The 71889-nt window shown below is 31.6% G+C and overlaps 6 protein-coding genes across 13 annotated transcripts in view; 5 read left to right on the plus strand and 1 right to left on the minus strand.

Annotated features, from left to right (window-relative positions):
- Positions 1–3769: 3769 nt before the first annotated feature.
- On the plus strand, positions 3770–8620 carry LOC114187325 (pre-mRNA-splicing factor 18). Its single transcript, XM_028075548.1, has 2 exons — positions 3770–4688; positions 7962–8620. The coding sequence occupies exons 1-2, from the start codon at positions 3870–3872 to the stop codon at positions 8373–8375; spliced, it is 1233 nt and encodes a 410-aa protein (XP_027931349.1). The 5' UTR covers positions 3770–3869; the 3' UTR covers positions 8376–8620.
- Positions 8621–9205: 585 nt separating this feature from the next.
- LOC114186183 (F-box protein At4g02760-like) lies at positions 9206–16612 on the plus strand. 3 transcript variants are annotated; one of them, XM_028074238.1, is made up of 13 exons: positions 9206–9668; positions 10415–10590; positions 11069–11266; positions 11350–11460; positions 13324–13409; positions 13484–13605; positions 14252–14316; positions 14408–14480; positions 14557–14619; positions 14716–14780; positions 14876–14953; positions 15076–15336; positions 15848–16612. In XM_028074238.1, the coding sequence occupies exons 1-12, from the start codon at positions 9321–9323 to the stop codon at positions 15281–15283; spliced, it is 1593 nt and encodes a 530-aa protein (XP_027930039.1). In that variant the 5' UTR covers positions 9206–9320; the 3' UTR covers positions 15284–15336; positions 15848–16612. The 3 variants fall into 3 exon arrangements, with proteins under 3 accessions (XP_027930039.1, XP_027930032.1, XP_027930024.1); XM_028074231.1 differs by having other exon boundaries at positions 9207–9668; positions 15896–16612; XM_028074223.1 differs by having other exon boundaries at positions 9208–9668; positions 15901–16612.
- Positions 16613–21627: 5015 nt separating this feature from the next.
- LOC114178068 lies at positions 21628–24144 on the plus strand. The gene is made up of 3 exons (XM_028063761.1): positions 21628–21951; positions 22154–22295; positions 23828–24144. The coding sequence occupies exons 1-3, from the start codon at positions 21686–21688 to the stop codon at positions 23912–23914; spliced, it is 495 nt and encodes a 164-aa protein (XP_027919562.1). The 5' UTR covers positions 21628–21685; the 3' UTR covers positions 23915–24144.
- A 1077-nt stretch (positions 24145–25221) lies between these two features.
- Positions 25222–26717, minus strand: LOC114176184. Its single transcript, XM_028061140.1, has one exon. It carries the CDS (start codon positions 26329–26331, stop codon positions 25426–25428), a length of 906 nt encoding a protein of 301 aa, XP_027916941.1. The 5' UTR covers positions 26332–26717; the 3' UTR covers positions 25222–25425.
- An 11393-nt stretch (positions 26718–38110) lies between these two features.
- LOC114190789 lies at positions 38111–39878 on the plus strand. Its single transcript, XM_028079829.1, has 3 exons — positions 38111–38535; positions 38622–39560; positions 39648–39878. The coding sequence occupies exons 1-3, from the start codon at positions 38176–38178 to the stop codon at positions 39876–39878; spliced, it is 1530 nt and encodes a 509-aa protein (XP_027935630.1). The 5' UTR covers positions 38111–38175.
- A 28080-nt stretch (positions 39879–67958) lies between these two features.
- Positions 67959–71889, plus strand: part of LOC114162618 (protein SHOOT GRAVITROPISM 6-like) — a 13715-nt gene continuing 9784 nt past the window's right edge. For 2 of the 6 annotated variants that reach the window (XR_003599261.1, XR_003599262.1), the window contains exons 1-6: positions 67965–68178; positions 68269–68359; positions 68440–68494; positions 68595–68732; positions 71342–71413; positions 71833–71889. The exon at positions 71833–71889 is cut by the window's right edge and continues 34 nt beyond it. Coding sequence is in view for 1 of the 6 variants with exons in the window: in XM_028046580.1 (XP_027902381.1) it covers positions 68685–68732; positions 71342–71413; positions 71833–71889 (177 nt within the window). In the remaining 5 variants the exon portion in view is untranslated. Of the gene's footprint in view, positions 68179–68268; positions 68360–68439; positions 68495–68594; positions 68733–71341; positions 71414–71832 lie in introns of all 6 variants that reach the window. The other 4 variants (XR_003599263.1, XR_003599267.1, XM_028046580.1 and 1 more) reach the window with 4 other exon arrangements.

A 71889-nucleotide genomic window follows, 5' to 3' on the forward strand; every position in this document is an offset into this window, starting at 1 on the left:
CAGTGCCTTTGACGAGTTTGTTAAGAAATCGTGGGTTTCATATAATTTAGATAGAATGGGTTTTTTCTAGTTTAAAGAAAGATTAAAAGACCAAAACATAACCTAACCATGTGTTTGGATGGAGCATTTCAACAATGCTTAGAAATTGAAATGCTTTGTATTTGAATTGCTTGTAATTAAATTCCATTCATTTTTTAAATAACTTGTTTGGATAAGAAAATTAAAATACTTTACATTTCAATTTCTTGTTTGAAAAAAAATTGAATTTATTGTGAGATAAAATTTAATTTTAACAATATTTATTTTACGCTTAATTATGTTTTAAGTTCATTATAAATTTGGAAACATGCTCGACAACCCAGATGGGTCGAGCAGACCCAACTACACAACTGAATTGGTTAGACCCGACGACCCACCCGAGCTGGACCGATTAGGAAGCCCAGACAGGCTGGGTGGCCCGATGATCTCGAGGCTTGATAGCCCATACTGCATGATTATGCCGTCAAGTTTGTCAATATGGCCCGGTCCAACCTGTCTAAGTCATTGGCCCAATGCTCCAAACGGGTCCGACGGACCAAACGAGTCCGACGATCAAGATGAGCTCGACGACCTGGACGGACCCGAAGACTTGGACGGGCTCGACGAGCTGAACGAGCCCAACAATCCGGATGAGGCCGAATACCCGAACGAGTTCGACGACCCAGGCGGGCCCGTACACTCAAACGGGCCCGAAGACCCGGACGGGTCCGACGACTAGGATGGGCCCAAGGACCCAGACGCGGTCGAGGACCCGAACGGGGCCGAGAACCTGGACGGGCTCGACACTCGGATGGGCCCCACGACTTGGACACGTTCGACGACCCGAACAAGCTCGACGACCTAGACGGGCCCGAGACTCGAATGGGTCGGACAACTCGTACGGGCCCTTTCACACGGTCGGGTTCGTCCGGGTCGTCGGGCTCGTCTGGATAGTCTGGCCCATACGAGTCGTTGGGCCCGTTTAGATCGTCGGGACCGTCCAGGTCATCGTTCCCGTCTAGGTCGTTGGGCTCGTCCGGGTCGTCGGGTTTGTCCGCGTCGTCCCGCATTTTTGGGTTGTCGGGCACGTCCGACTCGTCGAGCTCGTTTGGGTTGTCGGGCCCAATGATTTGGAAGGGTCCGTCCGGATCGTTGGGCTCGTTTGGGTCGTCAGGTTCGTCCGAGTTGTTTGGCCCGTCTAGGTCGTCAGGCTTGTCCGGGTCATCGGGCCTGTCTGGATCGTCGAGCCCGTTTGGATCGTCAGACCTGCCTGGGTCATCGAGCCCGTTTGGGTCGTCGGGCCCGTCCGGTTCGTCGAGCCCGTCTGGGTCGTCGGGCACATCCTGGTCGTCGGGCTAGTCTGGGTCGTCGGGAATGTTCGGGTCGTCGGGCCCATCCGGGTAGTCGGGCATGTCCGGGTCGTCGTGCCCGTCCGGATCGTCTAGAATGTGAGGTTGAGTGAGAAAATTTTCAAATTCCACCTATTTTGAGGGTATTTGAATTTCTACTAATTTAGCTAATTGAAATCCTTCAAAAAAATGCTTGCATTTGAAATGCTTTTTAATTTCTCTATCCAAACAAAGCATTTCATTACAAAGAAATCTAAATTCTTCAAAAAAATGAATTGCTTCATTGAAATACTTTATCCAAACACACTCTAAAAGTATGGAACAAAAACATTTATGGCAACATAAATAAGGAGAAGCAAAGGTTGGTAGCAAAAATGAGTCAATATGACAGAGTGGATGAGGATGAACGAATAGATGATGAATAAAAGAAGGAAAGATCTCAACATTTTGCTTATCTTAAAAGACTATTGTTTATACAAGAATTCTTACGAAACAAAAATAAAAATTTAAATGGTTGAAGTTAGGAGAAACAAATACTAGGTTATTTCCCTTATCAACAAATTGAAGGAAGTCGAAGAATTTTACTAAAGGTATGACAATTCAAAAAGAATTGTGTGAGGAACCAGGGGTGGCTAAAGAAAAGATAATGACATACTTTGCGGAAAAACGTAAGGATAAAACATTATATCAAATACACACTGGTAATGTTAAATACTACCAAATTAATGAACAAGATGATTTGGAATTAACTAAAGAGTTTACCGAAGAGGAAGTTAAGAGGATTGTGAGAGCAGTAAAAGCCCAGGCCCAAATGGTTCTAATTTCATTTCTATAAATAAATTTTGGAAAATAATTAAAGCAGTCATCCTAAAAGCCATTAATGAATTTCATGTCTGGAATATGGTCAAGGGGAGGTAATGCATTTTTTTAACCCTGTTCAAAAATGTGAAAATCCACAAAATTTGGGAGAGTATAGACCTATTCCCTTAGTTTAGTGTATGTATAAGATAATATCCAAAACATTATCTTTAAGGTTGAAAAGGGTCTTACATAATATTATAGACTTCTCCCAATCTGCAATTTTGGAAGGTAGAGGTATGCTTGATAGTGTGGTAGTCGCAAATGAGACCATAAATAAATTCAAAAGAAAAACTAACAGGTGTATAATTGTTAAGGTTGACTATGAGAAGTTTGTGTCTCCGTTAGCGTCTTTTCTTTCAATTTTATCACTTGAATAGTTTGCACTACAATATCCCTGCAACAAATTACTTTATCACTTTTTCTAGTAAAGACCAAGATTAGTAATGCTTTTTAGATGTTTAAAAATTCTCTTAACACCACTTAAATGTATCTCTCTTGGATTAGATTTAGAACATGCACATATACAAATACTAAATATAATATTAAGTCTTGATGCAGTAAGATATAATAATAATGCATTTGTCTACTTATACAGAATGTGGTCTACAATTTTGATTTGTGTTATAACTTGTATGCTTTGTGGTCTTCATTTCTTTACATGTTCTAAGTTTAAGAAATTCTCTAGCATATTTGGTACGATGAATGTCAATATGATCCTTAGTTTGTTTAATTTGCAAACTAAGAAAAAAACTTAATCGTCCAGTGATATTAATTTCAAATTCACGCTTCATAATACTAGAAAAATCTTTATATAATTATTCATTCTTAGCATCAAGATTATATACCTACATATATTTGTACTAAAATGAAGTCATCTTTCCCGATATATCCATTTTTAAATGCACTATTGATATACATTTGATAAAGTTTAATGTTACTAAATGTTGCAAATGATAACAATATGTGAATGACTTATAATTTAAAAATAGGTGTATCGTAGTCTATACCTTTTTGTTGTGAATAACCTTTAGATATTAGCTTGTGCTTGTTTCTGACAATCTTACCTTGTTTGTGTACATCCACCTGGCCTTATAGCCCTTTTGCTTTTGGGTGAACTCTTCAAGGTTTGAATTTCATTTCTTTTTAATTGGTATAGCTCCTCTTTCATTATTTTAAAACTTTCATCTTCAAAAACTTCATCCAGGATTTTAGGTTCTTGATGAGTTACTGTTCTTACTTTAGTGTTCTTTTCTAAATCTTTTAATAATATTGAATATAATAAAATACTTATTATAAAATATTTTAAGACATAATAATAAATCATTATATCATCTTAATATTTTAAACACATTATATATTTTAAAAATATTATAAAATATGATAATAAATGATTATATCATAAAATATCACTTATAAATATGTTAAAGATATTTTATAATATTTTTAAAATATAACAAAATACTTTAAGAATATTTCGTAATATATCAAGAATATAATACAATTTTCAAATCTTTAAATTTTACTCCGGAAACGGCTGCATTAAAATTCGTCGGGGTTATCCTGTAAGGGTTTTTAGTTTTAATCCGAAGGACTGAATTGAAATCACCATACTCTCCACCACCGCGTCGTCGCAAACCCTAGATGGATCTTCTGAAGCAAGAGCTTCTAAAGAAGCGTCAATCTCTGGCGCAAGACACCGGCGGCAAGAGATTCTTCAAGCGCTCCGAGATCCAACAGAAGGAAATCCAAAAACTCCGCGAGCAAGAGAAGCGCGAATTGGAAGCCAAGTCGCAAAAGCGCCACGCAACGTCCTCCGACCCCGCTACCGCCGCCCCCACCTCCTCGAACACCGCCTCCGCCTCATCCTCCTCTGCCGTCGCTGCCGCCTCCACCTCCCTTACTGACGAACAAAACATCGACAACCTCGTCCTCCCGAAACCCGAGGTCATCCGCCGCCTCCGCTTCCTGAAGCAGCCAATCACGCTCTTCGGGGAGGACGACGATGCCAGGCTGGACCGCCTGAAGCACGTTCTCAAGGCTGGCGTGTTTGAGGTGGACAGCGACATGACCGAGGGGCAGACCAACGACTTCCTGCGCGACATTGCTGAGCTGCGGAAGCGCCAGAAGACCGGGATCATTGGCGAGAGGAAGCGACAGAAGCCCGACGACGGTGCCACTGAGGACCGAGAGGGTGGAGGTGGCGACGACGACTTGAGCGAGGGAGGCTCTAGCGGCGCCGATGCCGATAAAGATTTGAAGCGTATGAAGGCGAATTTCGAGGAGCTGTGCGATGAGGATAAGATTCTGGTGTTTTTCAAGAAGCTCCTGAACGAGTGGAAGCAGGAGTTGCACGAGAAGCCTGAGTCGGAGAAGCGCACGGCTAAGGGGAAATCCATGGTTGCTACGTTTAAGCAGTGTGCGCGTTACTTGAATCCGCTGTTCAAGTTTTGTAGGAAGAAGGTGAGTTTCCTCTCCTCATGGCTTTTGTATGCTTTGGATTTTGTTGATTGGTTATCCTTGTGTAATTTGTCATGGCTTTGTGATTGGATGATGTTGTTAACTGTTAAATGTTTGAGAGAATAACTCCACTAAATAGAACTTTCTGAAGTATAATTTCAATGAAGAGAGACGGAAAGTAAGCTCTTGTCATCATGTCTTCAGTGAAGTATATACATGTAACCTAGGTGTATGCGAGAGCATGGTGGTATTATCTATTCTGCTATGATTTTGTATTAGTAGGACCGTATGACTGGTAGTAGTGTAATGCTATTCTGAGGGTATGTATGTGATTCTGCACAGTAGCAGTTGCGCTACAATGGAGTAGTGGCCCTAGGCTGCTAAAGGATTCAAATAATGGCTCAAATAGCATCTTTTTGTGAGCTATGTTTTGGTGCTACCTTGGTATAAGTTTCAAAACCCCAATTTGTACTCTGAAACAATGTTAAGATTTTATTTTGGGTAAAATTCTGATTTCTCCCCTATTTTCTATTGTTTTTTTAGCTCTAGAAACATAATAGGATTTGCCACCCTTCTTCCTTGATCGTTCCACTCTTTTTCTTAATTGGGTTCAGTACCTAATTCATCATCACAAAATTGACTTGTAAGATATCGTAAGATATGGACGGTACAAACATTATAAGCACAAGTTAGATCATGCTTACTGTCTATTAGGGATATCAACCCCTTTAGGCTGCAATTAGACTGGCGAGGAGTAACTGCAGTTAAGTTTGCTCGTGTAACAGTTGCCTTGCCTCTGTTTGAATTCTTTCTCTCACATCTTACAGAGCGTTTTTTTTTCCAGCATTCCATTCTTTCTTTTTTCTTTAGATTTCATTAGAGCTATCAAAATAGGTTGGAACCCACGAGTCAATCCAGCCCACCACGGGTTCGGGCCGGGTTGGGTTGAAATTTTTTTACAAATTTCAATACGGGTTGATTTTTGGCTTGGTCCATCTAGAACCCGGCTCACCCCAATTGAACCTGTGGTGAGCCGGGTTGGTGAGCCAACCTGCAAATAAAGGGTCACACAAGTGTTTTTTGTTAAGTTGATCTTTGCATTTGGGTCAGGTTGGATTGTTTTTTTAACCAACACAAATAATTTGTACTTTTGTGATTTTGGTTTGTATTTGGATTGTATTGAAGTTTATATAGATTTTAATAGAATTATGATTTAGTTTTGACTGAAAAAAATAAAAAAATTGTATTTTTTTAATTAAGTGAGCCCATGAGTCAACTCGTTTAACCTATCAACCCGTGGTGGGCTGGGCCAGGTTCGATTTTTTGTTTGCTCGTTAATAAGTGAGGCGGATTAGGTTGGCTCATTAAGTGATCAACCCATGGTGGGTTGAGCCGGGTTATCCGTTTTGACAACTCTAGATTTCATACTTCATACACCGTTAATTTTGAACTAATTAGTTATGTTCTTTGTCTACCAATTTAATTTAATTTCACCATCTTCTTTCGTTTTCTGGACATCATCATATTACTGTCCAGCATAATAGTTTTGCAGATATCGTGATGAATATGCCTGCCTATGGTGCTAAGCAATGCTAATAAATATAGTTCATTACTTCTTGGCATTGACAAATCCTTTATGTATCAATTATAAGCATGTTTGAAAAGCATTTTTTAAGGAAATAGTCTATAATTTTTCCTCAAAAGTATTTTTCAAAGAAGCTCCCAAGAGAAAGATTTATTTCCCCCAAAATAATCTGATCCAAACATTCTCGTAGGAGTAGTCTAACGGGCTTAATAGATCAATGTAGCCAACTTAAGGATGTTTTTTATTGTTGAAAACTTGAAATTGGGAGAGGTAATGTGGTGCAAAAATTGGTTGTGTAGGTGTAGTTCTTCATGCTGATCAGAAATGTTATCGAACCTGCATATCAGTTTATTATCTCACGCCTCCCTCTTCTCTCAGCAATCACGTTGTGAAACTTTTTCGGTCATAATTTAGCCAAACCTTTTAGCTTGATTAATAATATGGTTAATTCTGAAAAATATGATTTTGTGCTTAATCTCATTCATTGTATAGGATGATGCTCAATCTGATCCTAAAAATGATAAGTTGTCTAGTAAGTAACAGTGTACACGAATCATAGACTTTTGGTTAGCAGCAGGGCGCAGAAACATCTTTAGATTAATGTATATAATATATAAGTAAGGGAAGAAATCTCAGCAAGATCACACGGTAAAAGTTCCCTGGATCTATTAGGAGGCATTTCCAACGTAATGTTCCCGGATCTATTAACTGGATACCGTTTGTGAAAATATTTTGGGCCTTTTTTCCAAAGGAATTACACGTTTTGAAGGATCTAAGAGTGCTCAAAATATTGGGCTCTACTGATTGCCAAAGTGGAGAACAAAGCTGGAAATCAATTTTATCAATTTTCTTCCACTGTTGAATTTGATCTAGTGATACTGAATTCCCATCTCCTAAATGATTATGGAAAACTTGGCCAAGGAACCAAATGCAAACCGAGATAAGTAGTTTTTTTATTTAATTTCTCTAAAGTTATGGAAGGGGTCTTGGAAAAAGAGGACATAGTCCTTGAAGACATGTTGAACAAGGTAGAGGCAGGAGCACAGTCCACGGTGAAAGAGCAAAAGGCAACCTAGGGTTGGTTTCAAGAGAGAGAAACGACAGTGGTGGAAGGTTAGTGACTAGAAATTCATATTTATAATAACTTGGGATACATAAGATACAATATATGAGAGGGAAGATTAGAAAATATGAAAAGATATATCAAGGAACTAGGTATATTATTAAACACACACCTTTACAATAAATTCTATTTAAGATTATTTATTCCAAGAGTCCCAAACAGAATTTCTGTTTGTCAGCATCCATCTTGGGGCTAACAAGTTTTGGGAGCAATATTGTTTGCCAATTTGCACAGTGCAAGTTTACAAAGCAAATTGACAGGGCAAGTGTGAGATATAATTGACTTTCACTTTCCAATGCTTGTGTCCGTTCTAGAAGGATATATATAGTAAGTGTCTCCTCTATAGGTTCTCCGTTGGACTAGAGAACCAAAGGATTTACTGAGCATGGCTATAACCGTTGAATATTTAGCATATACGTTCCTTTTCTTACTAGTACATACTGTTTAAGTAATGCATATTGATTGAGAAGTAATCATAGAATTTTATTGTTGATGAGGCATGTGTCAGTTTTGATTGTTTTCTGAAGTATTTAACTAATGGAATGTATGCGGTGTGTTCTATTTTCAGGTTCTTCCTGATGACATTCGACAGGCGCTGTTGGTGGTGGTTGAATGCTGTATGAAGCGAGATTATCTGGCAGCAATGGACCATTATATCAAGCTGGCCATCGGGAATGCACCCTGGCCTATTGGAGTCACTATGGTTGGTATTCATGAAAGATCTGCTCGTGAAAAGATCTACACTAACAGTGTTGCTCACATCATGAATGACGAGACCACTCGCAAGTACCTGCAATCCGTGAAGAGGTTAATGACATTTTGCCAACGGCGTTATCCGACATTGCCGTCTAAAGCAGTTGAGTTTAACAGTTTGGCAAATGGCAGTGATTTACAGTCACTTCTAGCAGAAGAGAGATTTAGTGGGGTCAACCAAACATCTGAGGAAAGGTTTAGGATAATGCCTGCTCCTAGAGACAGCTAGTTAATCCATGTTTGCTAAAACGACATATTCATATGATGTATACTATCTATATGTCCAATTGCTACTTTACTTCCTACAATCGGTGTGTTATGAAACATGTAAAAATTCAGATGTTAGTATTTTATTAAATCAGCGTTTTTTAACTGTCTCAACGACCATCGCGGTTGGGCTGCTTCGTCCTCTCGGTAGCGTTTTCTGGCTCTGCGGCTGAATCTATTTAATAAATATCTTTTATTTGTCTGAAAGATTAATTTATTTATATGGATAGTTATTCAGCAAAAGCAGAGACTCAATTATACAGTAGTATTGCATAGAATAATTAAACGTGTATTTTAGTTATTTCTTTTCGAGCAGCCAATTGGTTTTTGAGTAGCAGAAAAGAATGACGGAATCAATTTGGCGTTTGTATAATATTATAAACTTTCAAGTAGTGTCTTTTTTTAAACAGCTGTCAGGAAGCACAGAAGATTGTAGACGTAATAAAAAGAAAAAAATAATAGCACATTCACTTTTGTATAATGTGTACCTGTCAGAGTTTGATTAGGAGGTGCGTAACCAAGAATTTATTTTGATTGGGCATGGAAGTAAACAATGGGAGTGAAGTGACGTGGATTATATGTCATGTCGAAGGAGAGGAGGGTAAATAACAAAATAAAAAAAAGGCTTGTCCGAGAAAGAACTAACAAAGGAGAGGAAAAGGTAATATAAGAAAAAAGAATTTAAAAATAATGGTTTTGAACAGATGGAGGGTTGTGAACCATGTGATGGTCCACGTGGCGCTAAGGCGACAGGCACCGGCACTGAAACGCATAGGATCTATCAGCGGTACATAGCCATAGGCACGGAATCAGAGAGGGTGAGGGTCGTGTGAATGTGAAGAAACCAAACCAAACCAAACCACTTACCACTCAGTCACTCACTCACTCACTCTCGTCGGCCCTGGGTATGGATTCCGTTGTCCTTCACAGTGTGAGTGCGTCATCAGCGGCGTCGTCGTCGTCTACGCCCTCAATGGCGAAGCGTCCATGTCCGTCGCAAAACCCTAGAGTGGAGAACCTGAGCGATGTGGAGCGTCTTCTGGACGCGTTTCTCTCCCTCTCCGACCTCCCTTCTCTCGCCCTCGATCTCTCCTTCGAGAGGCTTCTCCAATCGGTCCCCTCCGACCCCGATCTTATCGATCGCGCTCTTAAAATGGGTTCTCTCCTCCTTGACGCCGCCAAACACTCCTCTCGGAAACGCGCTTCCAACCACAATTCCCTCGCCTGGCCCCTCCCTCCGGACCTCACCATCAAGGTCACTTTCGCTTCCCTTCCCTTCTTCCGGAGTTCCTTTTCCTTTTCTTTTTATTTCAGTATTAATGTAATCATGCTATGCTACACGTTAATGTTACTACCGTTCCTCTGTTTCCCTTTTTGTTGATTTTTGTGTTACCTTCCGTGTCTGTATGCTTATTAATTAAGTTGGTAGATGTGTAGTTAAATAATGCTGATTTTCGTTATTTCGCCCCCTTTCTCGTAGGGAAGCTTTTTCTTTATATTATGTATGTGTAGTTAGAGTGGAAATGATTTTTGCTGAATATAATTGGATCCGAGTTTTCTGAGTATATGTATACGAGGACTATGCATAAAACGTACCTGCGGAGAAGCATGTAGCACGAGATTATGGACTGCAGTTGCATTTTGCACAAACGATGGCTGCACATGTTTGACCTGATTTATAGTATTTTTGAAGAACGGCCAAAATTTCAATTGTTATTGGAAACTAATCATTGTTTTGTTGGAAAGCCACTTTAATTTCGGTTACCCCTAACTCGTCATAGTTGTAGTCTGTTTGGGGGCTGGGAATTGCAGCATAATTGGGTAAGTATTAGTCCCATACTGAGAGATTGGCTTAAGGAGAGCTTATAAATTTTAGACAATCCTCATTTTACGAGCTGATTTATAGTGTTGAGTCCTAAGACTAATTTCTAAGAGTTTTTGAATGTGTCCATGAAGTAATTGGTAAGTTCTCTGTGTACTGATTTTGAGTCCCATACACAGGTGTTCTCAATGCTTGATACCCAGAGCCTGTGCTATGCATCAGCTACTTGTTCAATGTTTAGCAAATGTGCTAAAGATCCTCTGTGCTATACAAATCTTGATTTGACAACACTTGTTCCGAAGGTTAACAATGCAGTAGTTGCTACGATGATTCAGCGAGCTGGAAAGGCACTAAGGTTTGAAATGTCCTTTCCGTGCTATATATATTTTTTGCTCCGGATGAAACTTCATTTTACTGCCAACTGGTGGTTTTGGTGAATACTTTGTGATAGTGCAAAATGAATCGCCTACTGGGCCGATCATTTCCCTACTGTACTTCACCTTTGCTCATATTGGTAAAAGGAAAAAAAGAAAAGGAAAGGGTAGGGCGGCTATTTTGTTGCATATTGATTATTTGTTTGGTTGGTCTGTCTCATCTGGTTTGGTGCTTACATTTCATTAATGACTCATATTTTTTCAGCTCCTATTTGAATTTGTGCAACTAATTTCATCATTTTAAGTGAATTTAACCATGTAAACTTTGTTGGCTTTCAACCATAAAGCATAACCGTTCTCATTATTTTACCTTATGTTAACTTCTTGGTCCTGCATTACACTGTGATCTATCTTTTCTTGCGTTATTATATTCTCACATATTATAATTCTGTTAATAAGGTCTCTTAAGCTTGGTGTTGTCCCTGGCGCTACTACTTCACTTGGATCTTGTCCACCATTTGTTTGTACCATAAGAAATGCTATTGTAGAAGTATCAAACTTTTCATGGAATGATAAGAGATCTCGACAAGGGAGGGAGTCATCCATTCTAACAAGGTGTTGCTTAAGCCCTTTAAGTGGTGATGGTGGTGCCCCAGGGTATTTTTCTTTTCTGGACTTATTAAGTATCCAGTGTGTTCAGGTGATATGTTTTATATGGGCTCTTATATTTGTTTTTGTAGGGCTCTTTTAAGAAAGTTACACTTGTATAATATTGAGAGAATGGATAATGCATCCCTTGGTGCAGCATTGTCTGCATGCCCATCTCTCCTTGATTTGGAAATTGTTGGGCTGTAAGTCTATTTCCTTCAACTCTTGATCTTTCCCTTCTTTTTGTTATAAGCATTTTCTCACTGCTGGTGGATGATGCATATGAGAATGTTATTGGTTAAAATGTGTTAAACATGAAGAAAATGGATCTCTTTTTCTGTGATCAGTGCACTTCCTTATAATCTACTGTATGTACTATTTTAGATTCCATCTGCGATCTGCCATATTCAGGTTGGGTATTCTGGTTGAATTTGACCAGGAGTAGAACAAAAAATGATTAGAAGACAGTGAGACAGACTTTCAGTAGACCTTTGAAGTGACCTATAGGTAGATAGTGATACATTATGAAGAATTCTTATGTAGGTCATGTACGAGCAACTCATCTTCCACACCAGCAGTGTGTCACAAGTTCAAAAAATCCTTAGGTTTTGTCTGCATTTGCCAATTGTCTGTCAATACTTTGGGCAATGGCAGAGGACTATATGAGCCTGATACAGCCCTGTTCAACAAAATGAGATGAAATAGAGGATCGTGTGACATGGTCCATTGAATCTTGGACTGCTTTTCTCTTTCTTTGACAGTGCAATATTATGCCGTGCAGAGCTTGATGTTATCCTTGTAGCAGTGTAGTGCAACATTAATTTGGTGTTAATTATGTTTCAATTCATCCAAAATTGTGTCCCTTGTAGTAGAGTCTAGTGAGCTGGTATACATGTCCATGTTTGAGGGGAATGTGCTCCCTATAAAAAGCAAGGCATGTTTTCTTCCATACAAATCTCTAAAGGGCGTCATTTGTGTTTAACCTACATTCATTCCAACTGAATGATTGTGGCCACTGCTTATACGTTTGTGACATACCTCAAAAATCCAAACCTCTATTTACCACCTTGTGGAGGCTAAGTAAGAATAGCTGTTCTTGAGTTTAGTTCCAACTCGTTTGAATAACTTTGAAAATAGAAGTGCCTGAGCAAGATTTGGTCCATCCCTGTTTGATATAATGGAACTAGAGAACACTTGGTACTTTACTATTTCAAATATAAAAATCTGGGTTTCTCCTTAGATGAGAAACGATGACCTAAAGCCAAAACTGCATGGAGATGTCACTCTACATTTGGGTCTGAATAGGCAACGGTGCAGGAGACCAGTGGGGTACTGATTTTGATTCTTATTTCTCTTGTGTACTTCACATTTTACTATGAACTGCTGGAATCTTTCTTCACTCCTTCCCAATAAACCACCCCAGATATTCTCCTACACGTTTTGTTTGGCCTATCATATTACTTGCCATGAGAGCACTTACAAATATCTAGTCCTACAAGATTTCCAGTCCTTGCAGTGATGGAGTGAGTGTATTAGAGATCCACATCAACTAGAGATGTGGCCAAATTATAGTGTATAAATGGGACAAATCTCACCTTGCAAGCTGATTTTGTAAAGTTGAATTAGGTCTAAATCTATTTTTTAAGAATGTCTTTTCAAAGCCTTGTTGTGCCTCCAAACCAATTAAAATTTCAATTTTTTTTCCAACAATTATGTAAAGGAATTATTCTGTATTACTTCTAGAGTCCCATAACTTCTTATCAATTTTCTGTATTACTCCTAGAGTCCCAACAATCACATGAACCTGAAAGTTGTTAAACATGAAGATTATGGGACTGAAATTTAAATTCTTATGATCTGGAACATGAAATATATTAAATTCCATATGCCATGTTAAGATGGGAATACTTTCTGCTGTAATATGAACATGTGATAAGCATTTAATGTGTATCTGTGTCTGTCTTTTTTTACTAATTTGTTTTATTTAAAAGAGAAGGTCATTTCTATATATATAGTGTTTGTTGATGATCCATTTCTTTCCTTTTTTTTTTTTCCTGACATGCTAGCCATGTTGAGCTGAGGCAAACATTAATGTCAGTAAGTGCAAACTGCCACTTGATAGAGCGCTTGTTTTTCGAGTCTTCTAAAACAGGTAACTTACTTTCTGAGCTATATGTTACCTTTTACGACTTTCTATATCTCTACTTATCTCTTTTTGATTTTCAGGTAGAGATGACAGCTTGAAAGCACAAACCTGTTTTGAGCTAGTAAACAATTGTCCTCATCTAACTTCTTTATCCCTTAGAGGGTTTAAGCTACATGATTGCAAAGTTCGTGTATTGGTTAAGGTATGTTTTCATGAAAGTTGCAATTTTCAATGTACTAAGTTTCAAGTTCTTAATTTTAGCATATTTTACACTGTGCAGTGTGTCCCCATTTGCTCTTGTCAATCCAGTAAATTTTTTATTAATTTATTCATTAAAAGATTCATGTTTAACTCTATCTTTTGTATATTCAATTTCTGCATTTTACTTTAGTTGGAAATTGTAGACTTGACTTTTTTTTGTTTGCACTTTTTACACCCAAAAGCTATCTTGTGCTGAATTTAGAGGTAATTTTGTGAACTTTTGCAGCCTGTAACTTGTCTTTTATCATGGAGCGTTGAGTATATATTGATGTTTTACAATGTATGAGCTTTAAGTCTATTTATTTCATTGTGATTATCAATTACTGGTGAGCAAATTTGGTTTTCTGAATAATAATTTTGCAATATTATGCGCTACATATTGGTGGTCATTTTTATACCTATAGGGAAAAATGGTGGCGGTATTATATTAATATTTTATTGATGTGTGATTCGAAGCTACCATTTTGTTTTTGAAGTTTGGACGATTAATTTTAAATTAGATAACATTATCCTAACTTTTCCTTTTCATGGAAGTTAAAGAAAAGCTGCATGTTGTCAGAGTTATTAATTCTAAACTGAATGTGCAGGGATTTAGGAAATTGAAGTATGTTGACTTTTCAACGTCTTATTCAATCACTGGTAACTTCTTAAGGTCAGTTGTATCTAACAAGGCTTTTCTAGAGCCTGTTACATTCTGTCCGTCTAGTAGATTGATTAAAAGTACTAAAACCTTTATTTTTCAGAAACCTTGGAAGCTGCAATGGGGGAAATTTTCTTGAGGTCTTAATTTTAAGGGATTGCATGCATCTCAAAGAGGTAATGTCTGAAATACTTTTCTACCTTTTCTCTTTTAACTCAGATGCCTCGGAAACATTAATACTTCTATGTGCAGATGGAAGTCGCGAGGCTGTTGACTGCAATTCTTGCTGGAGATTTCAAATTTCTTGTACATCTTGTGGGTATATAGAAATATGTTTTAGCTTATAAAATAAGAGTGATGTTTCAGCTTGACTCAATTTTGATTCGTGTTGTCACATTTACATTTAAACAGGATATATCCAATAGGGAAGGTTTAGCATCTGAGGCTGATTGGTATCACAGGTGCTACAACTCTAGGTAATGGTTAGCACATGAGTTCCTTGAATTACTTTGACCTTTTCAATGACACTTTTTATTCTTTATTTATTTACAAATTTGGGGTTGCGTTCCAGTATTATGCCTATAAAACAGGTTTTGGAAACGAGACCTGATATGTGTGTGGTGGCTGAATATCCATCAGCAGAAGGAAGGTTAGATAGTTTTCAGTTTAAGTATTTTTGGATTCTGGTGCCCTTAATTTATTACAGGTGGAGGGATTTTTTTATTTCATTCTATAATCGGCACCAGTTTTTGTTTTCTGATCGTTCCGCAGTTATATGGAGACATTTGATGCTGATATGAATAGTGAGATAAGTCTGCCCTCACAATTGAGTAGCCACACGTCAGATGGATCAATTTTTATGAGTACATCTGAAAGCAGCTACAATAGTGATCAGGGAAGTGGCAATGAGGATGGTCAAGATGCCAACTACGTGATATACGAGGAAAGCTCAGATGAGATTGACTTTTTGTCCCTCTAGGGAATCCTCATTGTGAGGCATCATTCAAGAAGGACAACAATCTGGTGAACTTGGTACTCTCTCTCTCTCTCTCTCTCTGTCTCTCTCTCTCTCTCTGTGGATGTGCTAGCACCCCGTGTGTGTTGGCATGGTGGGTGAGTTACTGGTGGATTTCTAATGCATAAAGGCAAACGTTACAGGTGCCTTGAGGACATTGTTTCAGAAAACAAACTAGATAGTATTCATTGATATATGATGAATACAAAAATTGTTTCATTCTTGTTTTTTGAAGGAATTTGAAATATTTAACTGGGGGTTCCTTCCGGTGCTTTACCTTTTTGCAGAAGCACATACAAGGGTAGATTAGTTTGCTTTTATGTTTTGACATTCCACAACTATGCACAAGAATGATGTTGGTAATTGTCACGTGACAAGTTTTGTTGTCTAGGACTAGTATTCCCAGGAAATTTTTACATACCTAATAATTTGTCTACAAAAAGGTTTGTTACAATTTTATGCTTGGAAGTTAGTGCCCGTTGTTTGTTTTCCTTCTAAATTCAATTTTTGTTGGATCCATTTCATTAGCTTTGTCCGCCTCTGGGAGTTTCCTAACATTGGGATTTGAATTTACGGACTAGGGGAGCTGTGGGGAAGAACGATGCCACAGGATGGGTGTCAACGACGGATCTGGATTTTTCAGCTTTCAACTTGTCCTTCTCCTAATTGATGTTCTTCATTGTGGAATTTTCAATCTGGAGGACAATTAGAGGCTGGTTGTTGTTTTAAAGTTGGCATTTGTTTCAATATTTGCAATATTGTCAATATATTGCTGCTTCATCGCGCAGGCTTCCCAAAAAAAGAGGTTATTTTTCCTCGGCATCAATCCATGTAGTGATGGAATTTATTTTTGGTGCTAATGTAGAAGAGGTCTCCAATTATGTATTTTGTACCCCTTTTAGTTAATATACGCAAATAAAATTAAGTAAACACATCTTTGTTTACTTTCTAATAGTAATCGGTAATAGGAGATGGGCAGGTCATGGATCACTCTATCATGAATGAACATGGGCAGTTGATCAAACACATCCTATTCACGAGAGGTGACATCCCTGAAAAAATGTATAACTCGCACGCATTTCGTGCACTACACAAATTATGGAATTGTTGTAATATTCTTCCCTGCCCACTCTTAAAGATGACAAAATTATATACCTGAGGGGCAAATATTTAATGTAATTTAAAGATCTCCGATCCCGACTTTGGAATTCTTCGTGTTGCAATATTTTGGCTTGGCGGGAGATGATTGAACCGTTTTGGGTATCTACAAAACATGGAGTAATTCTTAGTCGAGTTTGTTTTACATTTCGAACTTATCTTTTGCTTTCTGCACCTACATAATTACTAACAGCTTTCCTACTATATTTGAAATGACCACTTTAGTCTTCGTGCTATATTTCCATGGTGATTGATTTCTGGATTGCTTATTTTAGTACTCATTTTCTACTAAGAGAAGAGAGTGATGATTATTTCTGCAAAATGTAGCTCCTAGATTTCTTTTATTATGTTGACAAAAACTATTTTTCCTCAAAATCATGCAATCACAATAAATATGATAACACTATTTGTTATTTTCTGTTGCTAATAAATCAATCAGAAAATTACAACATTTTCTATTGATAAAATGTATAACAACATTTGTTATTTTCGGACACGAACAGATCAATAAAAAAGCGTAATAGGTTCTATTTTAAATATATAATAATATTTTTTATTTGTTAACAAAAAATCATAATATCATAATAACATTTGTAACATTTGTTATTTTCTATTTCTAAGAAATCAATTAGAAAATTTCAATATTATAAAATAAATATAACAATATTTGTTATTTTTTTATTGTTAATATATAATAAATCTTCCAACAAGAAAAATCTGTATTATTAATAATATTTTATGTTCTAGTAAATAATATCATAATATTTTATTAAAAATTAATAATTTATTTGATTACATTAAATGTACTAATTTAATAAAATATTTTTTTTTAATAAAGACTAGCATAAACACAGGCGTGATATTGCGCCTGTGTATGATTTTTTAAATATGCGTGATAGTATATCAGTAGGTAATAATATTGTAATATTTTTAAGTTAATGTTTAAATTAAAATTATATTTATTAAAAATAAAGTGAAATATATAATAATAGATGAAAGAATAACTATTAATAAATAAAGACGAAAAGAAAAAGTAAAAATATTCGATTTTATAAAAATTTATAAAAATAATGGTCAACTTTTCAAAATTTAATAAATTATTATATTTAAAAAATAAAATTAATATTTTAAATTGTGAACACGAAAAGAGAAATTCTTTTATATATATTATTATAGATTATAGATTAGCATATTCATTTGTATGTGAATCTTCAGATTTAAAACTAAGTTGGTGATGTGGCATATAATAATACTTCTCAACGTCTGAATATCATGAAGTAATATTTATTTTACTTTCAACAATCATAAGAAAAAAAAAAACAATATTTCTTTCATTCTTTGCATCTCTGAATTAGTTCTAGAGTATATTACAAATGTCAACTTCAAATAATTTAACTTATCATGAGCAATTAAATACAATATTTCTTCTTCCTTTATTAATTTATCGTCAGCAGTGTTTTCTTATTATTATAAAACTTAAACTCATTACCTACCGTTGATAAATTTTTTTAGTAATCATTAATATCATAAGCGTATAATTATATCCAATGTTTATAAAAATGTCCAATATTCATATAAGTGCTCTATAATATTATATGTTTGTATTAGAATATCTATTAAATATAGGTTATTATTAAAATAAGTATTGTAGCTAGCAATTCTATTAGAAAATTATTTTATGTTGTTTATGCGTTGTTGATATTAGTATTTTTTTTTCTCATATTTTTTGTATTCATATCAAACAATTTTCTCGTTTTGTTGATTATAAGGAGTACTTGGTTTGCAAACTGGATATGTCATTTCATAATATCAAGCAATCTCTTTGTATTTGGTTTAAAAAATTTAGTCGCATTGATCAAATTTGTAAAATGAAATGTAACGAAACAAATCATTCAATTTTTTATTTTCATATCTCACTTGGAAAATATGTTTACTTAGTTGTGTATGTTGATAATATAGTTATTATAAAAATAAGGTTAAAATACCTTTTTGGTCCCAATTTTTGTCAATTTTGTTCAATTTGGTCTTTTTTTGCTAACACCGTTTAAATCATTAACGGTCATGACAGTGACTGCCACGTGTCACTCCATGGTTTTTTTGATTTTTTTTGATTTTTTTAATATTTTTTAAAATGTACATTTGTCAAACCCATGAGTGTGCCACGTGTCACTTCATGGTTTTTTTGAATTTTTTATTTTATTTTTTTTTTGAACTTTTTTTAAAGGTCCACGTATCAACCCAGTAGTGTGTCACGTGTCAAAGTCAATGTTCTATATTCAATTTGGTCCCTATATTTGTTATTTTTGTTCAATTAGGTCCCAATTTTTGTTAACATTAACCAATTTGGTCCCTGTTGAAGATGTGACCAAATTTAATTTTTATATCAAAGTAATAATGATGTGAATTTTAATATATTATATAAAAATATTTAATAAAAATGTGAATTTTAATATAAAAATTAAATTTGGTTTTAATTTGGAGATGGACCAAATTGGTTAATGTTAACAAAAATTGGGACCTAATTGAACAAAAATAACAAATATAAGGACCAAATTGAATTTAGAACATTGACTTTGACACGTGGCATGCTACTAGGCTGACACGTGGACATTTAATTTTTTTTTAAAAAATGTAAAAAAAAATTAAAAAAAATCAAAAAAACCACAAAGTGACACATGGCATGCTCCAAGGTTGACACGTGTACATTTTAAAAAAATTAAAAAAATTAAAAAAATTAAAAAAATAAAAATAAAAATAAAAAAATTCAAAAAAACCACGAAGTGACACGTGGCAGTCACTGTTCATAGTCGTTAATGATTTAAACGATGTTAGCAAAAAATGACCCAATTGAACAAAATTGAAGAAAATTAGGACCTATTTGAACATAAAACCAAAATTATGACTTATTTAAAAAAACTTGACGAAAATTGGGATAAAAAGATATTTTAACCTAAAAATAATATCATTATAATCTTCCAACTAAAAGAACGTCTATGAAATCAATTTTATATGAAGGTAGAGAAGTATGCTTTTTTATATGTTGAAAGAAAATCTAATATAAATTTCGAGAGATGTAGAAGACCTATCGGGAAACTTATTTTTCTCATTATTAATAAATCTTATTTATATTTTGTGGTGTTGTTAGTCAATTTATTAATACATTATCGTTTCCATTTTAAGATACTTAAAAAGGACTCTAGAATAAATATAAATAAAATACCAAAACTTTTGAATATTAGAATGCTCATTTGACAGGATTCTTATAGATATATGTTTGCTACAAGATATTGTGAGGAAATATTATTTCTTGAAAAAAAAATTGTGGTTATCTAAACTAACATTGTAATTGAATATAGAGTAATGACGTCGTTCACTTATGAACTTATATATGCAAACCAATTTCTTTAGGTTGTGTTCGCTTTAGAAAATAGATTTGGGGAGAGTGTGAAGATTGATTTGTGTAAATTTGAGTGGATGAATGTGTGTTTTTTTGAGAGGATTTAGAAGGTAGAATGAGTGGATTTAGATTAAATAAAAAATTATCATAAATAAAATTTAAAAATTACTAAAATACACTCTATAATAAAATTATATAAAATAATTCTTAAATTAATTAAAAATATTATATTTTAAAAACTATTATTTAATAATTTTTAATAAAAATAAATTATATTAAATTATTATTATTATTTTAATAATTACTATCACTTAAAACAATTATTATTATTATATATATATAATTTAATATATCAATATTATATATATATATATATATATTATATATGAATATTATTATTAATTATTATTATTAATAATTGATAATAATTGATAATAATTTTATATATATATATATATATATATATATATGTGGGTAAGAATTATATGGTTGACTTTGAATATAATAAGGTTATATGGGTAAATTTTTCATTAATCCTCTCAAATCTTCTTTGCAGTAAAGGAATGAATTTTTACCCTATATCGCAAATCCACGTGCGATAATCTTTCAAGACGAACACAAATTACTTTTGTAATCCGTCTTCGCAATTCGATGCATTGGAAGGATTCACTTATGCGAACACACCCTTAAAAATTAAATATTATGCAAATGTATTATAACAAACAAATATTTTTCCACATTATTTCTAATTGAGTGTTTCATAAGAGAAGTAAACACTTAAAACCTTATTGTCATTTTATTCAATAATAATTGTTGATAAAAAAAAGTGTGCTAAGTTTATTAGATCTAATCATCAACGTGTATGTTAAAAGATCTATATTTATTTATTTCAAATTTGATAATCATTAAAATAAACATCTACAGTAAGTAGTTAATAGCTGGATTGAAAAATTGTTATATTACCTATAAACTTATAACATTAATTAGCTAGATATTTTTAATATAATTCTTTTCTACAAATAATAGTGATAAATTAAGAAATAATCAATCATTTGATCTCTTTTATTCTTATTTTCAGTTTTAAGTGTTTGAAATTAAAATATAACAAATAACTTATTAATTACTATGATGATTTCATATTGAAGAGTATTTATTTTTTTGTTAATTTTTCTTATCAATATTGTAAGATAATATTAACTTAAGAAAAATCTCACTCTGGTGGTGTATGGGTTATAGAGACATCTCACCCTAATAAAATACTTTTCCCTTATGCTTTATCAACATGTTGCGATATACACCAAGACAAATAATTATCTGATGTAGTCTCATTAAACTCATTATTCAAAAAACAACATTGAAATTTCTTTATTAATTGAGAATTTCTGATAAGTCTTAAACGCATATTTTCAAGTAACAGTTTTAATCTATGTTCTTAGACTTGTAAGCTCTTGTAAATCTTGCTAAAATTGTTCAAGAAGTGTTAACAAAGAAGAGTGCATTCATTGACGTGACTGTCTTTTTCAACCTTATGGTTTTTTAGTTAACTTTTTTTTTTTAATCAGCATCTAAGTCAGGATTAATTGAAATAGGTGATTTTGATGGCTCTAGCTAGCAATATATTTTTAGCATATCTTTGTAAGATAATTTAATTAATTAAATTTTATTAAAAATCACAGAATAACTATCTGTTACGTAGTAATTATGTACAAAAAAAAATAGTAATAAGAAACTGAATAAATTGGCAAATTCTATGTCCTTTTATTTACAGGGTTTGCAGTTGCAGACAGTAGTAACCGGCGTTCTTTGAAACGATGATAACACTCATGTCGGTGTTGCCATTTCCACTCTCCAATAGATTACCCACACAAACACACAATCCCAATTCGCATCACCGTTTTCCTTCTTCCTTCACTTTCCCCACATCGTTCCCCAACAAAACCATCGTCTTTGGTATCAATCCCAGCGATTCCAAAGACCCTTCTTTCTTCGACGAAAATGGCGTGGTCAACGACATGGAGGGTTACCTCAACCACCTCTCCCTCGAATACGATTCTGTTTGGGACACCAAACCCTCTTGGTTGGTCAACTTCCCCAATTATTTCTATTAACTGCCCTTTTAATCCCTAATTTTGTTAAAAGTAAGTATTTTGGTCTACGGAATTGTTGTAATTGTACATTGATATTGGAATTTTGAAAGCATAATTTAACATTGTTTTTGGTGTTTAGTGACACTTCGTCATTGGTGGTTGATTGTTTATCCTTTTTGATATTTTGGTTAGGTGTCAACCCTGGACAATAGCGCTCACGGGGCTTGCAGTTATTGCCATTAGTTGGTTGATTTTGAATTCTCTCTTAGTCACTTCGTTTGTATCGTCGCTAATATGTGCATGGTGGTACATTTTCCTCTATTCTTATCCCAAGGTTCGTCAGCACATTCTCTTATCTGCGTACTTCTTTTTTTATCTTTTTCTTTTGCTTTTCATAACACGGTTCTTTATTTGCTTATTCTGGTTTAGGGTATAAAACTAAGAGGGAACACATGCTTGACCATATTTTACTTCAAGCATTTCTTAGGGAAAAAATTAAGTCAAAAAGATTAGATGGATTTTTCTACAACTATGGAGAAATTAATTATAATTTTTCTTTTTATTTTCTTTCCAAAAGTGTTTTTGAAGAAATTCATCTAGACCTTAAATTAGCTTGACGTCAGGTGAAGTTTTCTTGCAAGGGATACTGTATACTTTTTTTTTAAACAATTAAAGAAAATTATTATAATATATGGAATATATCGGTGTAGTCTTTTTCATATACTTGAAAGGAATTAGTGTGGGATAAAAGAATTAAAAGGCTCGTGACATCTTCAAAAACTTCTGAAAGTGCCTATGTAATCTGCTCTTTAAATATCTGCCTGTTAGGGCAGGGCACATGTGGTAAGTGTTTGAGTCTGAGCTTATGAATCTTCGATTCAGTGGGATTTTGAGATTACCTTAAAATTTTTCTTTTGTTGATGGAACACTCGTAGTGATTAAAATTTCATGTCGTTTTACTCCCTCATAGGTACCTGCCAGATTTTAGTCAGAGGCTTTCAGCGTGCTTAGGAAATAAAGCATCAATTTTGGTTTATGTAGTGATTTGTTCACGTCTTGTTTCCTTAAGAGAAATTGATGTAGAAATGGTTCGTGTGTTTCTTGAAATTAGAGAGAATGAGATATATTACCAATAAATGAACATGTTTAGATGAGTTTTTCCACAAATTTCTTCTAGCATAGAAAGATAAGAAAAAAATTGGAATATTTTTATAGGCTAAAATTAATTTATACATGAAATAATATAGAGGAGGTTTCCTATATAATTTTTCTATTTTTTTATTTCTAACTTTTACACCAGCTAATTTTAGCTTGTGGAGAAGTCAAATATATATATATATATATATATATATATATATATATATTATTTTCTTTCCTTTTTCCTAGAAGGACTTACGGAAAAATCATCCAAAGACACTACATGTTCTACATGGTATTAGCGTTTGCAGTTGAGAAAGTTATGTGGAATCAAGTTTGTGCTTACTTACATTTTGAACCCCTTTTATTTCAGAAGTTATATTCATCTTTTTGTTAAATTATCATTACACTTAAAGTGACTGTATGTGAAGTAAAGGACTTATTATAGAAATCGCTTAAATAAGCAACTACAGGTTATTTAAGCTTTAAAAAGAAATCAAATTTTCATTTCAAAATGAGGGTTCTCTTGTGTCTAGTTGAGAAATAAATTAGAACTCTGATAAAAATAAGTAAAGAATTCTGTCGAGTTCTTAATTGAAAATAAGTAGCACTAAATTCTATCTGATAACAAGGCATCTATTAAAAGAGAATTAAGAATCTAGGTTGAGTTCTCGTGTTTTCAAATGCTTTTGCAGTAATTTTCAGCAAGAATTTCTTGTTTGTTGTCAGGCATATTCAGAGATGATTGCTGAGCGCAGAGAAAGAGTTACAAATGGTGTTGAAGACACATTTGGTCAAGGGAAGAAGAATCAGTGATTCGTATTATTCTTACCCGAGTTGTATCCATCTTTTACGCCTTCTTTCCTCGCTCTGTGTATCTGTTTGTATTTGTATATTCAATTACTGAGTAGTACGTGTTCGTATTACTGCCAATTGGCTTGGAGATAACAGGGTGATGTACAAGTCTTGATGATAAATATTTGACCTTGTCTTCTCACACTGGACGCGCATGGTATGAACTTATGATTTATTTTGGTTGAATTAAATTAGAGAATTGTTCCCTAAATCTGTGAAAATATCTTTCTGTCACAACTAAGAAGCATTTATCTTTTCAAAAGCTTCGGTCAGAGCTACGAAGCAGTAGTTATTGTTTAAAAATTTGTGTTGTTAGCTTTTGTATTGTACAAAAAGTCGTCCAGAATTTATTCAGATTTGTACAGAGAAACATATTCACTAAATTAAAGGTTCGTAAGATGTTATTTATCTAACGAAAGGTTAAAAGCGAAAGAAGTGGGAAGGACTTTTCTTTGGTAAAAAATAGTCAAACAATCTGCTGCAGAGTCCACCATCATGAACATTCTGTATCATTCCATCAATAAAGTCTAAGGCAAAATAATTTCCAAGCCAAAATAGTTGAAAATTACAAACACAGAAGATTATGAGATTAAAGTTATCCCTTTGTATATCAAAAGCCTGTGCTTAGTTTAAAGCAAAATAAATGGTGTTAAAAGGGCTCATTGCTTGGTCATTTACCTCACTTGACAATATATATGCACAAACACATACACAAAAGTTGATTTTAGGACATTTAACCTAGCATTTGGAGAGAATAAGATAAGTTTGGCACATTCTTTCCCTCCCCGGTATGAATAGAAAAAGATTCTAAAAAGGTTGATGGAAACTCGGCGAATTTCCCTTCAGGTTGTGACAGTTAAGCCATCAGCAAGAACTTAGTCCTGTTCAAAAGGTCAAAAGTCGTGCTGCTGTTGTTTTAGGTTGGTTGTTGAAAATGGAAATCAAAATAAAAAATTTGAAGCCTGAGCTTAAAGTTAAACGTCGGAACTGAAAGTCCATAAAAACTGTCAAAATCGTGTTTTTGTATCTGGGTGATCGTTGAAAATGGAAAACATTTGAAGCTTAGGGTTTAAGTTAAACGTCAAGGTGAAAGTCAATCAAAGCTTCAATACCGTCTTTGTTATTTTTCTTAGAAGCAGAAATTCCTCGACAACAGTGATACCACCAAAAAGCTTTTGTTCTACGCACCTTTCATCTCTCAGTAACCATATATCTAATGACTAATTTCAGCAAGAAACAGAATCAGAGATTTAGAAACCCCAAGAAGGTTATTCCAGAATATGGATGACTAGTTGTATATATACGTGCAATTGAATTAAACAGAAGAAAAAAATATAAAGTACTAAGGCAGAAAAAAAAAACGAGTTTATGAGTTTCATGTAATTTGATCGCATGATTGCTGAAAACTGTGTGGCTGGCAATACCAGTTTAGTACTCAAGAATAAGATTCCATAACTTAACTCCTACACTGATTACTCATTTCTCCAAGCATACAAAATGAGAGAGAATCCAAGACCTTGCAACTGGGAATCCCTGAACTGCTGAGAGTAAGCCCATGTGAGAACAGAAGGATCAGAAACAGATTGGTTTGCGAACATCTTCTCAGTTGAAATGCAAGTTTGGAACATAAAAACCGCATTTCCCAGAGCATTTCCAAAGAGCCAATTATGTACATCCCAAAACACTTCCACTGCTACACCATCCACCAAAATAGTGTGATTTCCCCGGAACTTCCACTTGAGTTGCTTCACCTGCATCACCGTCTTGCTATCAATTCGGATCACAAGGCATGGATCATTAAGCCCAAGTGTGTCACACTCAATTCTCACATCATGCACTTGGCCCTTGTCACAAAACTGAGCCTTTGCACCGTAAAACTTCTTCCCAAAAATGTGCTCTCTCTTTGCAATAAAAACGGCTTCCGAGTTAGCACAAGCATAGTCACCATCAATCTTCTTGCATGCCTCCTTTTTCAGATCCCCGAGGAGTAAGACCATCTCTTGGTTGAACACAACAACCAAGTAAAATCCCTCCAACGGTTCAGGCCCGGAACCAAATTTAGCACAGCTCAAATCCCAAAGTATATCGATTTTGCTAGACTCAACCTCCAAATTCTTTGACCCTTTTCTCTTTGAGAACAACCATGGCTTTATATCAACCTTGCAGAGACAATGATTACCCAATTCATCGATTCCCACACTCAAGCCTTGTCCCATCAAATATTTGGTCCAGGAGACAGTAATCAAGAATGAACGGCCTCCTAACTTACACTGATAGACACAAGTAACAACATTTTGAGCTCCCCTTGTTGTACTTGAATAGGAGGAATCTACAACCTGAACACCATTTTCTCCAAAGCAAGAAGGAAACTCCTTCATGGCAGCTAAATTATCTGAACTTGTTTCCTGAAATCTGATCTTTATCGCTTTATGAGAAGGAAAAGATCATGGCCTAAATTTCCTCAGGATCAGCTCAAAAACTCTTAATTTTTCATCTGAGTCAGTATTTGTTTAGAATGGGACAGCAGAAGAAAGAAAGACAGAGACAGAGACAGAGAGAGAATTGCTTTAGCTGTTAATTGTATGCCGAACTACTAAAGTAGAAGCCAAAATGTCTGATTTGAGAAATGGAAGGAACAGAAAGGAAGGCTAAGTAAAAGAGAATTTGCTTTTAGCACATGGGGTAACAAGAAAAGTGAAGGAATGGATAAAGCATTAAAACCTGGAATATAATAATAAAGAGAGTTTTACTTTACACCAAAAATTTAAAAAGAATAGAGAGTTGGTCAAAGCATTAAGTGTGGCAACTGGGTATGTATGTGTGTATGTGCTGAAGAGAGTGGTTTTTGTTTTGTACATGCTCTCTCTCAATTTCTTTTAAATAAAAAATATATATAATGATGCCAGCTCAATTTTTCAAAATTATAATTATGTCCCTGCTGGGAAGCAGAGACAATATTAAAACTGTTTAAAATAATTGCCATAAAATAAAATGATTGAAATGATTAGATATAAACGTAATATTTAAGAATAATATTCGATGTATCACTTCAAAGTCTCTCTGAACTGGTATAATTAGAGTGAGTATGAAAAATAATGAGATTAATTTAATTAAATGATAAAATACATAAATATGAAATGATATATTGAACCGAAAAAATAACACTACTTAATATTTAGTAGTTTTCCATTCCTATTAAAAATAATCTGAACTATCAAAGTATTTGCTCAATATAACACTCATAGAGGGTATATGAGGATAAAAAAAATCATAATGATATTCTTTATAGAAGATATAAGAATGAGTCAATACAGTATATTTTGGTATGAAGATGAGAGAAGTGAAAGGTATTAATTAAGTGGGCACCTTCTCAATTCAACCATTAATTGAGAACTAAGTATTCATCTCCAGAGTCCACAATCCAACCCCCCAAAACGTGGCTTTTTTTTATCACAATTAGTGGGAACAACCGTGTTTAGACATCGAAAATTTGGTTTTGGCAACAGTTATAACCTATAACTTACTACTTAATCTATTCATGACTAAAAGGTTAATAACACTCTTAAGCCTCTAAATTTAAACAAACCATTTTGTTTTCTTGCATGGTTAAACTAAATACACCGGGATTGCTTCACGAAGGAACTTATTAAGAAATAAACTTTAATATTAGCTTAATTTTATAAAATTGATTTATAAAATAAATTTCCATCACTTATATTATATATATATATATATATATTTATTTATTTATTGTAAATCAATTTTACTTTTATGAAATTTTCAACACACTTTCTCAAGTAGAGGTATGATATTAATGGATAATCTGATTAATAACAATTTAATAACAAATGAAACAATAAATTCAACAAACAGCTCATTTTGTTAGAATAAATTTTAACTTATAATTCTAATATCATGTTAAAAAAATAAATTTTAACTCTTATAAAAACTAGTTTGTACCAACTTATATAACTTATATACCGTAAACCTTATCTTCGGTGAACAACGTAAGACTTTGAATAAAACTATATTACTAACAATTGTGATATATTTTCTTGTTCACTTTAATGAGGTGGGGGGTACAGAAGCAGAGACTTTTTGTCAGTGTTCCAATGGAAATTGCAAGCTGCTTGACCATCATCTTCAACAATTAATTTGATGACATAATGTGGATCATCTTCATCTTGCCTTAACCAAACCAGGGATTAGGTGCCCCCACCAAGGAACACTTAGATTATGGACCAGCCAACTGCTTGGAACTGTAGCCATTGAATTTCTCAGAAATTGTTTAATAGTTCGGACCAGTTCATGCTTCCATTTAATACATTATGTGATACACATTCAAGATTTTTAATTTATAAAAAAATGTTAAAAATATCATATTAAAGTATACGTTCAGAGATCTGGAGTTTATGTGAGGAAAAAAATATAAATAAGAGACAATATTTGAATATTTGTTTATTGAACTGGTTTTTGTTGAGATTAAATTAAGTATAAACTTAAATTCTAAATAAACAATTGACGATGCATTATGTGATTTTTGTTTTGAATCTACGATATGTTTTCTTATTATGTAATAATTTTTCTTACTTTCTACTGCTCAATAATTTTTCTCTCCTTAAACAAGGTGCGGAGGAAAGGTTACCCAGCTGTCTCAATAATGGTGCAGGGAGGGGCTCTCTTGCAATTGACATACCGGTTTGTTTTAGTTATTTTTATAAATATTAAATAACATTAAAAATTGAAATGTGAGTTTAAATTTTATATTAAATAAAAATAAAAAGTGAGTTTCATATATCAATCCTTTTAATAAGAGATAATATCAGTCCTTTTATTTATATTAGTCTCATGTTTCATTATTTTTACATTTTCTTGATTAAGTCCTCAAATGACTCATCAAATGCAGCTATTTGAGTTTGTCACTTATTTAATTTTCTTATACCAAACATTATTGAACAGCTGGAAATATATATATATATATATATATATATATATATATATATATATATATATATATATATATATAATATCACGATGACTAGTTGTTTAGAGATTTGACCGATTATCTTTAATTAATCCTTTCTAGTAATAATCATAATTTTTGAAGTTGAGTTCTTGTTTAGAAAGCATTAAGACTAATTATTGATTTATATATGATGAGGATCGTGATTTTTCACATTGTTGATATACCACCAAAAGTCTTTGCAGGCTAGATGTTGTGCATAACATGTGTTGCTCCTCCTTTTTGCCCCTTTCATTTGTCCCTTCACAAATGGATAACTACTAAATCAGAAGGGTTGGCGAGACATGGACATACAATGCATTGATACTTCAATATGAGTTCCATATTTGTGTTAAATATGTATTTGTATATGATATTTTAGGATAATTTATTAATACTTACTAATGAAATATTTGATTAATAAGACAACAATACTTTTATGATGACAATAGATTATAATTGTTTATGTTAATAAATTTAATACATATGATTTTAATTTAGATTCATGTAATAACAATCATATATTTAATATATTTATCATGTTTTTAATAATTATTGTATTTTTCAATAAACATATATCACATATTATATCTTATTATTTTTAAAATAAACATATCGGTATATTGGATACGCATTATATCCGATACACATATCGTATTTGTACATCATGAAAAAAAAAAAATATATATATATATATATATATATATATTTTTATTTATTTATTGATGAATAGAGATGGTCGTCCTGATCCTCATGTGATGGTATGAAGAATGTGCAGTGATGATGGACTTTGTGTTACCAAATGGCAACTTCAAACGCAGAAGCAATAGGGATTCCATGGATTTAGTCAAGCTTTTGCTAAGACAAAAGTCACACACACATTAGGACTGTTAAATCAGGATTAGACCACTCACTTTCAATTGCCATCAAATTAAATTATTAAGCTTTTGATTTTTTTCCTCAATTATCTTCATAATTTTATTTTAGTCCTTAATTGTAGTTTTATCTATTTTAGTCCCGTTCTTTTTATAAATTTTTTTGTCCCTCCTATCAAGTAATAATGACATGGCGACAGTAATAATTTTTTTTCTATTTTCTATATATATATATATATATATATATATATATATATAATTGAATCATTGTACGTGTAGTTTGATTACTCTATACTGATCGATGAATGTAAAAAAACAAGTGATTGTCTCATTGCACTCTTTATATAGTATAATAGCATTTACAATGAGTTATCATAAATTATAAATATTAGACATTAGAATTCTCATTGTTCTAAGCTTTCTAATTAATTAATTAAAGGACATATTTTATTGAATTGTTTTGAAGAAAAGTTATATTATAACTGAACTATAATAAATTGTGACACTATTTTTAATTTAAAATTTTGAGAAAAAAATTTATGAATTGTTTTTCCTTAATATTATTTTTCTAATTTTTATTTAGCACATTTTAAATTTAAATATTTAATATTCTATTAATTAATTATGAATATTGTTGTTCATCTAGTAACTGCATCCAAATATTTCAGATAGGATAGTAAATGAAATTCTCTTTATGAAAATTTTGAATTCTTTATGATTTTGACATGAAACAGAAAACTCTAATATTGATAGACACTATATATCCATCTCTATACATTATTCATTCTCGTCATCATATTTGTTATCTTTTAATAAATTACTAAACTTTTTCAGGTAATCTAAAAAATTGTATTAACAATTCTTTAGCTATTATAATATTTGATATTCTTTTTATAATTATTTAATCTTTAGCTAATTATTATTTTATTTTTTATTATATTTATACAATTTTTTTTTATTTTGTATTTTTTTAACTTTAAATCTTAATAATATTATATTTTATTTGTTATAATTTTTACTTTTTATATTAAAATTATTTATTAATATTTAAAATCGTAAGAATATATATATATATATATATATATATATCATTTATAAGATGAAATAATAATATTATGACTTTCTTTTAATTTTTGATGTAGTTTAATGTGGGTTATTAATTGTCTTGTTAATGAATGATTCACATTAATCATGTCAAAACATCAAAAGTAAAGAATGAAAGTAAAAAATTGGAATTCAAAATGTAATTTTCCAAAATTTAATATGCATTAAAATTATGACTATGATAAAAATTTAAATTTACAAGTAAAATTGGAATATTTAAATTCACAACCCTCACCTGTCTCATCCCTAGTCCCAAATAAAGATGATTTTTGCTTTTCACTTCAATCTCCAATAAAAGAAGACTAGGTGGTGTGTGTTCAACTATACACCCATGTTCACTTAACTTGGTTAACTTTCTAAATAACTTTTTGATAAGTCAACAACGTCATAATTACATTATTGGTTAATGCGGTTAATGGACAACAAAAGTTAAAATAATGATTTTTTTTCTTCTATCTAACAATATTATGAGTCATTCAAAAACTAAGTAAATCACCAATTGGCACTGGTTACAGAAAAAAATGGAAAATGAACAAAGTTAATTTCTTAATAGAACATTGATTTTGCTACGATAATAATAATAATAATAATAATAATAATAATAATAATAATAATAATAATAAAAGATATAAACTACAGTAACCTTAGGTCAGCTCATCAGAATTGAGATTGGGTGGAATCAAAGAATTAAATATGTGGTCTCCATTACTAACTACCCTATTCAAATTATATTCTTTGTTTAATTGGCCTTAGCTTAAAACTAAATATTCCAACACAAGTTATGAATGTAACCTAAGAATATTTGCACAGTTAGTTGGTTAAAAGAGAAAAGGTGTAAAAAATATATTAAAGAATATATTTGCAAAGAGAAGCAACAAAAACAGGAGAGTAGTGGAATGATTAAAGGAGATGGAATAATGATAAAGTTTATGAGACAAAAGATTGCTTAGAAATTGAGGTTAATTTATCCCTTATGTAGTGTGAGTGTTACTGCAAGTGGTGTATCACAGTATGAGAAAAAAAAGGTGTAGACTTTAAACCATACACTGCCACACACACAGATGAACTTGTCCTGCTGTCTCCCACCTTCTCTGTAATAAAAGCATCTCCACAATATCAATCATGGATTTTATGCCTTTTGTTTGATTCCTTGGTTTTCTCAATTCTTTTGCAGTGTAATAGAGACTCATTTCTAAAACTATCAAAATTTATTTAAGAAATGTTCCGAGTGTTGTTATTTTTCAGTCATATATATAATATTTAAATATGTTAGGATTATTATTTATTTAGTTAAAGTTATAGGGTAAGATGCTAATATAATATTAGGTTTAGTCAAGAGCATAACTATTTTTAAAAGTTATTTTGTAGATATCAAGTGACATTAGAGTTAAATTAAATTATTAAAATCTAAAATGTAAGAAATGATTATGGTGGCATTTACAAGGAAAATAATATCACGTCTCTCTTATATTATTTTCTCTTTATCTTTATCTTTATCTTAATCTTATGAGAAAACAAAATGGAACATCTTTTATATTTGAAAGATCATATTTTAAAATTTAAATATAAGTTTAAATTTTATATCAAATATAAAATTAAGAAACCTTAATAATATATGAGGATCAAAACTCACACATTTATTTCTTAAAATTATGAATTGAAAATAGTATCATTCTCTTATATAATTATATAATTTAGACTCAAATTTTATTGGTAGTGTATTTTCGATAAAGATAACATCAAGTTAATGATTATATGTTTAATAGATAAAATTTATGTATCAAATATATTATATACAATATGAAGAAGTCCTTAATCCACTGATATTTAACGTATTTTCTTTAATCTTAAGTTCGAATATATAAATGAAAATTATCTTTAATTCGTTTTCTAAAGTTTACTCAACAACGATTAATATAGATATAGGAAAAAGAATTAGTAACATAAAATTATAAACAAAAATTGACATTGGGACATTTTATCACCAAGTCCTGCCAACCTAACACGTCCTTGTGACGAAAAGCTTCAAATGCTTCCAAATCAGTTGTCAAAAACTAAGGTCTGGTAACATAAACATGTCATGTGGAAAATTTTTTGGCATCCAAATTCTGCGGAATGTGGTCGTGGGTTCTTCATACATGTTGGCCTGAAATTATAAATCCTATTGGATCTTTTTGTGTACTATAGTGGGCCAAAATTGCTTTCATTAGAGAGAGACGTTCAAATTTTGAAGAACACCATAGAGGATCTTTGTCGGAAAGATGACATTGAGAAATAACTTGTTTTCGGAGGAAGTAGATGCCAAGGTTTAAAATCATGTTAGCAAACACTCTCAAGCCTTGTGTGCAGGGAAATGGTACTTGTTACGAATTTAACATTGAGAAAATAGGATTTCTTGATTGAAGGCAATTTGTTGATGAAAACTTCAACTTTAATTTGTAAAGAACTCTTGGGATAAATTTTGTTAAACGGGTTATATTTGCTTAAATTATATTTAAATAGTTCCTAATTTCAAAAAACAAATCATGTAAAGTAAATAGATTTTTGAAAGAAAAAAAAGATTTCTCGAAACAAAGGAGCTTGTGTCTGCTGACACAAGACAAATTCTATTGAAATTTATCAGAAAGTTAAAAAAAGAAAAATTCCCAATTCATCTATGATTTATCATGAATGCCTGCTCCTTTGTCATTTCTTTGCTAGTTGAGATGAATGTAACCAACATGCTATTGGTATACTTGACAATGGATCTATAGTTGATTGATCCAATTTCAAGTTTGATGATGATAGAATCGTGATCAATTACTATCCATCCAAAGTATTATTGACTTTAAAATATATATTCTGTCACGATTTTATTTTTATGAAATACTTCAAAAAATAGAAAAAAGAAGGGATAAGTATGTTTTTCATCCCTGTACTAACATGCTAAATTGGAAATCGTCCCTCTGTCAAAGTTTATATAAAAATGATCCTTTTACTTTTATAATGAGTGAAAAGTATCCTCCAGTATAAACAGCGTTAAATATTTACTGACTTGGCAAACGGCGTAGATGACATGTCAATTTTTTATTTCAACAGCTGTTACTGCAATTAAAATATTTAAAATCTAATTGATTTATTTAATTAACCGTTTTAAAGTAAATACTTTTAAATAATATGTTTTAAAGTTATTAAGTTTTTAGGTAAACTAAATACTTTAACATATTACGTTTTAAAGTTCTAAACATTTTAGGTAAACCTTGGTGAGTGGGAAAAAAACGCGAAGGGTGTCGTGAGTGGAAAACAAATGCGAAGGTCTGATTGTGTGACGATGGTGTGCCATTGAGTGGTTTGTGAGTGCTGTGACGGTAGTGTGCCACTGAGAGAGGCTTATCAGGTGCGCAGTCTACGAATTTTGATCAAGAACCCAATAGGGTTTTCGTGTACTGCAACAGTGCGAGAAGTGCGAGAAGTGCGAGAGTGAATCCTAGGGTTTTCGTCCGCGACAGTGAAGGTATGGTTTATTAGTTTTTGATTTTGATTTTTTATTTTTGATTTTGATTTTCGTCCGCATATGATTTCATAGTTTTGAAACACATTGTAATTTGGGGTTATCTTTTTGAATCAGTGTTAGAAATTGAATGAAATGGGGGAAAGTAGGTTCAATTTAACAGTTCACCACATGGGGAAATTTGTGAGGGCGAAAAAGCAGTTGGTTTACGTGGGTGGGGGAGAAACATAGGATACATAATGTTGATCCTGATATGTGGTCATATTTTGAAGCTGTGAATATAGTCAAGGAATTTAAATATGTTGGTGAATTCAAGTTGTGGTGGAAGCCCAGTAAGGGAAGCATAAATAGAGATTTGAAACTTCTTGTGTTGGACAAGGATGCCATGGAGTTATCCACTTATGCAGAGCAAAGTAGAGATGAAGTAGATATTTATGTGGAGCATACAATTACTAAAACACAAAATGTTGAGATTGTGAAGTTAATTGAAGGTTGTCCAAGTAGTGAGGCTGAATGTGAGGGTACTAATAAGGATGTTGGTGCTGAATTTGATGGAGAGGTTGGAGTTGGTAATGAAGGTCAGGGTCAACAACATAATGGAGAAGTTGGTGAGGGTCATGAGCATAATGGAGAGGTTGGTGAGGGTGAAGACCATAATGGAAAGGTTGGTGAGGGTGAAGACCATAATGGAAAGGTTGGTGAGGGAGCTGATATTGATGAAGAAGGGTCAGTTCAAGATGTGGTTTTGGACGGCAGTGATGCAGAATTATGTGAAGATAGAGAAGATGGTTTTGGGATGGATGATGGACCACGAAGAAACATTCAGGACGTTCTTAATAGATGGAGACAATTTGCTGAAGGATTTAACCTAAGTTCTGAAACAGGGGCCGAAGACATTGGACCTGGCGGTTTTGAGGCAAATAAAAATGTTGAAGACCATGAAATAGATGAAGAATATAGCAGCGAAGATTTAGGCAGTGATGTTGAAGGGAATGACAATTTCTCAAAGTTCAAAAGTGATGATATGTGTAAGAGCTTCAAGTTTAAGCTTGGAATGGAATTTTGTTCATTGAAAGAGGTCAAACAAGCAATTAGAGAACATGCAGTTTTGAATGGGAGGCAGGTTGAATTTGTGAAAATGGACAAAGTAAGAGTCAGAGCTGTCTGCAAAAAAAGATGTGGGTTTTTAATTTTGGTAAGCAAAGTTGGCTCATGTCATAGCTTTAGAGTTAAAACATTAGTTGATGTACATCAATGTGCAAGAGTTTTTAACAACAAAAATGCCAATATAGAGTGGGTATCAAAAGTTGTTATGGATAAGTTTAGAAATGTTGGCAATATGTCAGCAAATGAAATTACGGATGACATTAAGAAATCACACAGCTAGAGATGGCAAATAAACCCGTCCCCGTGGGTATTGCCCGAACCCGTCCCCGTTTTGACGGGGAATCCCCGCATTGACTGGGTATGGGTATGGGTATGGGGAATCCCTGACTTTTTCAGTTGGGTATGGGGATGGGTATGGGGATGTACATATACCCGCCATAATACCCGTCCCCGCCATATCTCCATTCTCGTTTAAATTATTAAAATATTCACAATTAATCAAGTAACCCCTATATATATATATTTTTTTTTTTCTATTTTTATTTCTTTTAATTATTTCATTTGTCATGAAACTCATTCTCATCTCCAATATATTTTTTATCTTATCATAACCTTTATGTAATTATGTTAAAATGATGTATGTTAATTAAAAAAAAATTATGCCTCACATTTGAATATTTATATTATTTTTTAATATTTTTATTTATTATAAATTTTTCTTTCACATGAGAATGTTTATACTCTCAATTTAAGATAATATAAAAAAAATTCTTTACTTATTATTATTATTAATTTTTGTTTAATTTGAAGAACTCTTTTGTTTCATTAAAATAATTTTCGTTATTTTTCAACCATTAATTATATGTTAATATTTGAAAAGTTTTCTTAATTCTCTAAGATATTTTTCGTCTTATCATACCTTAGTTATACATTTGATTTTCTTTGTGTGATTTTTTTCGATAGTCTCTCAAATTATTTCTAAAACACACATTTGTTAGTTTTTTAATATTTTTATTTATTTTTTTTATTTTCATCATGTAGAATAATATTTCGATATATTCTATCTAATTATTTTTTATTTTATAACTCATTATTAATCATAATGTAATTTTTTCACTTTAAATTCTGTTTGAAGTGGTTAAAATTATATATATATATATATATATAATGATATTTAGGAATAGTATATGATAATTCACTACAAGAAAAACATGAAATGGTGACTGATTTAGTCAGTAACCCATATCAGTCACTATTTTTCGTCATTGGTGGTAGTAGTTGATTTATTGTCTGAATCAATGACTAAATTAGTGACCGATTCAATGATCGAATCTGTACTTGATTTAGTGACCAATTTAATTACTAATTTATATGTAATTTAATGACAAATTTTTTGGTCACTAATGATATTTCTATTTAATTTTAACCACTTCAAACATAATTTAATAATTAGTTCTGTAAGGTATTTTTCATTTTATCATACCTTAATTATACATTTGATTTTCTTTGTGCGATTTCTTTCGATAGTCTCTCAAATTATTTCTAAAACACACATTTGTTAGTCTTTTAATATTTTTATTTATTGTTTATTTTCATCATGTAGAATAATATTTTGATATATTCTATCTAATTATTTGTTATTTTATAACTCACTATTAATCATACTATAATTTTTTCCACTTTAATTGTATAAATAACTTTTATTTACTACAATATAAAAATTTAATGTAATTGCTATGAATATTTTTTTGTCACTATCCAACATATATTGAAGTTCAAAAGATACAAAATCTATGTCAAAATTTTATTATTATGTTTATTATTTGTTCTTTGTGTCATTTTGATCAAGTGATGTATTATAACTTTTATTAGTGTATAAAAAAGAGATTCATTATAATTTAAAAAATTGAAGTAAACAAACATTTAAAATATATTTTAATTTGAATATTTGTTTTCCTTTTATTATTATGTTTATTATTTATTCTTTGTGTCATTTTGATCAAGTGATATATTATAACTTTTATTAGTGTATAAAAAAGATATTCATTAGAATTTAAAAAATTGAAGTAAACAAACATTTAAAATATATTTTAATTTAAATATTTGTTTTCCTTTTATATTTTTTTGAAATATTTTTTAATTTTATCAACTAAGTTCATCAATGTTGTAGTTTGCAAATTTAACAAATGTTTTGGTTCACATGAAATTTTATTTGGTATTCTAATATAAAATGTAAACAATTATAATTTATTTTAAGGTATTTGGCATCGAAGAAAATCCTCCTAATATTGAATATTTCATAATATTATGTTTTCTTTACCGTAATTTTTTTTCTTTTATAAAAATTAATATTGAAGTAGTTAGAACACGGGTACGGGTATGGGTACGAGATTATACTCGTTACCCGGTGGGGATGGGGATGGGAAAAAAATTTGATACCCGTTGGGTTTGGGTATGGGGATGGGGATGAATTTTTTATGCGGGGATGGGTATGGGATAGCGAAACCCGTCCCCGCCCCGCCCCGTTGCCATCCCTACACACAGCATTGGAATTAGTCCATGGACGGCTTTGCAAGCTAAGCACAGAGCATTGGATGTACTAGAGGGGGATGCTGCTAAACAATATTCATTGTTATTTGATTACATGGCAGAATTGAGGAGAGTTGGGAGTGGAACAACTTGTAAGATTAAATTCAGTGAGCCTATTCCTAATTTCCAGCCAAGATTTGAAAGTTTTTACATGTGCCTTGATGGTTGCAAGAAGGGTTTCTTAGGTGGTTGTAGGCCTTTTATTGTTGTTGATGGGTGTCATCTCAAGACTAAATATGGTGGGCAATTGTTGGTTGCTGTAGGCCGAGATCCTAATGATCAATATTTTCCCCTTGCTTTTGCTGTGGTTGAAAACGAATGTAAAGAAACTTGGAGGTGGTTTCTGACGCTCTTATTGGATGACATTGGTGATATGCAGACAAATAGATGGGTTTTCATCTCCGATCAGCAAAAGGTAAAACTTTTTATGTTTATTCTCTTCTTCGTTTAGTATATGCTTTATGTATTTATTGCAAATAATATGATTAAAATAACTGGCAGGGACTGTTGCTTGTTTTTGACGAGATATTGGAAGGTGTTGAGCATAGATTTTGTCTTCGTCATTTGTACAACAACTACAAAAAAAAGTTCAGAGGTGGGGTTTTAATTCGGGATTTGATGATGGCAGCTGCTAAAGCTACCTATTACCAAGCATGGGAGGCTAAAATGGAGGAACTGAAAAAGATTAATCAAGAAGCTCATAACTGGTTAGTAAAGATTCCCACCAAATGTTGGTGCAAACATGCATTTAGCTCTTATCCTAAGTGTGATGTAGTCATGAATAATCTATCTGAATCATTTAACAGCACCATTTTATTAGCTAGAGACAAACCCATTTTAACCATGATGGAGTGGATTAGAACTTATTTGATGAGTAGATTTGCAAATTTAAGAGAAAAAGTATCAAAATATCAAGGTGATGTCATGCCTAAACCAAGAAATAGATTGAATAGGGAAATTGAGAGGAGTGGAAATTGGATGGTTGTTTGGGCTGGTGGTGATAAGTTTGAGGTCACACAAGGTTTTACCATGGAGAAGTTTGTAGTTGACTTAAAACAACTTTCATGTACATGCTGGTTTTGGGAGTTAGTTGGTATCCCTTGTAGACATGTTGTTACTGCTATAAATTATAGATTAGAAGAGCCAGAAAACTATGTTCACAGATTTTACAAAAAGGCAGCATACCAACGTTGTTATGGAGAACAAATTTCCCCAATTAATGGTCAACCTATGTGGCCAAAAACCAATTCACAACCAATTTTACCTCCATCATACAAGACACCTGCTGGAAGGCCAAGGAAATTAAGAAGAAGGGAAGCAGATGAAACTGTCAGTCACTCAAAAATCAACAGAAGAAATTTGAAGATGAAGTGCACAAGATGTGATCAATTTGGGCACAACATAAGAGGATGCAAAAGTCAACCAAAAAAAACCATAGGGGTAATACCAGTTTATATCAGATCTGACCTTCATTTAGCTGTTATTAATTGTTGAAATTGATGCATATTTGGTCTTCTTGAAAAACAGGTGAAAACCAGGATCAGGAAGCAATCTTCAAAGAGAAAGGGACCTGCAGGTACAAGAATTGCTCCGCCCATGGAAACCAGCAACAATAGCTCCACCAGCAACACTCCAGGAGCAGGGACGAGAGGAATGGCACCTACTTTAGGTTCTCAACACTCCAACAACCCACTGCCTAGAGCATGTGAATGTGTAAAGACTTTGTATTGTAATGTGAAGTGGACCACACTTTTGTAATATGGAGTGGTCCACACTATTATTGGGTGAAGTGTTCTGGAATTGTGGTCCACCGCTTTTAAATATTTTGGCCCAACTTTTGTAATATTTTTTGCTTTTAAATATTGTGGTACAACTTTTGATACAATACTGTATGCCACCACTTTCAACAGCTTTTATTACTTTACCATATTTTAATGTTCAAAAGCTATGACTTGTTCCAACATTTTATGTCTTTTAGCGGTGAAATCAGAATTGAACAGCATTTTATGTCTTCGAGCGGTGAAATCAAATTTTTTTTCGGTGCTTTAGATCCAATACATGTTTCACATTAAAGAATACATTGTGGTTTAATTTACATGCGTATTGTTCGATTAATTGAATTCAGCAGATCATAATGTGGTAATGTAATAGGTACTAAATCAACTCAGTTTTCCAGCGTTAAAGTGAAGAAGGTGAAACTGATTCACAAAAAACAGAACTTAACCATTGATGCAAGGGTCTGATACATTATGAAATACAATGACAGCACGCTATTAAAACACAAACTTTGTTAGTTAACTGAACAATTGCTCTTTAAACACATAATTACACCAAACATTAATGTCAAAATCCAAGCCACAACGAAAATATAAAATTGTATCTTCCCTGCTGTCATCTCTGCCTCTAATTTTAACTTCAACTTGGTATTTTTCCTAATCAGTTGTATCACATATTTGTCGTTAACAGCAACTAATTCATCATCTTCTTCCTCTATTTCTGGTTTTTCTTCCATCACACTTTCTTCACCATCATGAACCCATTCAAAGTACTTACAGTTATCATCACTCTACACTTAAAACAAAAACACATCAACAAAACCAATCATAAATTATTTCTCTAACAAAAACAGAATTAAAAGAACTTACTCTCCAGTTCCTACATCTCCAAAAAAATCTTCCTTTGTTCTTCGTCGTGTTTGCTTGCAGAAGCACTACTTTTTCCCCACAACCACATAATTTGCCTCTTAGACCCGAGAACGAACTTGAGGCACCAACACTCTTCGTTCCAGAATTTCTGCGAATGTATGCAGAGCTCTCGCCATGGGATTTCATCACCAACAACCTGTCTTTAACAAAATTAAAAAAACTTTACCCTATTCATTGTTTACGAACCCTACACGAACTCCAAATCGAAATCACTTACCCGTTCTTCAACGAAACCACACTCCAAGTTTAGATCGACTTTCGCAGATGATTTTTCACGTTGCTCTACGGCCTGAAGCTGGTGCGAGCCTTTCCTGGTGCAGATCGATCAATGGTGCGAGCGTTCCTGGTGCGACCCTTTAAGGAAACCACAACCCTAGAATCTCTCCCAACGGTAAATTAAAAAGAAAAGATTAAGCAATTAGATTTTAAATATTTTAATTGCAGTAACAGTTGTTGAAATAAAAAATTGACATGTCATCTACGCCGTTTGCCAAGTCAGTAAATATTTAACGCTGTTTATACTGGAGGATACTTTTCACTCATTATAAAAGTAAAAGGATCATTTTTATATAAACTTTGACAGAGGGACGATTTCCAATTTAGCATGTTAGTACAGGGATGAAAAACATACTTATCCCTAAATTATACTAAAATGAGAACTCATAGCAAACAAATATATTTAGTTGCAATTTTGTTTTCTTCAAATTTAGCTCCTTGAATTTTATTTATCTACTATTTTGGTCCCTAAATTTCCTTTGATACAATTTATATCTCTTAATTTTTAATAATATATAAACTTCGTTCGATGTTTAGTTTAGAAGCCATCAGTTTGATGTTTTTAACCTAATCGTCATGTCCAAGTAAAAAAAATACTTTGAATACTTAAATTGAAAATTCAACAAAATTATAAATGATAAAAAATTAAGGGATAAAAATTGTGTGAAAAAAATAGGACCAAAATTACGAATAATTATAAATTAAGATTAATTATTATTTTTTACATATAGTCCTGTTAACTTTTAAATTAATTACAAATCATATCTAAAATAGTATCTAATTGCTTATCCGTGTGTTTCTTCACCATGTTTCAAACAAATTGCTTACGAAGTAGAAGATCTAAGAAAAAATTACAAATTTTATATTAAAATATATAAAAATTAAAGTCGTCATTTTTCCCATCTATCAAATATCCTATATAAGAGAATAGTTACTTATGGTCTATGGAGAGCCCACCGAAAAGTTACAGACTCAATGAACAAACTATGGACAGTTTCTTCCTCAACCACCATATGTTTCTTATTGCATCCTTGTATTAAAAAAGTTTTCATTTTACTTTCTTTTACCTTATATAATATAATATAATATAATATACGTTAGGATCAAACACTTATCATTAAATCAAAAGTTATAATTTTTAATTAAAATACAATTCTTTTTACTTAAAAATATAACAATTCAAACGTCATGATTCGATTTAAAAATATAACAATTCAAACGTCATGATTCGATTGTAACTTGACTTCCTTGATTTCTGCCACATAACAATTAATAACATATGTAATAATATAAAAATCATTTATTTAGTCTTTGTATTATTTAATTTAGAAATTATTTTTTTCATTTATTTTTTTTAAATCAGTCAAAAAATAACTTATGAATTATGCAAAACCAAATAAATTTTCGATTATAAAATCTAGAAATAAAACAGCTTCTAAATAACGCAACTCAATGACTCCTAGATTATACAACCCAAAAATTAAATAACTTTTGAATTTATAATCTAATAATATTTTTAATTTTTGGATTGTATACTTTTAAAAATTTTCTCAGAAAAAACGAAATTTTAGATTGCGCAATCTAAAAGTCATTTTTATTTTCAGTTTGAAAAAATTTCAAATTACACAATCTTAAAGTTATTTTTTATTTTAAAAAAAGGACAATGGAAAGTTTTTAATATGGGAGTGCAAGAAAAAACTTATGTAGCTGCAGGATAAAACTGCCCAATAATCCTAGTGGAAAGCCCATCTAGGTAGGTATAGAACTTCAAGGCTGATGCCCATAAGAGAAATTAATTGTTGAATTATGCATCAGTGTTTATTTATATAATAGTACGAAGTACAAAAAAAAAATGTCATTTAAGATGTTAAATTTTAGCTAAGGATACGTAATAATGGTACTAATAGGAAATGTTCAATATCAATGAGTAAATTAAGGCAAAATAAGTGAGTAGTTAATCAGATGTATGTAATTTTTCATCGATTACAAAACCCAAGTAACTTAAGGTTTAATTACCATACATGATGGAAACTTATTATATTTTTCATATATAATATAAGAAGATTAATTAATATTGCAAGTTATATATATATATATATATATATATATATATATATTTGCACATATATCATTAGAGTAGTATAAGAAAAATAAAGAAGATTGGTGAGACGCAATTTTTCTGGTTTAATAAACATGATTTAAAAAATAAAGTATACAATTATACCAAGTATATAAATTATTTTAGTTATTCATTTTTAAAACTTATTATTTCTTTAACTTTTTTTAATATTTTGTTTCTGACTTCTTTTATAGCTTCTTGGAGCTGTTTGTTTCTTTTGTTTTCAAACAAAACTCTTAGTTCAACTCAACTTCAACTATAGATTAAGAGTATCCGATCAAAGTTGGAAATTGAGTAAATTTTTCATTTATTTTAATAATTTGCTTTTCTTTTCTTTTTTACTTTTTCTTTTTAATGTGAATAACATTAAGTTTACATGTTTAATTAGTTGAGAATGTTATTTTTTTACTGATCTAGTTTTTTTTTTAATTATAATTGCATTGTTTGGTTGACAGTAAAAAAAAATATTATTGACAAAAAGTTTTCGACAAATTTTTTCTTTCGGTAAAACAAAATTTATTAATGAATTTTTACATTTTAATATGATGAATAATTTTTTGATAAAAAATATGTCAATATATTTGTTGATAAATTAAATTTTTTATTAACAACAAAAATACCTATCGGTAATGAATTTGTTGATATAGTCTGTTAGTAAAAGTTTTCAATGATATATAATAATTATCTGTCGGTACATGAACGTTAAAATTTGTTAGATATTTGTTGATCATGTCCTAGTAAAATTTGGTTGGTAATTGATTTTTTTTTTAATATTTTTGGTTATTCAATTTTTTGAAAATTTGTGAATAATTAAATTTTTTAAAATTTGTCAATAATTTAATTTTCTTAAATTTATCAATAATTTAATTTTCTTAGATTTCATGATAAATTTGTTAGTAATTGACTTTTAAAAAATCATTATTAAATTTGTTGATAATTATTTTTTTTAGATTTATTAGTAAATTTGTCAGTAATTCAATATTTTGAAATTTTTTCCATAAATTCATTGATAATTGATTTTTTTGGAAAATTTATCATTAAATTCATCGATAATTCAATTTTCTAAAAGTATATCGATAAATTCGTTGATAATTATTTTATTTTTAAATTTTTTGGTTATTTAGTTAGTAAATTCATCGGTGAATGAACACCAAGTTTTCTGTGAATATTTATGAAATATTTGTTAGAAATTAATCAATGTTGAATGAGAATATTAAAAAATAGGAGGAAAAGAAGAAAAAAGATGAGACAATGGTGGTAGCCATCAAGGTGACAACGGTGCTATAGAGGAAGGAAAAAAAAGAAAGAAGAAGAGGAAACGAAGGAAAAGAAATAAAAGTAATGGCAAAAGATGGAAAAAGTAAGAAGAAAAAAAAAAGGAAAGGAAGACCAAACATAATATTGTTATATATATATATATATACATATATATATATATATATATATATATATATATATTTATTTATTTATTTATCACATGCTTTGAGTAAATGAGTTAGCTATGCTAAATTCATCTTCTAGAATGTCTTACAACCACTTTAAAATATTAGATGATTTGTATATATTTCTGATATACTATATACTTTCCATTTTTAGTATAAATTTATTTTAAACTTCTTATTATTCACGTGGTACATAAGACAGAAAAGTTGGATTACGATTTCAGTGATCCCTTATAAAATATAACAAAAAAAATGTCAACACTATAGTGTTGACACGTTTTGCTACATAATTCTTATAATTAAGTGAATTTGATCATAGGAATCCCTTCTATAAAGAACGAAACTCACATACTTTAATAAATCTTAATGAATTTTCTTAAATAACAAAATGAGTACCAGGTGATGTTTTTAGGGAGCCTCAATAGTTCATTTTTCTTTTTGTTTTGTAATTTATTGAATAATATGTACCCTTTTCCGTGCATAGTTTACAAAAGAAACAAAATTATTCAAATTCCATGGTGTATTCAATTATGTGGTTCCTTTCAGGAGTGGTGAAATGGTGGAGAACTATATGATATGTACTTATTATTAGATGCCACTTTCCTATCAAATTGTTGGTTTTGTAGAGCCTTTCATATTTTACCAAAGTCATACACCTAACTTTATAACATCACAACCACACTAGCTAATATAACACCCCAACCACACTTCATATTTTACATTATGCTTTTCCTTTTTTATCTTCTTATTTGTATATTTCATTCAATTTTAACTTTTTATTTAATAAAAACTTCAATCAAGTTCCTCGATTTTAAAAATACAATAACAATTCTTAATTTTCAATCACATCCCTCAATTTTAAAAATTTAACTATTTAACTCTTTTATATATTAAAATTGGCATTGTTAGTTTATAAATTATTACTATTTGTTGATTATAAATTTTAGGGTTAAATATGTTTTTGTCCCTCAAGTTTGAGCGAAATTTGGGTTTAGTCCCTTATCAAAACTTTTGACCAATTTAATCCTTCATTTTCCAAAATGCGTGAATTTAGTCCTTTTAACCAAATTTTGTTAAGTTTATCTGACATTTCAAGCGCATTTCATGATAGTATTAAATTATTTATACTGTTTGACACATTTTTGCTTCAATGTTAACTTAAATACTGTCATGAAATGTGCTTGAAACGTCAGATAAACTTAACAAAATTTGGTTAAAAGGACTAAATTCACGCATTTTGAAAGATGAAGGACTAAATTGGTCAAAAGTGTTGATGATGGACTAATTCCAAATTTCGCTAAAACTTGAGGAACCAAAAACATATTTAATCCTAAATTTTATTATGTATAAATTAAAATCAATAATATTTGCTTGTTAACCATTTATGTGCTAAATATATTAAAAGTGCTCATTATTAATTTTAAAAAATAAAGGAACTTATTGAGCATTCTACCAATATAACCAAATAAAATAAAAATAAATAATGAAAAATTTATAAAATAATTAAGCTTCTTTTGAATTCATACCATACAAATATTTCCAACAGTCACAATGATTTATTCAAAACTTTCCCATATTTCCATCAAATTAATTGAGAAAAAAAAAAGAAATAAAATTTGGGGCAGGTTTCCTTCACATTGAAGATTATTAAGTTTGACATGTTAATTGCCCTTACTCAACGGAAATGTGCATACTTAATGGTTTATAGAAATTTGTGGAATTGTTTAAACCTTGAATGAGAAGCCAAAGAATGTGTATCTTTGCTGAACCTGATTAACTTTGAAAATGCTCATCATTTTCGGTTTTCTAGTATTATATATGTTTATAGTCCAAACTCCAGAAATTATGATTAATTAATTAGTAATTACTCTGTTGGATTGGAGCTTTATAAGCATCCAAAGAGGATAAGAATGAAGACTACGTATCAAATGATGTGGCTTAAGCACAGTAATTTGGGGGCTTAATTTTCCCTTGGGCAACCAATTTCGTGTGTACAACATTATTCAGAATCGTAGCAGCACAATTTCAAATGGTAGAAATGAAGGAGAGGGTATATAATAGTAAAAAATATTTGACTTGACATGTAAGTTTGAAAGCATGAATAGTGACAAAAAGGGTTTAACAGGTGTAAGAGGGAGGGAGATATAATAATAATGAGATATAAGTTCAATCATATAAGATATTGACATTATTTTTAATAAAAAATTTTAAGATAATAAATTTATGGGTCTTTATCTCTATATAGCGCTCTACTACTTTATTTTCAGTGGACGTAGAACTTAGACTAACACTTAAATTTTTATCAAGATTAGTTTTTAAAGTCATACACACGTGGGTTTGGGTTCTCCCAGGAGAGAAAATGTGTGACAAAGAAATGGCACCCAGAGGGGGCATGTTTTTGTTGCATGATTGCACTGAAAAGGAATTTGGTGAATTTGATGAGAAGCAGTGGCATTGAAGTCACTATGCTGCAAGCAACCCCTCTTCTTAAAACTGCTCTCATTTTCTTCTATTCTTTCACCAACATATCACACAATGGGATGGGTTCACTCCCTTCTCTGCCCTTTGAAGAAGCTCTGGGATCGCCTTCACTCAGACCACAGAAAGAGTAAGCATGCATTCATTCTGGTTTCACTTCTCTTTTGTTATCACAACGTTGTCTCAGATTCATATCATTAGTGTTTTCGTTCTGGAACACAGGGAGAGGAATATACATTCTGTATAAGGATGTCAAGTCTTGCCCTTCCCAAGATGTTCATGTTCTTTGGTCAATATTGGTTGAGTCAGGGGCTGCACCTGCTCCTTTGCCATCAAAATCATTCATTCTCTAATTTACCTTACACCATTTATAGTACATAATAATGTAAATGTACAGCATTTTAAATGCACGATTTCTATATCGTGGTTTTATACTTGTATTTCTATATAGATTCTTCTATGAAAGTGTTTGGAACCTTACATCAGTGGCTGAACAAGTTGTAAATTGCTCGTTGCCTTTCCCCCCTTAAAGTAAATCATACTTTAAACGGGTTGTGTACTTTAGATGTGTTATTGGGATCATGGAAACGAATGTCAAAGAGAGAAACAGAAAAACAAAAATATAAACCATAATAAAATAATTTGGTTGAAAAGAAATGAAAAGGAAGAATGTTTTTTTATTATAACGTTGTAATAATTGATTTGTTAAAATACATTTTCTGTCTCAAATTTCGTCAAAGTTCTATCAAATCAGGCATAATTTTGGCATAATTTTGTTTTTTACTAATTTTTGTCAATTTTGTTCAATTTAGTCATTTTTTGCTAAAATAATTTAAATCATTAATGACCATAAAATGACGGTCACGTGTCATTTCGTGGTTTTTTTAAAACTTTTTTTAATGATATGAATTTTAATATATTATATAAAAATATTTAATAAAAAATATGAATTTCAATATAAAAATTAAATTTAGTTTCAATTTGGAGAGGGACAAAATTGATTCATGTTAAATAAAATTGGAACTAAATTGAACAAAAATAACGAATTCAGTAGAGATGGCAAATAAACCCACCTTGTGGGTTTTGCCCGAACTCGTCCCCATTTAGACGGGAATCCTCGCATTGACTGGATATGAGTATGGAAAATCCCCGATTTTTTCGATTGGGTATGGGGATGAGTATATGGATGTACATATCCTCGCCATAATACCCGTCCCCGCCATATCTCCATTCCCGTTTAAATTATTAAAATCTTGACAATTAATTAAGTAACTATATATATATATATATATATATATATATATATATATATATACTTTCTATTTTTTTATTTCTTCTAATTATTTGGTTTGTATGAAACTCATTTGTATCCAATATATTTTTCATCTTATCATAAATTTTTATGTAGTTATGTTAAAATGATGTATGTAATTAAAATTTTTTATGTCTCACATTTGAATATTTCTATTATTTTTTAATATTTTTATTTATTGTATATTTTCCTTTCACGTGAGAATTTTTAATACTCTTAATTTAAGTGTTTAATAGCATAAACCTTTCATTTACAAGGTAATATAAAAAAAATCTTTACTTATTATTAATAATTTTTGTTTCATTTAAACAACTCTTTTGTTTCGCTAAAACAATTTTAGTTATTTCTCGACCATTGAGTATATATGTTGATATTTGAAAAAAAAAATAGATCTCTAAGGTATTTTTCATCTTATCATACCCTTAATTATACATTTAATTTTTTAATTTCCTTTGTTCGATTTCTTTCAGTAGTCTCTCAAATTGTTTCTAAGACACACATTTGTTAATTTTTTAATACTTTTATTTGTTGTTTATTTTCATCATGTAGAATACTATTTTGATATATTTTATCTAATTATTTTTTATTTTCTAACTCATTATCAATCATACTGTAATATTTTCACTATAATTGTATAAATAACTTTTATTTACTACAATATAAAAATTTAATGTAATTATCATGAATATTTTTTATCACCATCCAACATATATTGGAGTTCAAAAGATCCAAAATCTATGTCAAAGTTTTATTATTATGCTTATTATTTGTTCTTTGCGTCATTTTGATCAAGTGATGTATTATAACTTTTGTTAGTGTATAAAAAAGACATTGATTAGAATTTAAGAAATTGAAGTAAACAAACATTTAAAATATATTTTAATTTAAATATTTTTTTTATATTTTTTAAAAAATATTTTTAAATTTTATTAACTATGTTTCTTTAATGTTTGCAAATTTAATAAATATTTTGGTTCTAATGAAATTTTATTTGGTATTCTAATCTAAAATGTAAACAATTATAATTTATTTCAAAGTATTTGATATTGAAGAGACAATCATCCTCTTAAATATTTGATAATATTATGTTTCTTTTGTCGTAATCTTTTATTAGTTTATAAAAAAATTAATTAAAATTAATATTGAAGTAGTAAGAAAACGGGTATGGGTATGGCTACTAGATTATACCCGTTACCCGGTGGGAATGGATATGAGACAAAAGTTTGATACCCGTTGGGTTTGGGTATGGGGATGAGGATGGATCTTTTTTATGGGGATGGGTATAGGATAGCGAAATCCGTCCTCGTCCCGTCCCGTTGCCATCCCTAGAATTTAGGGACCAAATTCAATATAAAACATTGAATCTGACATGTGGTACGACGTGAACATTAATTTAAAAAAAAAAAACATGAAGTGACATGTGTCAGTCACTGTTCATGTTGTTAATATTTTAAACGATGTTAGCAAAAAAATGACTAAATTGAACAAAATTGATGAAAATTAAGATCTATTTGAGTACAACAACAAAATTAGGATTGATTTGACAAAATTTGACAAAAATTGGGATAAAAAAAATATTTTAACCTATTTAATTATATTTTATTTCTTCGTTGAAGTTAAACGAAGTTAAAACAAATTGATCGTATAATATTTCGTATACTATTAATTATGTGACAAACCCGTAGATTATGAAATTATCTTTCACTTACGATATATTATAATATAATATAATACACGTTTTATTTTCACTTATCAATTCACTGTTAAACTTATTTAGGGATTTAATTTTTATATTTAGTAACATAATTTATTTTTACCTTTCTACTTTTATTATTCAACTGAGTCTTTTGTTTAAATAGATCTAATTTAGTCTTTTTTTCTTAGGTTTAATTACTTGGGTGATATCTATCTTGGTAGAGGGGTGTCAATCTGCTACTCGCTTCTAAACACGTGTCAATTGCATCTTAACTTTTGAGAGAGTGCTTTAATTAGGTCCTTTTTAGACATAAAATATTAACACAGTTTACGACATGTCACGTAGTATGTGATTTTTTGAATTTTATTTTAATTTTATCTAAATTTTTTTTTGAAAAAAAATTGTCACATGTCATGTCTCTTGTGTGACACGTGGCAATGCAATGCCACGTGTCAATATCACTATCAAATGTCATTGTGTTGATTTCAATTTAGTCCCATATATGTCTTCTTGATTCAATTTAGTCCCTAATTATGTGTTTCTGATTCAATTTTGTCCCAATTTTTGTAATAATTAAAATATTTTTTAATCCAATTTTTATAAGATTAAAACTAAGTATAGATATTTTTACAAAATTAAGTACTGATATTTACATTATTTCTCTCCCGCAGACCAAATTTATTATATGTATAAATGTTAATTTTTTTATTAAAAATAACTTTTTAACATATTACATTATTGTATATTTTTGTTAATTTTTTTTAAATAGAACAATATTGTCTCTCACTAGTTTTAAACCAAAATTTTTATTTGCATAATGTTATACTAATATTTTTTTATTAAAAATGACTTAATAAAATGACTTCTACTACTAAATTTTAATATAAATATTAATACTTAATTTTTCTAAAAATATTTATACTTAATTAGTTTTATCTTATAAAAATGGTTTAAAAAAAGAATTTAATTATTAAAAAAAATTGGATAAAGATTGAATCAGAGACACGTAAGTAAGGACTAAATTGAATCAATGAGATATATATGGGGACTAAATTGAAATAAAAACAATGGTTTTTGATGGTAACAGTGACACATGACATTGCCCTATCATGTGACACTAACAATGCCACATGTCACACTAGGGACCCGACACACGACAATTTTTGCTTTTTGCAAAAAAAAAAAAAAAATTAAAAATCACAAATTGACACATGGCATGCCGTTAATGGTGTTAGTAACTTTTGTCTGAAAGGAACCTAATTTAAACACTTTTTCAAAAGTTGGGATGATACAATTAACACTTTCTTAAAAGGTAGTACTAGATTGACAGATTTCTACCAAAGTGGGTACCATCCGAATAATTAAAATAAATAAACTTTTATGGTTATTAAAGTTAATGCCTGTTTGAAGATATTACATGTCAAAATTTGAATATTTTTTAATTTAGGATTTATTTAATTTGACATGTGACATCTTTTAAATAGTTTGACACACATTATCTATTAAACAAAACAACAATAACATTAATTTAAGAGAAAAAATCAAACTGATTTTATTTGAAACTCAATTAAATAAAAATTATAGAGATTACAATAAATCATAAACTTAAGTATTTATAGACCAAATTATTAATTAAGCCTTCATTTATTTATATTAGTATAAACCAAATTCAAGTTTTCAAAATTTAGTTTGTAGTTTAGTTTTATTTAGGCAAAAACTATAATGATGAAACTAAACACACACAAATAATTATAGAAATAGAAGACTTGTCGTTCACTAATTTTCTTAAAATCATTTGGGTGAACAACCAAAACAATTTTTTGACCATTAAAAAAATATCATATACTAATAATTGAACATTGAATGTACTTGTCGTAATATGTCTTGTCCAAATTTTTTTAACAATGAAAAAAATAATTAAAGTTAGTATCAATAGTACTCTAACGAAATTAATTATTACAAACACATAAAATAATTCTAACATTTTTTTAGCTATGGTATTGAAAGTAATATATTCTAATCTTTTCATGAAAGCTTACTAATGATGTTTTTACTGATAGTTTAATTTTTGGATTGTGATACTTTAACCCCTAAATCTTACCCTTTTTTAACCCATCAACGTGTTACTTGAATTGACATTTTACTTTTAGATTTCAATTAATATTTGAGCCGTGTGATGTGGCAATTGAGTGAAGCGTGAGCGCGTGTGCTTTTGAAGTTGTACAATGAGATTGAGTGATGGAGTGCATTTCCTGAAGGAAACTGCCATTCGCACGAAAGAAAGTTTTGGAGTGAAGGGGTCCACATAAAAAGAAGTATGTGATCCCTGTATAAACATTTTTAATTTTATACCTATAAATTGCATATTTTATTAAAATTATATAATCATATTTTCTTAATAATTTGATAAGTAAATTAAAATTAAAAATATACATATTTATTTATTTAAATAAATAAGTTATAATAATAAAATTTTCTAAATAATTCAAAATGAAAATGATTTTATATAAGAAATCAAAAACATTATTTTTGGTTTATTAATTACATTCTTAATAAACATATAAAATTTAAGAATATGTAAATAATATAAAAATGTATAAAAATGTAAGAAAAAATAAGAATTTTTTTAAAAGCCATTAGCTATATTATTAAAAGGTAGTATTAAATTAAAAAATATGGTTATATAAATTTAAAAAATATAAAAACTACAAACTTCTAAACATATATAAGTAATAAATAATAAAATAAAAATTGTATGTTAGAACCACTATTTGTTTAAGTTAAAATAAAAATATACATACAAAATGGTAGATGTGATGGTGAAAATAAAAATATACAACTTTTGTATAAAAGTTTAAGTCTCGTTTTTTGAATACAACTTTATTGTTTGAAATCTCGTTTTTTGGTAATATTTTTAAAATCTGCTTAGTTAGGTATTTTTTGTTTAAAAGTACACTAGTCTGGTAAAAAACTACAAAGGAGAAAGTGCAAAATGATTGTTTTAGATGACCAACTAATTCAAACGTGATACGTCCTGCTACATTTAAAAATTTTCAATTACGTCTATAAAGTTAAAATTTTTCAATTAGTTTCACGATAAATTTAGTAACTTTATCATTAGATTTTTGAAAAATTTAAAAAATGTTGTAGTTAGATCTCTGATAAATTTAAAAATTTTACAGGAAAGTCTTTATTATTCTTAAAAACTCTGTAGAAAGGTCCCTGATCAATTTAAAAACTTTGCAAAGAGGTCCTTATTATTCATAAAAACTTTGTAGAAAGGTTCCTGATAGATTTAAAAACTTTGCAAAGAGGTCCTTGATAAATTTAAAAACTTTGCAAAGATGTTCTTGATATTTTTAAACACTTTGTAGGTAGGTCCCTGATAGATTTAAAAACTTTTTAGGTAGATCCAGATAAATATAAAAACTTTGAAGGTAGGTCCTTGTTAAATTTAAAAATGTAGCATGTAGGTCCTAATAAATATAAAAATTTTGCTAGTAGGTCCAAAATAAATTTAAATATTTTGTAGGTAGGTCGTTGATAAATTTAAAAACTTTGCAAGGGGTCCTTGATAAATTTAAAAACTTTGCGGGGTCCATAATATTTATAAAAAATTTGTAGGTAGGTCCCTGATAAATTTAAAAACTTTGCGAGTATGTCCTTAATAAATTTAAAAACTTTTCAGGGAGGTCCATGAAATTTTAAAAAACTTTGCATGGAGGTCCTCGATAAATTGAAAAACTTTGCAAGAAGATTCTATAAATTTAAAAACTTTGCAGGAAAGTCCATAATAAATTGAAAAACTTTGAACTTACGTTCGAGATAAATTACAAAACTTTGAAGGAAGGTTCCCGATAGATTAAAAAATTTTGCAGGTAGGTCAACGATAAATTTAAAAACTTTGCATGTAGGTCCGTGTTAAATTTAAAAATGTTGCGCCTATGTCCCTAATAAATTTGAAAACTTTGCGAGTAGGTCCTTGATAAATTTAAAAACTTTGCAGATAGGTCCTTGATAAATTTGAAAATTTTGCAGGGAGATCTCTCATAAAATTAAAAACTTTGCAAGGAGGTCCCTGATAAATTTAAAAACTTTGCTGAGAGGTCCCTGATAAATTTAAAAGTTTTGCGGGAGGTCCTTCATATTTGTAAAAACTTTGCGGAGAGATCCTTGATAGATTTAAAAACTTTGCAGGGAGGTATCTGATAAATTTAAAAACTTTGCATGAAGCTACTTAATATTTTTAAAACTTTGCTGAGAGGTCCCTAATCGATTTAAAAACTTTGCAGGTAGTCCTTGATAAATTTAAAAATTTTGCAGGGAGATCCCTGATAAAATTAAAAACTTTGCAAGGAGCTCCCTAATAAATTTAAAAATTTTGCAGGGAGGTCCCTGATAAATTTAAAAATTTTGCAGGGAAGTCCTTCATATTTTGAAAAGCTTTGCAGAGAGGTCCTTGATAGATTTAAAAACTTTGCTGCCAGGTTCTTGATAAATTTAAAAACTTTACAAGGTGGTGCTTGATATTTTTAAAAACTTTGCAAAAAGGTCACTGATCGATTTAAAAACTTTGCATGGAGATCCTAGGTAAATTTAAAAAAACTTTGAAGTTAGGTCCCTATTAAATTTAAAAATATAGCATATAGATCCCTAATAAATATAAAAACTTAGCGAGTAAGTCCTAGATAAATTTAAAAATTTTGTAGATAGGTCCTTGATAAATTTAAAAACTTTACAAGGGGTCCTTGATAAATTTAAGAACTTCCCTGGGAGGTCCCTAATATTTTTATAAAAACTTTGTAGGTAGGTGCCTTATGAATTTAAAAATCTTGCAGATAGGTGCAAGATAAATTTAAAAACTTTGCAGGTAAGTCTCCGATAAATTAAAAAACTTTCAGTTACGTCTTTGATAAATTTTAGAAAAACTTTGCAAGGACGTCCCTGGCATATTTTAAAAGTTTGCATGTAAGTCTTAGATAAATTTATAAATTTTGTAGATAGGTTCCTAATAAATTTAAAAACTTTGCAGGTAAGTCCTTAATAACTTTAGAAACTTTGAGAATAGGTCCCTGATAAATTTAAAAACATTGAAAGGAAATCTTGATAAATTCAAAAACTTTGCATGTAGGTAGGTTCCTGATAAATTTAAAAACTTTGTAGGTAGTTCCCATATAAATTTAGAAACTTTGTAGGTAGGTCTTTGATAAATTTAAAAACTTTGCAAGTAGGTCCTTGATAAATTTGAAAACTTTGGGAGTAGGTCCTTGATAAATTTAAAAACTTTACATGTAGGTCCTTGATAAATTTGAAAATTTTGCAGGGAGATCCCTCATAAAATTAAAAATTTTGCAAGGAGGTCCTTGATAAATTTAAAAACTTTGCAGGGAGGTCCCTGATAAATTTAAAAGTTTTGCAGGGAAGTCCTTCATATTTGTAAAAACTTTGCGGAAAGGTCCTTGATAGATTTAAAAACTTTGCAGGGAGGTCTCTGATAAATTTAAAAACTCTACATGAAGCTACTTAATATTTTTAAGACTTTGCTGAGAGGTCCCTGATCGATTTAAAAACTTTGCAGGTAGTCCTTGATAAATTTAAAAATTTTGCAGTGAGATCCCTCATAAAATTAAAAACTTTGCAGGGAGGTCCCTAATAAATTTAAAAACTTTACAAGGAGGTCCCTGATAAATTTAAAAATTTTGTCGGCAGGTCCTTCATATTTTTAAAAGCTTTGCAGAGAGGTACCTGATAGATTTAAAAACTTTGCTGGCAAGTTCTTGATAAATTTAAAAACTTTGCAGGGAGGTACATGATATATTTAAAGACTTTGCAGGTAGATCCCTCACAAAATTTGAAACTTTGTAGAGAGGTTCTTGATACATTTAAAAACTTTCCAGGGAGGTCCTTCATATTTTTAAAAACTTTACAGAAAGGTCCTCAATAGATTTAAAAACTCTGCAGGGAGGTCCTGTATAAATTTAAAAACTTTGTAGGGACGTCCTTGATAAATTTAAAAACTTTACAAGGTGGTGCTTGATATTTTTAAAAACTTTGCAGAAAGGTCACTGATCGATTTAAAAACTTTGCATGGAGATCCTAGGTAAATTTAAAAAACTTTGAAGTTAGGTCCCTATTAAATTTAAAAATATAGCATATAGATCCCTAATAAAAACTTTGCAGGTAGATCCCTCACAAAATTTGAAACTTTGTAGAGAGGTTCTTGATACATTTAAAAACTTTCAGGGAAGTCCTTCATATTTTTAAAAACTTTACAGAAAGGTCCTCAATAGATTTAAAAACTCTGCAGGGAGGTCCTGTATAAATTTAAAAACTTTGTAGGGACGTCCTTGATAAATTTAAAAACTTTACAAGGTGGTGCTTGATATTTTTAAAAACTTTGCAGAAAGGTCACTGATCGATTTAAAAACTTTGCATGGAGATCCTAGGTAAATTTAAAAAACTTTGAAGTTAGGTCCCTATTAAATTTAAAAATATAGCATATAGATCCCTAATAAATATAAAAACTTAGCGAGTAAGTCCTAGATAAATTTAAAAATTTTGTAGATAGGTCCTTGATAAATTTAAAAACTTTACAAGGGGTCCTTGATAAATTTAAGAACTTCCCTGGAAGGTCCCTAATATTTTTATAAAAACTTTGTAGGTAGGTGCCTTATGAATTTAAAAATCTTGCAGATAGGTGCAAGATAAATTTAAAAACTTTGCAGGTAAGTCCCCGATAAATTAAAAAACTTTCAGTTACGTCCTTGATAAATTTTAGAAAAACTTTGCAAGGACGTCCCTGGTATATTTTAAAAGTTTGCATGTAAGTCTTAGATAAATTTATAAATTTTGTAGATAGGTTCTTAATAAATTTAAAAACTTTGCAGGTAGGTCCTTAATAACTTTAGAAACTTTGAGAATAGGTCCCTGATAAATTTAAAAACTTTGAAAGGAGATCTTGATAAATTCAAAAACTTTGCAAGTAGGTTCCTGATAAATTTAAAAACTTTGTAGGTAGGTCCCATATAAATTCAGAAACTTTGTAGGCAGGTCTTTGATAAATTTAAAAACTTTGCAAGTAGGTCCTTGATAAATTTGAAAACTTTGGGAGTAGGTCCTTGATAAATTTAAAAACTTTACTAAATTTGAAAATTTTGCAAGGAGGTCCCTGATAAATTTAAAAACTTTGCAAGGAGGTCCCTGAGAAATTTAAAAACTTTGCAAGGAGCTCCGTGATAAATTTAAAAATTTTGCATGGAGGTCCCTCATGTTTTTAAAAACATTACAAAGAGGTCCTTGATAGATTTAAAAACTTTTCAGGGAGGTCCTTGATAAATTTGAAAACTTTGCAGCGAGGTCCTTGATAAATTTGAAAACTTTGTAGGGTGTTCCTTCATAAATTTAAAAACTTAATAGGGAGGTCCTTGATAAATTTAAAAACTTTGCTGGGAGATACCTTATAAAATTAATAACTTTGCGGGGAGGTCCTTGATAAATTTAAAAACTTTGCAGGGAGGTCCTTGATAAATTTAAAAATTTTGCAGGGAGGTCCTTCATATTTTTAAAACCTTTGCAAAGAGGTCCTTTATAGATTTAAAAACTTTGTATGAGGTCCTTGATAAATTTAAATACTATGTAGTGAGGTCCTTGAGAAATTTAAAACTTTCTGGGAGATCCCTCATAAAATTAAAAACTTTGCTGGGAGATCCCTCATAAAACTAAAAACTTTGTAGATAGGTCGTCGGTAAATTTAAAAACTTTGCAAGGAGGTCCTTGATAAATTTAAAACTTTGCAAGGAGGTCCTTGATAAATTTAAAAACTTTGTAGGGAGGTCCTTGATAAATTTAAAACTTTGATCATAAAATTAAAAACTTTGCAAGGAGGTCCCTAATAAATTTAAAAACTTTGCAAGGAGGTCCCTGAGAAATTTAAAAACTTTGTAAGGAGCTCCTTGATAAATTTAAAAATTTTGCATGGAGGTCCTTCATATTTTTAAAACCTTTGCAAAGAGATCCTTGATAGATTTAAAAACTTTGTAGGGAGGTCCTTGATAAATTAAAAACCTTTGTAGGGAGGTCCTTGGTAATCTTAAAACTTTGTTGGGAGATCCCTCATAAAATTAAAAACTTTGCAGAGAGGTCCTTGATCAATGTAAAAACTTTGCAAGGAGGTCCATGATAAATTTAAAAACTTTGCATGGGGGTCCTTGATAAATTTAAAAATTTAGCAGGGAGGTCCTTTATATTTTAAAAACTTTGCAGAGAGGTTCTTGATACATTTATAAACTTTGCAAGGAGATCCTTGATAAATTTGAAAACTTTGCAGGGAGGTCCTTCATAAATTTAAAAATTTTGCAGGGAGGTCCTTGATAAATTTAAAAACTTTGCATGGAGGTCCTTGATAAATTTAAAAATTTTGCAGGGAGGTCCTTCATATTTTTAAAACCTTTGTAGAGAGGTCCTTGATAGATTTAAAAACTTTGTAGGGAGGTCCTTCATAAATTTAAATACTATGCAGTGAGGTCCTTGAGAAATTTAAAATTTTGCTGGTAGATCCCTCATAAAATGAAAAACTTTGTAGAGAGGTCGTCGATAAATTTAAAAACTTTGCAAGAAGGTCCCTGATAAATTTAAAAGCTTTGCAAGGAGGTCCTTGATAAATTTCAAAACTTTGTAGGGAGGTCCTTCATAAATTTAAAACTTTGCTGGAAGGTCCTTGATAAATTTATAAAATTTGCAAGGAGGTCCTTGATAATTTTAAAAATTTTGCACGGAGGTCGTTCATATTTTTAAAAACTTTACAGAGAGGTAAAAACTTTGTAGGGAAGTCCTTGATAAATTTAAATACTTTGTAGGGAGGTCCTTGATAAATTTAAAACCTTTTTGGGAGATCCTCATAAAATTAAAAACTTTGCAGAGAGGTCCTTGATCAATTTGAAAACTTTGCAAGGAGGTCCCTGATAAATTTAAAAATTTGCATGGAGGTCCGTGATAAATATAAAAATTTTGTAGGGAGGTCATTCATATGTTTAAAAAGTTTGTAGAGAAGTCTTTGATAAATTCGAAAACTTTGCATGGAGGTCCTTGATAAATTTAAAAATTTTGTAGGGAGGTCCTTGATAAATTTAAATACTATGGAGTGAGGTCCTTGAGAAATTTAAAACTTTGCTGGGAAATCCCTCATAAAATTAAAAACTTATCAGAGAGGTCCCTCATAAATCTAAAAACTTTGCATGGCGGTCCTTGATAAATATAAACATTTTGTAGGGAGGTCCTTCGTATGTTTAAAAAGTTTGCAGAGAGGTCCTTGATAAATTTGAAAACTTTGCAAGGAGGTCCATTATAAATTTAAAAACTTTGCATGGAGGTCCTTGATAAATTTAAAAATTTAGCAGGGAGGTCCTTTATATTTTTAAAAACTTTGTAGAGAGGTTCTTGATACATTTAAAAACTTTGCAGGGAGGTCCTTCATATTTTTAAAAACTTTACGGAGAGGTCCTCGATAGATTTAAAAACTCTGCATGGGAGGTCCTGTATAAATTTAAAAACTTTGCAGGGAGGTTGTAAGACCCGGGAAAATTAAATAATTATTTAATTAATTATTTAATTAGGACGGGTAATGAGAATATTTAAAGCAATAAATGTGAGGGACTATGACGTGGAAATGTACTAGCTCAAGTGGTTGAGAGTACTTTATTGTGTGTGAGGACTTGGGTTCGAGTCCTATGTGTGCCACTTGGATGTTATTTAAATTATGCGTTTTTGTGTGTTTATATATTGAATGTGCGGTTTGATGATAAACCCTTAGGATTATAGGACTTATCATGAAATAAGGATTGGTTGGATGGTTTGGTCTTTGTTGGATATGTGCATGAGTGTGGGTTCAAACCTTGGCGAGAGCTAAATAATTCCTTTTTGCCAAATTTTCCTTGTGCATGAATGTGGAAGGGTTAGAACCCTAGCAGCCAAGGGAGAGGTAGCCTAAGGGCTGGAAAACAGAGAGTTAATTAAACACTTGGCTAGCTTTAGTATCATTTTTATTTAGAATTCGTGTAAGTCACTAAAGGGACAATTAAGTGAGAGTGATAGTCGGAGAGAAGGTTAAAAGAGGGGGAAAATAGCATTGAGGGTCGTGGTTATCATAAGAGAAGTTTTGTTCAGAGGATTAGGGCTGATAGAGTAAGGCAGTGAGGCTGAAATTGAAAAGGTTGGAGTGGGAAGTCAAGGCTAGAGAGGTTTTGGTAAAGGGATAAGCACACCAACTCGAATTTAGCAAGGAATCCAGGTAAGGGGAGTTGTTTAGTTGATATTTAATACATGTACGTTGCACTGTATCGTAACTCATTGAAATCGCATGCTTCCATCTGTTTTCTGCACTGTTCGATTAGGTTTCTGGGTTTTTCCCAGAAACCGCCTGGCGGTTTGATCCCTACCGCCAGGCGGCTCATCAGAGATGAGCGTATGTTCTTGTTTTGGTTTGAGTCGCCTGGCGGCAATGAGTTCCTGCCTGGCGGCGCGACCTTGATTGTGTTCTGTTTGATGGCGTTGATGCTGAATTGGAAGAATGTAATGAACTGTTGAGTGTCAAATGATTGTATAAGATTGTGTGATGTATTATTGTCATATACTTCTTGTGGGAATGTTTGTGATTATATTGGGGTTTTGTACGTGGGATTGTTGGGTGAATTAGGAATTAACTGGAATTGAGGAATGTGATAATTATAATATTGATGAGTTTGGACGCTGAAAAGGTTGGAACTGTATGTGTGGTGGTTATCTGGGAAGGAGGAAAATAAGATAGGTTTATGGGAAGTGCAGGAACGCATGCAGAGGGTCTAATTCTGGTGTGCCGCCTGGCGGGGCTGTTCTATCCGTCAGGCGATGACGTGTGGCAGCCTTGAATGAGCGTTGTACAGGGGAGTTCTGCGAGAGAGAGAGAGAGTCTTGGGGATTGTAAAGGTTGGTATAGTGGGAATGAGAGAATTGTGAGTGGGGAGTTGGAAAGGAGAGATGGCTTGAAAGGAGGCAAAGGAAAGGAGATAGGAAGTGAACTAAGATTATATATAGTGTAATGAGTGAGAGGAAAGTGCAATTGGAATGTTTTGATGCTAATAGAATCTGAACATGACCCTAAATTGTTAGTGGATGTCGAGGGTCAATGATAGTGAAGAGGAGTTGGTTGAGAAGAATGTTAGAAAAGATGGAACTAAGGATTTGTGTGAGATGGGCAAGAGGAGTGGGAAGATAGAGTGAAGGATGAAATCATATATGAATTGTCAATTGAGTATACGAGGTTTATGAGTGAGTACGATTGTGAAAAAGGGAGATATGGGAATAGGATCTGTTAATTTGTGAACTAAGGCCTGATGGCATGACTTAAGAATAAATAAATCTCTAGTTGGAATGTGTGAAGGATGAGGTTGGGCTATAACGACATTAAAATAGGATGGGAATTGGCAATAAATCAGAATGGGGTACTGAGTCCAAAAGGTGAGTTGCCCTTCGAGTAACTTAGGCTGTAGAATTAACCAAAATGGAGTGCCAAATATCAGCTGCAGAATGCCTCTGATATGGCGCCTGGCGGCTTGTTGATCACCGCCAGGCGATAGACACAGCGTGAGTGAACCCTGCACTGAGAGGCGCCTGGCGACACGGTAAGATCCGCCAGGCGGTGACAAGAAAACAGTGGGCTTGGGAGGACGCTGGCGCCTGGCGGTGAGTGAATACCGCCAGGCGGTCTGGAACAATTTCGCCTGGCGGCGTGTGGGCCGAGCCAGGTGGAAACACTGTTGTTCTTTGCTTTCTGGTGTGTTATTTTTAACTGACAATGATGCTTTGCTTGGATCGGGAGATGCTGTGCCATGAGCGGGTAGGTTCATGGATGGTGTGACATGTGATGATATGAGCGGGGAGGTTCATATCAAGTTACTCTCACGTGGGGATACGAGCGAGGTAGGTTCGTATGTTCCGTGCTCACGTTGAGAGATGCCACGTGCGGGGAGGTACGGGGGCTGGTGGATCACATGTGTTGGACTACGGGCGGGTAGGTCCGTAGAGCAGGACTACGAGCGGGGAGGTTCGTAGAGACAGGACTACGAACGGGGAGGTTCGTAGAGGCAGGACCACGAGCGGGCAGGTTCGTGTGAGCATCATGTTCCCGAGTCCAAGGCTAACAAATTGTGTGATTTGGAGACTGATAAGTCTTGGGGTTAGGGTCTTGGCCAAGAATTATAGATAATGAATAAGATGGGTAAATGATCTATCTTGTGTTTATATGCTTGTTATTTTATTTTCTCAGCTCACCCTTTCTGTTTGTGTTTGGCGATGATCGTGTAATTCGTTACACGGGAGCAGATGTTGATACAGGTGGTGCTGAGGATGTTCAGATGGCGGAGTGAGGGCTAGCATGGGATTAGAGCTAGAGTTTTACTTATATGTATTTTATATTTTAAATGCAAATTTTGGGAACTTGTAACATTTTATGAATTTAGTTATGAGTTTTGGCGCGCTATCTTAATAAATTGAAATTTTCCCGCGTTGGGATTTTTATCGAGATGGCTATTAATGCAATTATTTATTTTAATATTTATTTTTAAGTAATATTCCCTAGGGATGTTACAGAGGTCCTTGATAAATTTAAAAATTTTGAGGGAGGTCCTTGATAAATTTAAAACTTTGTTCATCAAATTAAAAACTTTGAAAGGAGGTCCCCGATAAATTTCAAAACTTTGCAAGGAGGTCCTTGATAAATTTAAAATTTTTGCATGGAAGTCCTTGATGTTTTTAGAAACTTTACATAGAGGTCTTTGATAGATTTAAAAACTTTTCAGGGAGGTCCTTGATAAATTTGAAAACTTTGCAGCGAGGTCCTTGATAAATTTGAAAACTTTGCAGGGTGTTCCTTGATAAATTTAAAAACTTAGCAGAGAGGTCCTTCATATTTTTAAAATCTTTGTAGAGAGGTCCTTGATAGATTTAAAAACTTTGTAGGGAGGTCCTTGATAAATTTTAATACTATGTAGTGAGGACCTTGAGAAATTTAAAACTTTGCTGGGAGATCCCTCATAAAATTAAAAACTTTGTAGAGAGGTCGTCAGTAAATTTAAAAACTTTGCAAGGAGGTCCCTGATAAATTTATAAACTTTGCAAGGAGGTCCTTCATAAATTTAAGAACTTTGTAGGGAGGTCCTTGATAAATTTAAAACTTTGCTGGGAGATCCCTCATAAAATTAAAAACTTTGCAGAGAGGTCCTTGATAAATTTAAAAACTTTGCAAGGAGGTCCCTGATAAATTTATAAACTTTGCAATGAGGTCCTTCATAAATTTAAAATTTTTGCATAGAGGTCGTTCATATTTTTAAAAACTTTACAGAGTTCTCCTTGATAAATTTACAAACTTTGCAGGGAGGGCCTTGAAAAATTTAAAAATTTTGCAGGGATGTCCTTCATATGTTTAAAACCTTTGCAAAGAGGTCCTTAATAGATTTAAAAAATTTGTAGGGTGGTCCTTGATAAATTTAAATACTTTGTAGGGAGGTCCTTGATAAATTTAAAACCTTGTTAGGAGATCCCTCATGAAATTAAAAACTTTGCAGAGAGGTCCTTGATCAATTTGAAAACTTTGCAAGGAGGTCTCTGATAAATTTAAAAACTTTGCAGGGAGGTCATTGATAAATATAAAAATTTTGTAGGGAGGTCCTTCATATGTTTAAAAATTTTGCAGAGAGGTCCTTGATAAATTTGAAAACATTGCAAGGAGGTCCATGATAAATTTAAAATCTTTGCATGGAGGTCCTTGATAAATTTAAAAATTGAGCAGGGAGGTCCTTAATAATTTTAAAAACTTTGTAGAGAGGTTCTTGATACATTTAAAAACTTTGCAGGGAGGTCCTTCATATTTTTAAAAACTCTACAGAGAGGTCCTCGATAGATTTAAAAACTCTGCATGGAGGTCCTGTATAAATTTAAAAACTTTACAGGGAGGTCCTTGATAAATTTAAAAATTTTGTAAGGAGGTCCTTGATAAATTTAAAACTTTGTTCATAAAATTAAAAACTTTGCAAGGAGGTTCCTGATAAATTTAAAAACTTTGCAAGGAGGTCCCTGAGAAATTTAAAAATTTTGCAAGGAGCTCCTTGATAAATTTAAAAATTTTGCATGGAGGTCCTTCATGTTTTTAAAAACTTTACAGAGAGGTGTTTGATAGATTTCAAAACTTTTTAGGGAGGTCCTTGATAAATTTGAAAACTTTGCAGCGAGGTCCTTGATAAATTTGAAAACTTTGCAGGGTGTTCCTTGATAAATTTAAAAACTTTGTTGGGAGGTCCTTGATAAATTTAAAAACTTTGTAGGGAGGTCCTGGATAAATATAAAAATTTTGTAAAACCTTTGCAAAGAGGTCCTTGATAGGTTTAAAAACCTTGTAGGGAGGTCCTTGATAAATTTAAAACCTTTGTAGGGAGGTCCTTGGTAAATTTAAAACTTTGTTGGGAGATCTCTCATAAAATTAAAAACTTTGCAGAGAGGTCCTTGATCAATTTAAAAACTTTGCAAGGAGGTCCCTGATAAATTTAAAAACTTTGCATTGGGGTCCTTGATAAACATAAATTTTTTGCAGAGAGGTCCTTCATATGTTTAAAAACTTTGCAGAGAGGTCCTTGATAAATTTGAAAACTTGGCAGAGAGCTCCTTGATAAATTTAAAAACTTTTCTGGGAGATCCCTCATAAAATTAAAATTTTTCGGAGAGGTCCTTGAGAAATTTAAAAACTTTGCAAGGAGGTCCTTGATAAATTTAAAAGTTTTGCAGGGAGGTCCTTCATATTTTTAAAACATTTGTAGAGAGGTCCTTGATAGATTTAAAAACTTTGCAGGGAGGTCCTTGATAAATTTAAAAACTTTGTAGGGAGGTCCTTGATAAATTTAAAACTTTGCTGGGAGATCCCTCATAAAATTAAAAACTTTGTAGAGAGGTTCTGGATAAATTTAAAGATCTGGTGTATCATAAGGAATTTGATTTTTCTATGGATTCCTCTGGATCAAAAATATTTCTTGAATGAGTTATTGAACTCCAGGGATGAATCGAAAAAGCACTCTTTATTGGTTCTACCTCCTCTTTTTTTATGAAGGGAATGAATCTTTTTATCGAATGATCATAAAAAAATGGGTCCAGACCTCTTGCGGAAATAATGTGGAAGATCCAAAACCTAAAATAGTTGTATTTGCTAGCAACAACATAATGGAGGCAATCAATCAATATAGATTGATCCGAAATCTGATTCAAATCCAATATAGCACCCATGGTTACATACAAGGAGGTCCCTAATAAATTTAAAAATTTTGCAAGGAAGTCCTCGATAAATTTAAAAATTTTGCACGGAGGTCCTTCATATTTTTAAAAACTTTACATAGAGGTCCTTGATAGATTTAAAAACTTTGCAGGAAGGTCCTTGATAAATTTAAAAACTTTGCAACATTTAAAATATTTTAAATTTGAATATATGTTTTCTTTTTGTAATGTTTTAAAATATTTTTAAATTTTATCATATTTGTTTGATTAGTTTTTACAAATTTAACAAATGTGTTTCATGAAATTTGATTTGGTAGTATTTGATATTAAATAAATGATAATATATTATTTTGATATTAAATATTTAATAATATTATTTTGTAAGAATTTTTTATAATTTTATAAAAATTAATTAATTAATTTTAAATTAATAAGAAAGTAAATATGTGCTCGAATACAACAACAGTTACATAATGAGAGTGAGAATGAAACAAAATTTCAAAAAATTTGACACTCTTTGAATTTGGACGTGGAGATGAATTTTCTCTTTAAAACTAAATACGAAAAATCCAAATTCACCTCACTCCGTTGTGAAACTAAAAAGATAGTAGTTGACAAAAAAGGGAAAGGTAAACGAGGAAAAGATAATAAAAAACATAAAACGAAAAATCTCAATTACCTTTTAAAAATTATATATATCTAACAATTTTAAACCAGTCTTTCGTAATGGTAATGGTGGTCATGTGGAAATTCTCTGCATTTCCATTTATTTTTTCGTTGCACGATTTTAACTTACCGTTAAAAAACTATGCATTTATTATATAAACGTTATAATTTAATGCAAATCATATTTGTAGATTCGTAAAAAGATAATCTCAACCATAAGCGCTCCACTTATTATGAAAACAATAGACCAATTTTACCTTTTAAACCTAATCTCTATATTTGATTAGAAAATAACTTCATCATTGGGTGTAGATCAAGTTAAACTCCTAAATAAACAAAACAATAAAAAGTAAGGGATCTGCAGAACTTAAAACATGTTTGAATTGTAAAAGCATTTTTTATATAAATTGTTTCCTATTTTCATAAACAATTTAAAATAAAGAAAAGTACATATCCGGGTGTTGTCACGATTTTAACTTACCGTTAAAAAACTATGCATTTATTATATAAACGTTATAATTTAATGCAAATCATATTTGTAGATTCGTAAAAAGATAATCTCAACCATAAGCGCTCCACTTATTATGAAAACAATAGACCAATTTTACCTTTTAAACCTAATCTCTATATTTGATTAGAAAATAACTTCATCATTGGGTGTAGATCTAGTTAAACTCTTAAATAAACAAAACAATAAAAAGTAAGGGATCTGCAGAACTTAAAACATGTTTGAATTGTAAAAGCATTTTTTATATAAATTGTTTCCTATTTTCATAAACAATTTAAAATAAAGAAAAGTACATATCCGGGTGTTGTAATGTTTCCATTAATTTTAAAATACAAATATATTTCTCTCATATATTTATAATAAAATAATATTAACATTATTTTTAATTTGTAAAAAAAAATCTCTTTCTTTATGTTTTTATGAAAATAACCTTCTTTATATTTTAATAAGGTCACATTAACTTTCTTTATTTTATTTAAAAGTAACTTATAAATAAAAACTTTCAAAACTTAAAAACTAAACATTAAAATAAAATAATATATACTAACATTTGATTTTTGATACGTGACTCTAAATTTTCACAAATAATAAAATTTACTGATTTTACACGGTTGGGACGAAAAAACATGTATCTTGAATTTGGCGGTTTATTTAAAAAAAAAAAAGTTATAAAGAGAATTTTTTAGCAAACAAGTTGAAAATTCAAAATTCGTTATTATTTAATTACAATCTATTATCCATAATAAGTTTTAGATTTATAATTATTATTGAAAATGATATCAACAGTAATTATTGATTGGTTTTGAGTGTAGACATTTTTGTCATAAGTATTTTAGAGGTGATTTCAAATAAAAAATGTTATAACTAACATTTGATTTTTTAACTAAATATTTTCACAAATAATAAATTTACTGATATTAGACGGTTGGGACAAAAAACACGTATCTTGAGTTTGGTGGTTTATTTTAAAGAAAGTTAGATATAAAGAGAATTTTTGTGCCAATGAGTGTTGAAAATTAAAAATTCATTATTATTTAATTACAAATTATCATCTATAATAAGTTGTAGATTTGTAATAATGATTTGAAAATGATATCAACAATAATTTTTGATTGGTTAAGTAGATATTTTTGTCATAATTATTTTAGAGGTGATTTCAAATAAAAATATCATAACTAACATTTGATTTTTGACATGTAATGTAACTATAAATCTTCACAAATAATAAATCTACTGATTTCCAATCAATTTAGGTGTTAGAAAATTTTGTTTTTCGGGCAAGAGGGGGAGTGCATCTTAAATTCTAACAAAAGAACCAAAGAAATGGTCTTGTGTTGATAGTTGATGGGACGGGACCGATAATACTAAATGGAAAAAGGAAGAGAGAAGTACTATATTTAATTTCCGGAAAGCATGACATAGCCAGCGCAGCAGTGTCTGTGTGTCACGGCGTGTAGAGGCACCTCGCCACACCATACCACTCCTCTCCTCTATTTATGTTACTCTCGCCTTCGCGATTCTCGCACCTTCCAATTCCACGGCTTCCTCAACCTCGATTCCCGCATCCGGTACGTTCTCCTTCTCCGAACATTCGTTAAATTCACTCTTCTTTTAATCTCAATCAATCAATTATCAATCAATCAATCTCTTTCTTGCAGAGGCCGTGCAGGTTCTCCTCTCTTTGCTCGCCGATGACTCTTCCTCCGTCAGAGAGGCCTCCATGTCCTCTCTCAAGAACATTGCCGCACTGTAATTACTTCTCTTTTTTCGTTGCGTTTCTTTAATTTCGCTTCCTTCTTCATCCTCACAATTCATCGCGTCTTTCTCAGGAATCCTCTTCTCGTTCTTGATTGCTGTGCCGTCGTGTCGCGTGGTGGACGTCGAGTGCGTTTTCTCTCTCTATATCGTTTTTCATTCGATGCTTAGGTTTTACTCGACTATTCTTTTCTTTTATTTATTTTATTTCTCTCTTGTGGTGTTTCAGCGGTTCGGGACATGGCTGGAGTTTTCCAAGTGATGGCGTTCGGCGTTCGGCGTTCGGTCTCTTGACGCAAAAGACGTCGATTCTGCTTTCATGGCGAAGCTCGCTAAGATTGCTACCGCTGAGCTGATATCCTCTAAGGTGCTTTGTTTTCTGTTTTCTTGCGGGAGTGAGTAGCGTGCTGCAGTAGTGATAGTAATGGATACAATTCAGTGACAGTCGCTTATATTTTACGTTGTTGGCTTAGTAGAAGTAAGTTAACTTGCGTGTGGTTTTTTGGAGACTCGCTCTTACTTCGCATCTACTCAAACTAATTAAGAATAGAGGGAGCGCTTATATGGAGATGTCATCGGGCTTGAATTGACCGCATGGGACTTTTGCCGTTTTGAATTGATGGAGGATACGTTTAATTTTGTTTCCTTTTTATCAACATACGAGGACTACCATTTAAGTTTTAACAATGCTTTTCCACATTTTGATAGAAGTTTTTACAACTTAGAAGTTAAGAAAGTAGGAGAAGAAATAGCTTGCAGCATTGAATAAATGAGAAATAAAAATAAAAGAAAAACAGAAGGAAAATTACATCAACAAAGCACTGATTACCTATCCAGCTGCAATAGCGAAGGCGTAGCAGTCTATACATAAGCTGGCATCATAAAGATACCAATAAGGCAACTTTGTTCCATGAACTTGACACGGATTAATGATCCTTGAAGATTGTGGCAAACATCTATATCTGCCTACTTTTGCTAGAAATTAATTTATGTAACTGGCACGTAATATGGATGTTGTCTGTGATGCTGCATCGGCCATGGTCAATTTAAGATCCAGACAAGAGAGTTGAGGGTTAGAAGGTTTGGTAATTGGTCTTACCTTCACATACGATTGATTTGTTTTTTGTCCTCTGCAGTAGGAGAGGAAAGAAACTGACGGTGACCATGACAATGTTGATTTGAATTTGAAAGATGAATTCCTAAAAAAAATGGCCTGTTTGATTCTTGGAGGATTGGATGTTAAGCTGGTTGACATGATTTTTTTGGAGAGATAAGCACCATTCTTGGGTCTTCATCTTCAAGGATCATTAATCTGGGTCAAGTTCATGGAACAAAGCTGCCTTCTTGGTATCTTTTTGATGCCAGCTTATGTAATAGATGGTTGAACAAATAGTGATTCAAGGTTTGAAATATAGCTGTCCCTCCCCCCTTTCACTTTCCACATGGAAAAATAATTTGCTGGAAATTGAATGGATGCAAATTTGCCAGAGAGAAGATTTGGATGAAGGTTGTTAAAATTGAAATTCACTTTACTAGAGGACAAGGAAAAAGAAAGGCAGGTTACATGCTGGACCTGTTGACAATTTTAGACATATGCATGCTAGCCGTGGTCAGATGATTAAAGTATAGTCAGTGCATAAGCTGGAGTTTGGTCACTATGAACTTCAAAAGTGTTACTGCATATATAGTTGGAACTAACAAAGTTGAGGACTAAGGAGAGGTCATTTATTCTTGGTCTATGTTTATAGCATTCTTACATTGTTGGTTGGTACACAAGGTATTAAAGAACATGTTTATCAAAGAAAATGGTTATGGCTAGGCCTATGGTGTCCGAACTTGTTATTTGAATCAAGTGAGAAATCAAATGATTACTGCCAGAATTCAGAAGTTAATGAGGAAGGAGCTAAAGAGAAGTGTAAGTTGTATGATGGTTTGAGTATGGGATTTTGATTAATCTGGCAAGGTTTGTTGGAAATTTTGTACTTGTAGACCATTTGGTTTATATGGGTATGCAAACTAATATGCTGTATTGTGCAGCTTGACTTTCTGTTCCTAACCGTTTGAGGTTTGACGTTGTGCAATTCTGATTTCTTTTTTCCTAAAAGGAGAGTGCCCATGATGGAAATAATTTTTTTCCAAGAAATACTCTAAACAATGAAATACAATTTGATTGATCATAGGCAAACATTTTCTTAGAAATACAAATTTTATGACCATGTAATGTAAAATGGGTTTTATTTTTGAAATTAGGGTTTTATATTTGGTATTATTTGTTAGAGTTTTTATCTTATATTGGACTTTCTTATTCCAATACAGAACAATATTGTCTTATTCCGGTGTTTTGTTGTGTTGGGTTTATAAATAAACCACTAATGTCAACATTTATGCGTTGTTTCATAGAGAAGAGAGAAACAAGTCAGATGATAATGAAAAAGATGAATGAAAATTTGTGAGAAATAAAGCTACATGTGTTTGGTTGAAGAAAATATAAGAGACGTAGCGAGAGAGATGGGTAGAGATAAGTGAGAAATAATATAGTGGATTTCACTGTTTTTAAAATTATTTCTCCATCTTTTTCTCCTACTAAACAGCTTACATTAATTTCACTCTCTTCATTTCTTCACAACCAAAGTCACCATTAGTACCACATGATTATGCGACATAGATTTTCTTTTTCTCATAGTATCTGAGACCTTTATTAGATGAGTACTCCTCATATTTCTGTTGTTTCCTTTATTTGAAATGATGATAGGGCTCGTATGGATAAGCTTCACTGTAGACACTTATAGGACAGAAAAATGTTTATGGAGAAGTTTATCTAAACATATCCTAAGTCTTTTGTACTCTTATTGGATCCTCCCTTGTGTGTTATTTTCTTGATATCATGGTCATCTTAGAATATTCTAGCTGATGGCTTTACCAGATTTGCTATGTTTCAGTTAATTTTATTTAATTCACAGTGGTTGTTTTCTGCAGGAACTAAATTCTGACTGGCAACGAGCAGCAACAAGCCTACTTGTTGCAATAGGCTCACATTTACCTGATCTCGTAAGATATCTTCTTTTTTCTTTTTAACTATTGAAATTGGTTTTTGTTTGTATTAAAAATTTAGTTCAATAAAGAATGGAAAAATAGGTTTACAGAGCCATTGAAACAAGTATGACCAAGAGAAAGAAAGATCAGTTGCATGCAACCCTACTGTAGTACAGTTTCTTTTATCAACAGTTAAATCATAAGTTAAGAACTGTTGTCCATACTCCATAGTTTTACTTTATCCTTGTACTTGGAATTATAAAGTATATTTCTATCAAGCTAAAGTAATAACTCCCATTCATTTTACTTTCATGGGATGTACCACTGTCTTCCATATATATTTTATATAAACTCTTTTTTGCAAATACCCTAGTTTTCCCTGGATTTTTTATCTCATGTCTCTAGTCTCCCTTTCCCCTGGATTGGTGTCGCAGATGATGGAAGAAATTTTTCTTCATTTATCTGGGACAAATTCAGCAGTACAGGCTATG

Source organism: Vigna unguiculata, chromosome 1 (assembly GCF_004118075.2).
Source record: "Vigna unguiculata cultivar IT97K-499-35 chromosome 1, ASM411807v1, whole genome shotgun sequence".
Classification (NCBI taxonomy): domain Eukaryota; kingdom Viridiplantae; phylum Streptophyta; class Magnoliopsida; order Fabales; family Fabaceae; genus Vigna; species Vigna unguiculata.

What these genes read in the sequence shown, in the direction of transcription:
- LOC114178068 (XM_028063761.1), top strand. Translation starts at nt 21,686, where the DNA reads ATGATAACACTCATGTCGGTGTTGCCATTTCCACTCTCCAATAGATTA. An exon ending in TGGGACACCAAACCCTCTTG is followed by an intron (nt 21,952 to 22,153) that starts GTTGGTCAACTT and finishes TATTTTGGTTAG; the next exon opens with GTGTCAACCCTGGACAATAG. An exon ending in TCCTCTATTCTTATCCCAAG is followed by an intron (nt 22,296 to 23,827) that starts GTTCGTCAGCAC and finishes GTTTGTTGTCAG; the next exon opens with GCATATTCAGAGATGATTGC.
- LOC114186183 (XM_028074238.1), top strand. Translation starts at nt 9,321, where the DNA reads ATGGATTCCGTTGTCCTTCACAGTGTGAGTGCGTCATCAGCGGCGTCG. An exon ending in GATTTGGAAATTGTTGGGCT is followed by an intron (nt 11,461 to 13,323) that starts GTAAGTCTATTT and finishes CTGACATGCTAG; the next exon opens with CCATGTTGAGCTGAGGCAAA. An exon ending in ATCACTGGTAACTTCTTAAG is followed by an intron (nt 14,317 to 14,407) that starts GTCAGTTGTATC and finishes TTTATTTTTCAG; the next exon opens with AAACCTTGGAAGCTGCAATG.
- LOC114187325 (XM_028075548.1), top strand. Translation starts at nt 3,870, where the DNA reads ATGGATCTTCTGAAGCAAGAGCTTCTAAAGAAGCGTCAATCTCTGGCG. An exon ending in TCAAGTTTTGTAGGAAGAAG is followed by an intron (nt 4,689 to 7,961) that starts GTGAGTTTCCTC and finishes TTCTATTTTCAG; the next exon opens with GTTCTTCCTGATGACATTCG.
- LOC114176184 (XM_028061140.1), bottom strand. Translation starts at nt 26,331, where the DNA reads ATGAAGGAGTTTCCTTCTTGCTTTGGAGAAAATGGTGTTCAGGTTGTA.
- LOC114190789 (XM_028079829.1), top strand. Translation starts at nt 38,176, where the DNA reads ATGGCAGAATTGAGGAGAGTTGGGAGTGGAACAACTTGTAAGATTAAA. An exon ending in TCATCTCCGATCAGCAAAAG is followed by an intron (nt 38,536 to 38,621) that starts GTAAAACTTTTT and finishes AATAACTGGCAG; the next exon opens with GGACTGTTGCTTGTTTTTGA. An exon ending in AACCAAAAAAAACCATAGGG is followed by an intron (nt 39,561 to 39,647) that starts GTAATACCAGTT and finishes CTTGAAAAACAG; the next exon opens with GTGAAAACCAGGATCAGGAA.